This window comes from Oncorhynchus nerka, linkage group LG17, assembly GCF_034236695.1.
Source record: "Oncorhynchus nerka isolate Pitt River linkage group LG17, Oner_Uvic_2.0, whole genome shotgun sequence".
Taxonomy (NCBI): Eukaryota; Metazoa; Chordata; class Actinopteri; order Salmoniformes; family Salmonidae; genus Oncorhynchus; species Oncorhynchus nerka.
The window spans coordinates 25,445,293-25,517,381 of record NC_088412.1 but is presented as its reverse complement, the minus strand read 5'-3'; the positions used below and the strand labels follow the sequence as shown (position 1 = coordinate 25,517,381).

General features: G+C 42.9%; 1 protein-coding gene across 5 annotated transcripts; it reads right to left on the bottom strand.

Annotated features, from left to right (window-relative positions):
• Positions 1-18,438: 18,438 nt before the first annotated feature.
• Positions 18,439-65,250, bottom strand: LOC115144965 (casein kinase I-like). Of its 5 annotated transcripts, none has more exons than XM_065003083.1 (12): positions 65,064-65,250; positions 61,564-62,346; positions 36,595-36,664; positions 29,318-29,466; positions 28,836-29,070; positions 26,821-26,906; positions 24,319-24,403; positions 24,052-24,197; positions 23,702-23,782; positions 22,593-22,700; positions 21,681-21,787; positions 18,439-21,389 (listed from the first exon to the last, which is right to left on the bottom strand). In XM_065003083.1, exons 2-12 carry the CDS (start codon positions 61,780-61,782, stop codon positions 21,335-21,337), a joined length of 1,341 nt encoding a protein of 446 aa, XP_064859155.1. In that variant the 5' UTR covers positions 61,783-62,346; positions 65,064-65,250; the 3' UTR covers positions 18,439-21,334. The 5 variants fall into 5 exon arrangements, with proteins under 5 accessions (XP_064859155.1, XP_029541996.1, XP_029541997.1 ...); XM_029686136.2 differs by having other exon boundaries at positions 24,052-24,200; positions 65,060-65,249; XM_029686137.2 differs by having other exon boundaries at positions 24,052-24,200; positions 65,064-65,249.
• Positions 65,251-72,089: the final 6,839 nt, after the last annotated feature.

Below are 72,089 nucleotides of genomic sequence, written 5' to 3'. Positions count from 1 at the left end.
AGCCCAGCTCACAGAGAATAATGAAAGGACCTTTTCTCTATTTGTTTCTCTTGATTATATTTCATAACAACCTTTCATATTGGACTGAACTGACTGTACTCCCCAAATGGTTACAATGTGCGACTCACAACATTGAATTCAACTTTACAACAACATAAATCCAACTTGCAATGTGGTTCATTGCGATTTCTACCCAGGGAACCCACCTGTGGAAAATGGTATGTACAGTTGAAGTCATACGTTTACATACACCTTAGCCAAATACATTTAAACTCCGTTTTTCACAATTCCTGACATTTTACTCCAAGTAAAAATTCCCTGTCTCGGGTCAGTTAGGATCACCACTTTATTTTAAGAATGTGAAATGTCAGAATAATTATTTCAGCTTTTTATCTTTCATCACATTCCAAGCGGGTCGGAAGTTTACATACGCTAAGTTGACTGTGCCTTTAAACAGCTGTGAAATAATCTGTCTGTAAACAATTGTTTGAAAAATGATTTGTGTCATGCACAAAGTAGATGTCCTAACCGACTTGCCAAAACTAGTTTGTGTTTGAAAAACGAGTTTTAATGACTCCAACCTAAGTTTCTGTAAACTTCCGACTTCAACTGTAACTGTACTGACGATGAATTGTCTCATGTCCCTCAGTGAAGATGTGAGTGAGATGTAAATGTTGACTCCTCTGAGGTAATTAAAGATTTAGATACAGTGCATTGGGAAAGTATTTAGACCCCTTGACTTTTCCACATTTTCTTACATTACAGCCTTATATAAAACTGAAATATCTTATTTACAGAAGTATTCAGGCTCTTTGCTATGAGACTTGAAATTGAGCTCAGGTACATCCCGTTTCCATTGATCATCCTTGAGATGTTTCTACAACTTGACTGGAGTCCACCTGTGGTAAATTCAATTGATTGGACATGATTTGGAAAGGCACACACACCTGTCAATAAAAGGTCCCACAGTTGACAGTGCATGTCAGAGAAAAAAACCAAGCCATGAGGTTGAAGGAATTGTCCGTAGAGATCCGAGACAGGATTGTGTTGAGGCACAGATCTGGAGAAGGGTACAAAAACATTTCTGCAGCATTAAAGGTCCCCAATAACACAGTGGCCTCCATCATTCTTAAATGGAGAAGTTTGGAACCACCAAGACTCTTCCTAGAGCTGGCCGCCCGGCCAAATGAGCAATCGGGGGATTTTTTATATTTTTTTAATGATTTAACCTTTATTTAACTAGGCAAGTCGGTTAAGAACAAATTCTTCAGAAATCTTCATCTGAAGGCCTGGTACAAGCAAAACATCTCTCCAACTACAGACACCAGTGTCTCTGGTCAGGCAGTTTCTGTGCCCTCAAAAACAACTTTTATGCCCAAGTTCACCTTTTGTCCCATTGTCCAGAATGCCACACTAAATACATTTGTCAAGCAAGGTAATTGTTTTGTCAAGCAAGGTAAATCTGACAGAGGTGGTGCTACAGTAGTGTGGAGAAAAGACAAATATGTGACAGAAGCCTACCGTCAATTAGACAATGATGAATTCGACCAATCTCTTACCTTCAACCCTACAGAGGACCTAAAAACTGAATTGAAAGGGATCCTCACAGAAGCTAAGGAGAATGGCTACATTTCAGACATTGAGTTCAAATATCTTTTCAATGGCAGTCTGAGTATGGTTTCTTTTCATCTTCTTCCAAAAGTCCACAAGAATGTTGAAAACCCCCAGGCAGACCAGTCATTAGTGGTAATGAAAATCTCTAAGTACATTGATTACTTTATTAAGCCTGTTCTGACGTCACTCCCAGCCCATCTTCAAGATACTACAGATGTGTTGAACAAAATGAAGGAATTGAACAATATAGGTACAGCTTCCTTTTTAGTCACCATGGATGTGGAGAGTCTCTATACACCACCATTGAACATGAACAAGGTTTGGCAGCTATGGACCATTTCTTGAGTAACCGGCCTGAGACTGAGATGCCTCCTACATAATTCATTGTCTCACTGACTGAATGGATTCTTAATCATAACATCTTTAAACAGGTCAAAGGGTGTGCCATGGGTGCTTACAGCCCTTCCTACCCTGGTTTGTACTTGGGTAAATGGGAAAATGACTTCATTTTGGATCCTTCTAATAACCATTTCTTTGACCGGATTACAGTGCCTTGCGAAAGTATTCGGCCCCCTTGAACTTTGCGACCTTTTGCCACATTTCAGGCTTCAAACATAAAGATATAAAACTGTATTTTTTTGTGAAGAATCGACAACAAGTGGGACACAATCATGAAGTGGAACGACATTTATTGGATATTTCAAACTTTTGGGCGTGCAAAATTATTCAGCCCCTTTACTTTCAGTGCAGCAAACTCTCTCCAGAAGTTCAGTGAGGATCTCTGAATGATCCAATGTTGACCTAAATGACTAATGATGATAAATACAATCCACCTGTGTGTAATCAAGTCTCCGTATAAATGCACCTGCACTGTGATAGTCTCAGAGGTCCGTTAAAAGCGCAGAGAGCATCACGAAGGAGAAGGAACACACCAGGCAGGTCCGAGATACTGTTGTGAAGAAGTTTAAAGCCGGATTTGGATACAAAAAGATTTCCCAAGCTTTAAACATCCCAAGGAGCACTGTGCAAGCGATAATATTGAAATGGAAGGAGTATCAGACCACTGCAAATCTACCAAGACCTGGCCATCCCTCTAAACTTTCAGCTCATACAAGGAGAAGACTGATCAGAGATGCAGCCAAGAGGCCCATGATCACTCTAGATGAACTGCAGAGATCTACAGCTGAGGTGGGAGACTCTGTCCATAGGACAACAATCAGTCGTATATTGCACAAATCTGGCCTTTATGGAAGAGTGGCAAGAAGAAAGCCATTTCTTAAAGATATCCATAAAAAGTGTTGTTTAAAGTTTGCCACAAGCCACCTGGGAGACACACCAAACATGTGGAAGAAGGTGCTCTGGTCAGATGAAACCAAATTTGAACTTTTTGGCAACAATGCAAAACGTTATGTTTGGCGTAAAAGCAACACGGCTCATCACCCTGAACACACCATCCCCACTGTCAAAATTGGTGGTGGCAGCATCATGGTTTGGGCTTGCTTTTCTTCTGCAGGGACAGGGAAGATGGTTAAAATTGATGGGAAGATGGATGGAGCCAAATACAGGACCATTCTGGAAGAAAACCTGATGGAGTCTGCAAAAGACCTGAGACTGGGACGGAGATGTCTTCCAACAAGACAATGATCCAAAACATAAAGCAAAATCTACAATGGAATGGTTCAAAAATAAACATATCCAGGTGTTAGAATGGCCAAGTCAAAGTCCAGACCTGAATCCAATCGAGAATCTGTGGAAAGAACTGAAAACTGCTTGTTCACAAATGCTCTCCATCCAACCTCACTGAGCTCGAGCTGTTTTGCAAGGAGGAATGGGAAAAATGTTCAGTCTCTCGATGTGCAAAACTGATAGAGACATACCCCAAGCGACTTACAGCTGTAATCGCAGCAAAAGGTGGCGCTACAAAGGGGGCTGAATAATTTTGCACGCCCAATTTTTCAGTTTTTGATTTGTTAAAAAAGTTTGAAATATCCAATAAATGTCGTTCCACTTGTTCCACAAGTGTCCCACTTGTTGTTGATTCTTCACAAAAAAATACAGTTTTATATCTTTATGTTTGAAGCCTGAAATGTGGCAAAAGGTTGCAAAGTTCAAGGGGGCCGAATACTTTCGCAAGGCACTGTATATGGTGGGGACGCTATATTGATGATGTTTGCCTGTTTTGGTCCGGTTCAGAAGATGAACTTATTTCCTTCCACCAATACCTTAACAGCATTAACCCGAACATCAAACTAACTATGGAGTACAGCAAGGATAACAATCATCTTTTGGACCTTGACATCAGTAAAAATGACAAATGTTGTTTGCACACATCAATCTTTAGAAAGCCTACAGATGGGAATACCATTCTGGAGGGCAGACAGCTTTCACCCCCAAAAGGCTAAAAGAGAATATTCCATATGGCCAATTCCAAAGAGTCCGCAGAATTTGGATCAGGAAACAGTCTACAGTGTCAAATCTGCTGAATTGCAGAATGGCTTCTTGAAATCGGGGATACAGCGCTCAGGTACTGAAAGATGCAGGTAAAAGGGCCAGACAACATGACAGAGATAACTTGTAGCGAAGAGGAGTGCCTCGTGATACATCAGAGAGAGTGTATTTTGTTACAAAAAACAGTACTGAAGCAGAGAACATTAAAATAATCTTTAAAATAATTGGGGAATCATCCAAAGCAATATGCTACTACGCCAAGTCTTCCCAGAACCACCAGTCATAAGCTTTAAGAGATGTCCTACCCTAAATGACAAATTAGTCCTCAGTTATCTTCCTGGTGACTCAAAAAACGTGGCAAGATGACAAACCCAGGGGTTCTTCTAAATGCAACCATTGCAGAAATATTTCACAGAATAAGTATTTTGTTGACACAGCTTCTAAAATGGAGTATCACGTCAAGCATTTCATTAACTGTAAAACCACTCATGTCATCTACAGAATGGAATGTCCACAGTGCAATGTGTTCTACATTGGACAGACAAAGAGACGCCTTCAAGACCACTTAGCGGAACACAAGTACGCCAAACAGGTAGGCAATGAAGACTACCTCATGGCAAGGCACTACAAGTCCTTACACCATGGCAACCCTGCCTCCCTACAAGCTATGGGTATTGATCATATTCCGGCCTCTATTAGAAAAGGGGACTGTCTTAAACAGTTACACCAAAGGGAAAGTTTTTGGATTTACAAACTACAGGCCACTAAGTACCCTGGTTTAAATGAAGATATGGATTTACAGACTACAGGCCACTAAATACCCTGGATTTTAAACCCTGGTTTGAAGATATGGATTTTACAGACTACCCTGGTTTAAATGAAGATATGGCAGACACCATATACCCTGGTTTAAATGAAGATATGGATTTAAAACTACAGGCCACTAAGTACCCTGGTTTAAATGAAGATATGGATTTACAAACTACAGGCCACTAAATACCCTGGTTTAAATGAAGATATGGATTTACAGAGTACAGGCCACTAAATACCCTGGTTTAAATGAAGATATGGATTATCAAACTACAGGCCACTAAGTACCCTGGTTTAAATGAAGATATGGATTTACAACTACAGGCCACTAAGTACCCTGGTTTAAATGAAGATATGGATTTACAAACTACAGGCCACTAAGTACCCTGGTTTAAATGAAGATATGGATTTACAACTACAGGCCACTAAGTACCCTGGTTTAAATGAAGATATGGATTTACAAACTACAGGCCACTAAGTACCCTGGTTTAAATTAAGATATGGATTTCTCACCTTTCCTGTATGGTCGTGATAGGTCCATTTGCTGTCATCTAGTGGACATTTTGCTCTATTGCCCTCAGCTATGTCTAAACTGTTATTGTCCATGTTCGCTGTGTTCTAGTGTACTATGAAATAGATTGCTTTCCTATTCTTGGCACTTTGCCCAGTCATATTTAAGGTTAGAACTACCTTTCTAGGTATTCTGATGCTTCTAGCTTGGAGTTGAATCTACAGTATTTCACTGTTTAATGTGTATAGTATTGCTTACTAGGTGTGTCCAATCATTTTTGTAACCACTCCCTCTTCAATTAGTGCTGATTGGAAAAAGTTGTTCAAAAGAGGAGGGGAGTACAAAGAAATTATAATACAAAGGCCATGCAGCCAAAACTCAGATTTTTTAAACTTTGATTCCACTGAACATGCTATACAAATAAAGGCATTTTAATTAATTATATGAAGAGTCCCTTGGTCCTCCTTTCTTTTTTATGACCAATTTACCCCTTTTTACCAAAGAGCACATTCTGTCTACCAGAGGTGTGGACTCGAGTCCATTGACTTGGACTCGAGTCACAAATATGATGACTTGCAACTCGACTTTGACTTTAACACCAATGACTAGTGACTTGAATTGGACTTGAGCCTTATGACTCGACCAGACTTGATACCCTCCCTAAACCCAAATATAAAAAATGATGCTATTAAAAAAAGTGTGCAGCTCATCAACTCTTCATTTAACGGTTTACAGTTTGAACCGGACAGCAGCCAATCAAATTGTGCCAGCTGAGAAAAGGTTGTGCGTGGCAGTGCAGAGGAACGTTGGCGAGTGAATTCAGATGGAGCCTTTGGAAAGATGATACCCAAAATTATTATTTTCGGATATAAAGAAAACGCTGTATCAACAAAAAACGGATTGCAACTTGAAAAACATGCAGAAAGAAAATTACAGATGGAGGCGCAACAATTTTCAACTCTGTTCGACATTTGAAGCTGCACAAAGAAAGCTAAGTCGTGGCTAATATAGCCGACAGCTATATATTTTATTACTTTACTAGTGTATCATGTAGGCAAAAGTAACGTTAAATCAATAAGCCTCCACACAGTCAGTCAGTGCGGGAACATGATCATTGCACCCAAGATTGAGCTACAACTGGCTAGGCAGTTGGTAGCCTAAATCCTGCCTGATGTTACTGCTGTTCCTAAAACTATTGACATGCGTTAGCCTACGGTAACCACACAGAGTCTGTGTGTAAGGTTGGGCGATCGTGTACAAGCCTACATCACACGATTGCTCCCCCATAGTGATCCTCAATCACTATTGGGGGGGGTCTTTCTCATGGCTACCCATGTATTTCCATGGAAATGTCATGTTTATTTGGAAAGTAATAAATATATAGATATTTTTTAAAAGCTTTCATGATTTGTGTAAATGTAATATACTATTACTCTTGTTAAAAATATGAAATGGTATTACATTTGGTGAAGAGCACATTATGAATTGTTTAGGACTTGATACTTGACGGTCTTGACTTGACTCGGACTTGTCTGTCTTGACTTAGGACTTGAGTGCTAAGACTTGAGACTTACTTGTGACTTGTAAAACAATGACTTGGTCCTACCTCTGCTGTCTACCAAAATCTACTATTGTGTACCTTAGCAGCGCTTCCCTTCCTCCTCTTTTTTTTCTTTAAGAATGAATACTTACAATGACGGCCTACCCCGGCCAAATCTGGACGACGCTGAGCCAATTGTGCGCCGCCCTATGGGACTCCCAATCAAGGCTGGATGTGATACAGCCTGGAATCGGACTGAGATGCAGTGCCTTAGACCGCTGCGCCACTCAGGAGCCTAAGAGGGTTTTATAAATAAGCATCAACCAGTAGGTCTTGCGATGGGTATACAGAGATGACCAGTTTACAGAGGAGTATAGAGTGAAGTGGTGTGTCCTTTAACCTATAAGGAGCATCGATGGAAAATCTGATGGTCGAATGGTAAAGAACATTTAGCAGCTCAAGAGCACCCTTACTTGACGATCTATAAATTACGTCCCCGTAATCTAGCATGGGTAGGATGTCAAGGCTCAGGAGAAGACACAGATACAGACAGTTTTGAAGTAACAAAAGTTAATTAAAAAAACAGGAGGACAGGCAAACGACAGGTCAAGTGCAGGCAGAGGTCAGTAGTCCAGAGGAAAGTTTGAAAGGTACAGAACAGCAGGTAGGGTCAGGGTCAGGGCAGGTAGAATGGTCAAAAACCGTGAAAGCTAGAAAACAGGAACTAGAGACAGAAAGGAGCATGGGAAAAAACGCTGGTAGGCTTGACGAAACAAAACAAACTGGCAACAGACAAACCGAGAACACAGGTATAAATACACTGGGGAAAATGAGGAAGATGGGCGACACCTGGGAAGGGGGGTGGAGACAAGCACAAAGACAGGTGAAACAGATCATGGTGTGATATAGGATGGCAATCTGAATCAGGGTTAGTTTGGCAGCTGGGGAGAAAAAGGAGCGATTACGATAGAGGAAACCAAGTCTAGATTTAACCTTAGAGCCTGCAGCTTTAGTATGTGCTGAGAGAAGGACAGTGTACCGTCTAGCCATACTTCCAAGTACTTGTATGAGGTGACTACCTCAAGCTCTAAACCCTCAGACCAGTGGGGAGAGGGGCATTCTTCTTACCAAACCACATAACCTTGTTCTGAACACCTCCAAAACAAAGGTTAAGGGCAGAGAAAGCTTTTTGGACACTAAGAAAGCTTTGTTGTAGAGCGTTTGGCACAAAATCCGGGGAGCAGCCAGTTGAGTATAAGACCGTATCCTCTGCATATATATGAATAAGAGAGCTTTCTACCACCTGAGCTATGTTGTTGATGTAAATTGAGAAGAACATGGGGCCTAGGATCGAGCCTTGAGGTACTCCCTTGGTGACAGGCAGTGGCTGAGACAGCAGATGTTCTGACTTTATACACTGCACTCTTTGAGAGAGGTAGTTAGCAAACCAGGCCAAAGACCCCTCAGAGACACCAATACTCCTTAGCCGGCCCAAAATAAGGGAGAAGGGCCTTGGTCAAGGAGGTGACCAAGAACCCGATGATCACTCTGACAGAGCTCCAGAGTTCCTCTGTGGAGATGGGAGAACCTTCCAGAAGGACAACCATTTATGCAGCACTCCACCAATCAGGGCTTTATGGTAGAGTGGCCAGAAGGAAGCCACTCCTCAGTAAAAAGCCCATAACAGCCAGCTTGGAGTTTGCTAAAAGGCACCTAAAGGGCTCTCAGACCATGAGAAACAAGATTCTCTGTTCTGATGAAGCCAAGATTTAACTTTTTGGCCTGAATGCCAAGCGTCACATCTGGAGGAAACCCGACACCATCCCTACAGTGAAGCATGGTGGTGGCAGCATTATGTGGTGGGGATCTTTTTCAGCGGCAGGGACTGGGAGACTAGTCAGGATCGAGGGAAAGTTGAACGGAGCAAAGTACAGAGAGATCCTTGATGAAAACCTGCTCCAGAGTGCTCAGACTGTGGTGAAGGTTCATCTTCCCAACAGGACAACGACCCTAAGCACACAGCTAAGATAACGCAGGAGTGGCTTCGGTACAAGTCTCTGAATGTCCTTGAGTGGCCCAGCCAGAGCCTGGACTTGAACCCGATCGAACATCTCTGGAGAGACCTGAAAATTGTTGTGCAGCGACGCTCCCCATCCAACCTGACAGAGCTTGAGAGGATCTACAGAGAAGAATGGGAGAAACTCTCCAAATACAGGTGTGCTAAGCTTGTACCCACAAAGACTTGAGGCTGTAATCGCTGCCAAAGGTGAATCAACAAAGTACTGAGTCAAGGGCCTGAATACTTACGTAAATGTGATAATTCCTGGGTGATTTTATTATACATTTGCAAACAATTCTAAGAATGGGTTTTGTATGTCATTACGTGGTATTGTGTGTAGATTGATGAGGGGGGAAAAAAACGATTTAATCAATTTTAGAATAAGGCTGTAACGTAACAAAATGTGGAAAAAGTCAAGGGGTCTGAATACTTTCCCGAATGCACTGTAGACATGGGGTGATAACGTGCAGATTTGTTACCTTTGCATTTCCAATGGGTATACTGTAGGTTTCCTGGTCTTTGTCCTGTGAACAGACAACATTTTCCCCACAGATGAGTCAGTGTAATGGTGAATCTCTGTACTTCAGTTGACTGCTGTGTAGTCTCATTCTCTAACTTCTGCCAGAAGGGTGCAATTGCGTCATTTCTGCATCTGCAGGAACCTTTCTTCAAACTTACATTGGTCAATTTTAAGCAAGAACAACGTTGGATGCCAGCCGCCGATAAACCCAACAGAAGAAGGGACGGGGGTGACAACGGTATCTAGCTTGCCGTATACCGGTAAACAATGCCCCCCGTTGGCACTGTGTTCGCTCCAGCTAGGACTCTGGGAGGTGGGGTCGAAAAAAACTCAGACAATAGTTCCCTTTCGACCACACAAGCATAAGGGTGTCATGCGTGAGCGTGCAGAGTGAAGGGGGGGGGGGTTCCTGCAGGCTGCAGTTGCACACTTATTGATCTGGACAGAAGCATTTGAGAAACCTATGAGGAGAGAACAATTATAGGAAGGGGATAGAAAACTCAGATATTATATTCAACCAGTGTGTCCATGTTTGAGTGCTGTTATGCGGAAGGCCCATATCAAACTGAGATGTAGTTCAGCATGTTGACACTAGAGGGAGGCGTGGCTTTATTTTATGGCGTAAAGAAAATTGTGCGGCAAAAGACCAAATTTGCAAGTAGCAAATACAAAATGCAAATCTAAATATTTCTGGAATTAGCAGCGCCAGCTTGTCGGAATAAAAAGCAAAGAATATTAGCTAAATGCCCTCAAGCTGTCGACTGGTTTTCACCCTTCACCTGTTAAAAATGATTCGATCACAAAAAAAACTTCACCTGTCTATAGAACAGATCTCCTACTGTTTAAATGATATTCCAGCAAGACTGGAATAAAGAGCAGTAAATTACAACCCAATAACCAGATACTGCAACCTCACAAATAACAGTCGCAATCCTCTGCTCAGACGTTGCATTTATTATCGACTGTTGCCGTCTGGTACCAGATGTCTTTTACATATGATGCTCTTAACTGATACTTAAAATACCTATCCAGGCGTTGTAAGATCTGGCATGCATCAGCAGCGCCGGGGCACAGGATCGCGACCACTGTCTGAACAGCTGTCCTGTGAACGTATACAACAACACAGTTACTCATAAAGTCACACCCTGGTTTTTATGGAACGCAGTGTGTCTTTGTGTGTCAAAAAAGATAGTCAAATAAGCTTGTTGACCAATCAGGACCTAAATATGACTGCACACCAGATAATAATGTAACACGTTCATTATTTTTTTAACGTAGTTATTACACATAAATTACACTATCACTTTTATTTCATATGTTTCAGCGATCCACGGATATGTATGCTATGACGCTGGTAAAGTGGTGTGTCCCGCACCTGCAACTTCCGCACTTCAGCGCAGACACACTTCCCCAAACTCTGGGAAAATGCTGGTCATTAAAAAAAAGCTAGCTAGCTGATGGAAACAATGTTCTAGAAAAACTGTTTCAGTAGCTATATTTAGCTAGCTAGTTATTTAGTTAGATGTCATAATCTAAAATACCCCTAATTTATATGACAGTTCTTATTTGATTAATGTTGGTCGGACCCACCTATGTGAAACTAGACACAATAAGGATTAGTCACAATAGTGGAATTTACGGTTCGCCTTCAAAATAAAATGATCATTGACAGTGATGCAAATGAATACAAATAGTGCCACAATTGAACAGATCACACTAAACGAGGTTTGCATGTTATGTAAATTAATCAAAAGACAATGATGTATTAATTTGGCAAAAATCAGTTAATCACACATTGCATTGGGGGCATGCCTAGTTAAATAAAAGGTTAAATTAAATCACTGTACAGCCTTGTGTGAATTGTGGATCAATGACATGGGGTACCAGTTTACTCATTGACACCCACTGAACATTAGCGTCGTAGCTCTTATTGCGGGACTCTGAAACCACTGTGAAATGAGCCACGTTTATTTTACCAGTCAACCGACTGTATTGAACACTATTCCAGAGGAAAAACAATACAAACATGGATGATTTGGAGTCTGAAAACTCTGAGGACTATGGGAAAAAAACACTTCGGTACTGAGTGGACTGCTTCCCCATTTCATTGATCCCAAATCCTTAGGTAATGCTGTACATTGCGATATGAATGGCAATACGCACAAAATGCTGACTGGGGAGGTGATTTCACACAGCTAAAGTCCTGCAATAAGAGCTACGATGCTAATATCTGTGTAAACTCCTCGCAGTTGTGTTCTGTGGGTGTCACCGAGTAGACTGATACGCCATTTCATTGCTCCACATTCCAACACTCTAACCTTGTTTAACATGATCTAGTCTAATATGGCATGATTCCACCAATACTAACTATTTGCATCACTTTCAAACGTAGACTTTTATTTTGAAGGCGAACCCCAAATTCCACTTTTATGGCTTGTCCTTATTGTGGCTACCTTGTTAAGAATATTGATAATGACTGCAGTTTCTACTGGTCATTGTTTTCAGTCTGCGTGCATTGGTGCCAGCTAGGATGGTACCACGCCTAAGCTAGATAGCTACCCACCCCCAGGAGTTTCTAATAACATCTGTATTAAAGATATATATATTTTTTTATCCTGATCTTATTTCAAATGCTCACACAGACATTTTCCCATTCGATCGAACAAATATAATATTGCCAACGCTGTATTGTAAACCCATTGCGGCTGGTGTGTGTGCTTGTTTTCATAATTCTTTTTTTGTACAGCATTGACAGTGCTACTGATTGTAGTGGTGACGCTCGTCTTCTACGTGCAAATTTAGCACACCCAACATTCTACAACAAAATTGTGTTATTTGACGTGTCAAATTAAAAGCTTATTTGATGCATCAAATAGTCTTATTTGAGGCGTATCTTTTTCGACAAGGGGGGGGGGGTGTTCCTGCAGATTGCCCCGAAAATGTACTACTTTAAAATGCCCATTCTGTTACAGATGCTATAATGACACATATACGCTTCTATCTCTGTGGCTTGTTGTTCACACGCTATCTGCCCTCTCATTGGCTAGAATGGTCCCACCAGATCCGCCAACGTAAGCGTCCAAATTCCATCTTTGAAGACATGTATTTCCATTGTTAGAGCGGTCAATCGAATATCCTGTCAATAGAGCTAAGGATAACTTTCTCCATTGCGCTAGGCTACTCCAAATACACACAACATTCCTAGAAATATGAAACCAGCAAAATTAGGATTGGCCAACATCAAGCTGTTCCCCTGCTTGATCAGCTGAAATGATTTAAATAGGACCTAGCTTGGAGGTAGTGTGACCTAATCCTAAAACAAAATATACTTTATGCACACACAAGCCAGAGACGCCTATCCACAGGAAAATGACATTTTCAGTGAGTGCATGTCTTCAATGCCAGTTGTCAAAATGAAACCCATGAATGTGATGGTTCTCCACTTCTCATTTCCAGGCCTGTAGAAACCAATATCATACCATCCAAGTGCAGACTAGGATACTCACAGTAATCTAGTGTTAAAATGCTTGAACCCTTGCATCAACCGGGACTCAGGTGTAGACGTAACATTGTAAATGTAAATCTGGGACATGCCAATGAGTATGATATGTTACTTTTGTTATGGTATGTATTCATTTGTTGATTTCCATCCATTTTGTAAGTACCCTGGTTTCTGCAAGACAGCGATAGTGGGGATAGTTAGAGGAACAGATCACAGTCTGGTCCAGACTCACTTGTAGGGATGCAGGATCTAGACTATGATGACACCAATGCCATTGGCCACCTTATCTGCGAAGCTCATCTCGGCATACACAAAAGCCCCACTTTGCTGCCAAACAAGGTCACAATTCCTGTTCCTCTAACTCAGTGGTCCCCAATCTTTGAGTCAAGATCACTTTGAGTCAAAATGCAAGCCGAGATCTATCACTCAGATTGTTAAAAACATGACTTAAAAAACGTAAGCCTCTGCAACCTTAACCAATGAAAAACAGTTATGTAGCAATGAGGTTTGTGCAGTAGGCTCTAGACCCAATACATTATCACTGCCTATTGGCTATTTTTTAATTGCCCTGCCAATGTTCTTTTCAGACCATTTCAAAATGCTATATTTTTTAATTATGTACATGAACACAGGTAGTAGATAATCTGCTGTATTACTTGTGAGGCACAGCTAAGTGAGCATAATAATTAGCTTTTTTTGTTGTTGGTTTAACTTGATTGATGGCCTGCATCTGATGGTCAGTCTGAGGGAGCAGCGATGAGGCTGCCTCTTACCAGACTCACCGTCCCTCTACTGAGAAAAGGGGGCAGTCTTCCAGCTGATGGAGAAACTCAAGTCGGTCTCCCGGGTGGCGCAGTGGTCTAAGGCACTGCATGGGTTCGAGCCCAGGCCCTGTCGCAGCCGGCCGCAACCGGGAGGCCCATGGGGCGGTGCACAATTGGCCCAGCGTTGTCCAGGTTAGGGAGGGTTTGGCCGGCAGGGATATCCTTGTCTCATCGCGCATTAGCGACTCCTGTGGCAGGCCAGGTGCAGTGCACGCTGACCAGGTCACCAGGCGTACTTACGGTGTTTCCTCCAACACAATGGTGCAACTGGCTTCCGGGTTGGATGTGCATTGTGTCAAGAAGCAGTGCGGCTTGGTTGGGTTGTGTTTCGGACGCATGGCTCTCGACCTTCGCCTCTTCAGAGTTCGTACGGGAGTTGCAGCGATGAGACAAGACTGTAACTACTCCCAATTGGTGGGAGAAAAAAAAAGACATGTCACATTATTTATGCCTCCTGCACCAATTCATGTTGTTACTCCTATGACCAGAGAAAGTGAAATATTCCTCTATATATAAAAAAAAAAAAAACGATATTAATAACAAGCTTATCGGAACACTTTGCTATACTCATTCATTGCAGTGCTGGTTGTAGCGTGTGGAATTAGTTACAACAAGTATTTTATGGCTTATAAAAGTGTTGACAGTAATGAATAACAGCTTAAACATTAACTTACACATAGAAACAGCAGCTCTTAGCTCTATTCGTTGGGTCTCTCTCTAGTCATAGTTTTACGTTTTAAAATCTCATAGTATCAACTTTGCTGTGCATTCAAGGCTTCTTTTTACAGTCTATGGTCTACAGGCTATTATGGACTACAAAAAGAAAACCAGCCACGTCTCGGACACCGACATATTGCTTCCAGAGAAACTAAACACCTTCTTTGCCCGCTTTGAGGATATTTGAGGATAATACATTGCCACCGACACGGCTCACTAACAAGGACTGCCCTGACCCCCCCCTTTATCGTGGCTGACGTGAGTAAAACAATTAAACGTGTTAACCCGCAAGGCTGCTGGCCCAGACGGCATCCCTAGCCACGTCCTCAGAGCATGTGCAGACCAGCTGGCTGGTGTGTTTATGGACATATTCAATTGCTCCCTATCGCAGTCCGATGTCCCAACATGCTTCAAGATGGCCACCATTGTTCCTGTACCCAAGAAGGCAAAGAAAACTAAACGACTATCGCCCCGTAGCACTCACTTCAGTCATCATGAAGTGTTTTGAGAGACTTGTCAAGGATCATATCACCTCCACCTTACCTGCCACTATAGACTCATTTCAGTTTGCATACCGCACCAACAGGTCCACAGACGATGCAATCGCCAACACACTGCCCTATCTCATCCGGACAAGAGGAATACCTATGTAAGAATGCTGTTCATTGACTACAGCTAAGCATTCAACACCATAGTACTCTCCAAGCTGGAGGCCCTGGGTCTCAACACTGCCCTGGACTTTGAAGGGCCGCCCGAGGTGGTGACAGTAGGAAACAACATCTCCACTTCGCTGACCCTCAAGACTGGGGCTCCACAAGGGTGCATGCTCAACCCCCTACTGTACACCCTGTTCACCCATGACTGCATGGACATGCACACCTCCAACCTCAATCATCAAGTTTGCCAATGACGAGACAGGGAGGAAGTGAGGACACTGAGTGTGGAGTCAGGAAAACAACCTCTCACTCAATGTCAACAAAACAAAGGAGATGATCGTGGACTTCAGCAAACAGCAGAGGGAGTACTGCCCTATCTACAACGAAAGGACAGTAGTGGAGGGGGAAAGGTAAGTTTCTCAGCGTACACGTCACAGACAAACTGAAATGGTACACCCACACAGACAGTGCTGTGAAGGCGCAACAGCGCCTCTTCAACCTCAGGAGGCTGAAGAAATTTGGCTTGTCACCTAAAACCCTGACAAACTTTTACAGATGCAAAACTGAGAGCATCCTGTTGGGCTGTATCACCACCTGGTACGGCAACTGCACCGCCGTCAACTGAAAGGCTCTCCAGAGGGTGGTGCGGTCTGCACAACGCATCACCGGGGGCAAACTACCTGCCCACCAGGACACCTACAGCACCCGATGTCACAGGAAGGCCAAAAAGATCAAAGACATCAACCACCCGAGCCACTGCCTGTTCACCCCGTTACCATCCAGAAGGCGAGGTCAGTACAGGTGCATCAAAGCTAGGACCGAGAGACTGAAAAACAGCTTCTATCTCAAGGCCATCAGACTGCTAAACAGTAATCACTAACTCAGAGAGGCTTCTGCCTACATAGAGACTCACTAATCACTTTAAACAATGCCACTTTAATAAGAATGTTTACATATCTTACATTACTCATCTCATATGTACATACTGCATCTTATACCATCTTGCCTATGACGCTCGGCCATCGTCATCCATATATATATATATATATGTACATATTCTTATTCCATCCCTTTAGATTTGTGTGTATTAGGTAGTTGTTGGGGAATTGTTAGATTACTTGTTAGATATTGCTGCACTGTCGGAACTAGAGGCACAAGCATTTTGCTACACTCCCATTAACATCTGCTAACCATGTGTATGTGACCAATTTTTTTTTATTTGGCTCGAGGAAACTGTGCAGACACAGTGATCTGAGCTATCTGATTGGCCAGTGGTAGGCCTATAGGTGCACTCGAATTTGCTCTCTGGGCGTGCTCAACATTCAGACAGATGAAATAGATAAAAATTGGAACACTTTGCCTTTCCGGCGTTAGGGCTGCTGAATCAAGTGCACCTACCGCCAACATGGTGAATAAATTGATAAAAAATACATTTAAAAAAAGGCTTTATCTTATTAAAACATTTTTTTTACAGAAATGTTTGGTGATAGGAACGCCTTGGAGATTGTGATCAACCGGCTGGTGACCACTGCTCTAACTCATATGATACATTGCATGGCCAAAAGTATGTGGACACCTGCTCATCAAACATATTCCAAAATCCTGGGCATTAATATGGAGTTGGTCCCCCCTTTGATGCTATAACAGCATCCACTCTTCTGGGAAGGCTTTCCACTAGATGTTGGAACATCGCTGTGGGGATTTGCATCCACTCAGCCACAAGAGCATTAGTGAGGTCGGGCACGGATGTTGGCGATTAGGCCTGACTAGTAGTCGGCGTTCCAATTCATCCCAAAGGTGTTCAATGGGGTTGAGGTCAGGGCTATGTGCAGGCCAGTCAAATTCTTCCACACTGATCTCGACAAACCATTTCAGTATGGGACGAGGCATTGTCATGCTGAAACAGGAAAGGGCCTTTCCCAAACTGTTGCCACGAAGTTAGAAGCACAGAATCATCTAGAATGTCATTGTATGCTGTAACGTTAAGATCTCCCTTCACTGGAACTAAGGGGTCTAGCCCTAACCATGAATAACATCAACAGACCATTATTCCTCCTCCACCAAAAAATACTTGGAACTATACAGTAGGCACCATGCATTGGGGCAGGTAGCATTCTCCTGGCATCCGCCAAAAGATTTGTCCGTTGGACTGAGATGGTGTAGACTGATTCGTCACTCCAGAAAATGCATTTCCACTGCTCCAGTCCAATGGATGCTTGGCATTGAGCATTGATATCTTAGGCTCGCATGCGGCTGCTCGGCCATGGAAACCCATTTCATGAAGCTCCCGAGAAAGTTCTTGTGCTAACGTTGCTTCCAGAGGCAGTTTGGAACTCGGTAGGGAGTGTTGTAACCGAGGACAAACCATTTTTATCCACTGTGCGCTTCAGCGGTCTCATTCTGTGAGCTTGTGTGGCTTACCACTTCGCAGCTGAGCCGTTGTTACTCCTGGATGTTTCCACTTCACAATAACAGCACTTAATTTTGACCTGGGCAGCTCTAGGAGGGAAGAAATTTTACGAACTGACTTGTTGGAAAGGTGGCATCCTATGACAGTGCCAAGTTGAAAGTCTCTGAGCTCTTCCGTACTGTCAATGTTTTCCTATAGAGGTTGCATGGCTGTGTGCTTGATATTTTTACACCTGTCACCAACAGGTGTGGCTGAAATAGCCAAAACCACTTTTGGCCATGTAGGCAGGGTATGTAATGAATTACAAGGTTAGCTAACATGCTAAGTAGTTGCAAAGTAGCATGTTTGTTTTTGTCTAAAGTAATCTGTCTTATGTAACCCTACCATACTAATTTGAGTGTCCTGGTTTTATGTTTACTATGTTACATCTAGTCTATGAGACCAGGTTGCTTGTGTGGGTGGTAAATGTGTGTTACCAAAAGGGCTTTTTTCTCTTTTATTGCCCACATGGTGAGTTAGGTATATGTAGTCCAGTTCTAGCCTAATACTAATGGCAGTTGAACAGGCTAAGCCTTCTACAGTATGTTTCACTTCCCCATCTCACTTCGCTCACATAACACATCAAGAACGGAGGTTAGTTCGAACTCCAAACAAGACATGACCAATACCATACAGGTTGATCAACAGCATCGCGATTACAATCAGTGATATTTTCATATTGAAAAAGTTTAGCATAATTTGAGTAAAGCATAGTGACAAATACTGCACCGGAGCTCACACCGCACAATCATAATGGAGATTTTCCCTGTTAAGAATCAGAATGACCATAAGTATAAAGCTTTTTGTATTGGTGAAATTCATATCCATTCTGTTGCATTGAATACTGTATCACTTGAATATTGCATCACCAGAGCACTCACAGTATAGCCAGGGGTTAAACTGGGAGGAAAGGAATTGGAAAAGAGTTCTACCAGCATGGTGGCAGACAGCAAATAGTGGGAATTAAATAGATTTCTGATTTTAAAGTTATGGGAAAACAACCAAACTGGAAACAGTTCCACTACATGTTAAAATCCCAATTTAAAACTCATGTGTATTGCTATTTACAAAAGAGACTAATTATTTCCTTAATTTAACTCCATCACATTTTTAGCCCAATATGTCTCCCCTGCTCTTCTTAGTTTGAGATGTTTATAAAAATGTACATAGCTGCTATTGATATTTCCATTTGGTTTTAGCAACCCTACTACCCCAATGCCCTCATGTTAACATCTACAGGAAAGAAAAAACAGAAAAAAACCAGAACATGTATGACTGACCTCATGACAACAATACATTCTGGGTCACATGGCATTGACTCATAAGCACAATGATGACACAAGCATATGGAATGCTATTTTAAAGGGCATAGTGATGTCTTTCGTAGAAGGGGATATTTACAGTATTACAATCAAGGGGGTTTGGGGGCTTCGCTTGTGAACTAATGTTTGAGACCACACACTGCAGCCATCTTTACTTAAAAAAAAAAAAAAAAAAATTTGGGACCGCTGTACCTATCGTGTGTGTGTGTGTATATATATATATATATATATGACTTGAGACGACGGAGCATGTTGTTGTGGTCGAACACATCTCATGTTTAGCCATGAAAATCATAGACCATTACAACGTTCAAGCAGATTCATAAAACTACTGCAGCGAGGAACTTCAAAAGAAAAACAGTTTTGTATCCAATTCAAGTCTTGTGGCAACTTCAGTCATTGATGGGAAAATCGCTTCATTTTCATCTTTAAACATAAACTAGATGTATTTGCATGCTGGCCCTAACTTTGATCAGCCACCACCAATGACTAGAATTGCTTAGCTCACAACGCATAAGCTTTCAAATTTTTCCTCTTCTTTTGTTGTCGAGTGCACCTAGAGAGTTAAACTGTAAAGATCTTTTGATTGTCCTAGCAGAGGAGATGGACACGGTGGTTGTGAGACAGTAGGACATGTCAGAAAGACGATGCTTTCAGAGAGATACACGCACGCCCGCACACACAGTTAATGAGCAACATGTGGAACAGTTCAGATAAAATGTCATTGCAGGACACTTACTTGAGCTTTAAACATTTTACTTGGAAAGGCACAAACTATGATTTCCTGGTAAATTATTCTGATGTAGAAATAAAACTGAAAGATATCTTGTTTCATGTAAATTGACATTTCAGCCCTTACTCAGATATGCACTGAGTGTACAAAACATTATGTACACCTGCTCTTTCCATGACAAACTTACCAGGTGAATGCTATTATCCCTTATTAATGTCACTTGTTAAATCCACTTCAAATCGGTGTAGATGAAAGGGAGGAGACAGGTTAAAGAAGCATTTTTAAGCCTTGAGAAAATTGAGACATGGATTCTGTGTGTGTGTGTGTGTGTGTGTGTGTCTGTGCCAGGGTGAATAGGTAAGACAAAATATTGAAATGCCTTTGAACAGGGTATTGTAGGTGGCAGGCGCACCAGTTGGTGTCAAAAACAGCAACGCTGCTGGGTTTTTCACGCTCAACAGTTTCCCGTATATATCAAGAATGGTCCACCACCCAAAGGACATCCAGCCAACTTGACACAACTGTGGGAAGCATTGGAGTCAACATGGGCCAGTATCCCTGTGCAACGCTTTCAACACCTTGTAGAGCCCATGCCCCGATTAATTGAGGCTGTTCTGATGGCAAAAGGAGGAGGGGAGGCGCAACTCAATATTGGGGAGGTGTTCTTAATGGTTTGTACAGTCAGTGTTAGCCTTCTATTGGACTCTTCCTAGATACGTCTTCAGTTGTTTTCCTGTTTGTTCATTTCAAACCTAGAATTCCATTGTACTTTCTTTTTGTTTCCAAAAGTGCAACAAGAAGAAGAGAGCTTAATATCAGTTTCTCTCCATCTTCCACAGTACCTGAGGCCAGTGACTGTGCTACAAAGTCCACATTGACAGACATGAAAGCCAGAGAAGAAAAAAGAATACAAAATGAATTCCAGTACACTAAAACAAACATTTGTTTTCAACCCAGGGAGTTGACTTTGAAAACAACGGAGGATTAAATTAAAAAACTCAACAGCATAAACATCCTCCAATTCTGATTTAGATGAAGTGTTTCCTGTTGCGCTCAGTGATTCCAGAGTTATCATTAGTATAGTTCAGTCTTGCTTCTTACCTTGATCCCACAAATAAAGGACTATTTCTATGGAACAGACTTCTTTTTCCCTCGACTCATTGCCATTTCCCTCAGATCAGTGGCTGTTGAACAGTAAATGCTATGTATGGAATCTAGAATACAACAACTGTTTCAAACAGTATCCATTCGTTCTATTCACGCCACGATATTCGCGTTTCTTTGTTACAGCTTTTAAACGTTCTCTCTTTATTATGCAGGTACTTTAACGGTTTCTTTCTTTTGGAAGCCAGTGTCTGTTGTGAAGCCCACAAAGTCTGTAGGACAACAGCATTGCTTTACACGCCTGTAGCAGAAGAGCGCTGAGAAAGATGGAGAAGAGCGAGATGGAGAAGAGCGAGAGAGAGAGATTGGGAAAGGGAGAGAGAGAGAGAGAGAGAGAGCGAGAGAGTGAAAGAGAGAGAGAGATTGGGAAAGGGAGATAGGATGGGTGATCGGTGTGGTTGCTTCCATTTAAAACTTGAAAGTGAGCAGAATGTTTCAAGTTCCCTCCGAGGTCGTCTCTTCTCTTCACTTGTGCCGCTGGAGAGTTTTCCTCTTTCTCATTTTGAAGAAACAGCAGCACCTGCAGGCAAGGACACACACTCATTTAGTTTCAAAAGGAAATGAATGTTGCATATCAAAAAATGCAATGTTTTAAAGCAAAAAATTTAAAAAATAAAAAGAGGCTAAACTGAACATTAGAGGCCTTAAACATGTGGAACTTGTTAAATGTTTTGTTGCAACAGTATGTTGAAAGACTGGGTTCAGATATCATTTGACTGTGTGTTTCTGGCAACGACTGCCAGAGGTAGTGAGACCGAGCAGAGCATGGTGAGCCACTGCAGTCAACGCCAGGGGCAGACAGCTGTCTTACTTTGTATCATCAGCCACCTCCACCTCAGTGGGAGCAGTGATGGGAGCGTTGGAGTGTCCCGCCGTCGGGTCGTCGGTGTTCAGCTCTCCATTCGTCGAGCTCATCACCTGTACAGGTGAAGACAAGGAATTCAGACAGGATGTCTGTGCATGACTAATTATCTGTCATTTATCCTTCATATGAAGTGAGAGATTGAGCATTAGCTTATGACTCTTACCTTTGACGACATTACATTGTAAAAGAGCTGTCAAGAAAGGCATTTCCCTGTACTTGTGCACGTGACATTTAAACTTAAAATGGATCTATTAGTTGGTCAAAAAGAGGTCATTATTTCAAAGGATGCAATTCCCTTCCAAAACCCTAGATGGCACATTTGCTCTAAAAAGTAATCTTCAAAACGTAATCATCTGAGACGGCAGACTGTACATCACATTAAGAGAGTCATAATTGCGCCATAAAGGACTCTAGATGTGAAATATCCACTTCCGAATTGTCATGTTTTCATGTGAAGGGTGTAGCTAACAGGCATCTCCTGAGATGCTGTTGCCCCTTCATCCCTTTAAAGGTCGAGTCCGTTCTGAGACAGTGCATGCTCAATCAGATCCTATATCACACCCTTTTCCAGGGAGAGGGGAGGGGGGTTCCTGTCCTGATAATGGCTTCAACGGCCGCAGGGTTCCCGACTGTGCTTCCCTCCCCTGTTATCAGCCTGGATGAGTGAAGCAGAGCAGGCAGACAGAGAAGGAGACAGAAATACTGCGACACAGACACACACAGCGACACAGACAGACAGCGAAACAGACAGTCAGAAAGACAGCGACACAGACATCGACACAGACAGACAGCGACACAGACAGAGAAATCTGGAGTGGACAGACACAGCCATGCAGCACCATGTGCAGCAAGCAGTACCTGGACAGAGCCCCCCAGCCTTTCGGCCACAAGATGTGACCCCAGTGTCTCCGTATTGGTCATTGGAGACAGCTGACGCTGAGCCTCATCTCCTTTGGCCTCAGGCAACTGACAGGGGGGCAGGGTGTATGGGGGGCGGGAGTCAAGAGGTGGGAGGTAATGTGGTGGTGGTGGGAGAGTGGGATGGGGAAGTGAATGAACAAAAACAAAGAAACAAATGGAAATAAATACAGAAGGCAGGCTTGTTAAAACTATGTTAACAGAAGGAAAATAGAGCAAAACATAAAGCAGAGCAAACTGACTGATGCAAGAGTAAAAACAGCCTTGATCGGAAGAAACAAAGCATCTTGACTTCTATTCCAACATAATTTTTTCTATTGATCTGACTGAATTAGCTAATATTTGTTCTGATTCTATTCCTGGTTTCTGCAACAACAACAAACATCTATCTGTTTGTGCAACGTGTTGCATGTTTATGCTCATAAATGATGATATGTCCTACTCATGACATTGTTCTGGAGAGCCATAAATAAAGACCAGAAGTCCACAGCAATCAGAAAACCTTAAGAGGAAAAGATGACTAATACAGTTCAATTAATCATCGTGAATTGGCAAAAATGTAAACAATGTGTCATGTTGGTGACTGTGGTAGGACCAAGGCTGAAATAGCATGCTGATAGAACAAGGAAAAGAAAGCAATTTTGCCACACACTAAGCAAACTGCTTTGTCATTGCTGATGTGAGCAATGCATTTTCAACTCATGCATGAAATAACTAGTTCTTCGGGAGGCAGGCTGAAGACACAACCGTCCAATGCTAAAACAGTTCCAACTTTCAAAGATGTTGCTACTCCATTTAATGACAATTATAATAAGTTCATCAGTTCCCCATCTTTCTTGCTCAATCGCCACAACAGAGTAAAGAGTAAATTGAAGAGGTTGGATTGGACAAAGGTGTCATTGTAAAAAAAAAAAAGAATAAAAAAAAAAAGAGGCCATATTGTTGAGGAAGTGGAGATTAAAGATAGGAGGCTTGGCAGCTGCCTCTGAGACACGGGGAACTCGACTGACGAGGTGGGTGGGTGTGGCGGGCGGCGGCGGCGAGCTCACCTGGTTTTTGGTCTGCTGCTGTGCTTTGTCTCTGCTGGGCTGAGCGGGCGTGTCACTGGGGATGGGGCCTACCGGTGTAGGCTATGGTGGGGGGGACAAAATTACAGCATTTTGCCTAGGACATCAAAATCGTGGCTGAGAATACTTTACACTCACCACAAGCTGAAGATACTCATATATTATATAATAAAAAAGAAAGGCCCTTGAATCACTGAGAAGTCACAGGAAATCTCAATTTGGATCCGTTTGTGATTTACAGAAAAAGACTAATGAAAGTGTGCAGATAAAAGGGGTCAAGTGCTCCACTCAAAACGTTGAATAGGAAGAAAAAGCAAGTGATGGAGACTCACAAGTGGCTTGCCGACCCAGTCGTATTCATAATCAAAGACGTAGCCGTTCCTGTCAAACAGCTCCGTGAAGAGTTTCCGTAAGTAGTCATAATCAGGTTTCTCAAAGAAGTCCAGCCTCCTCACGTAACGCAGATATGTGGCCATCTCTTCTGCAGCAAAGGACAAAGGCACACAATCATTTCATTTGCATAAACTGAACCAGATCTAGGCCTAAAGAGTTCTGAAGATTCCAAATAAAACCAATCGAACCAAAATGGCAGTACTAACCCGGGAAGCTTTCACAAAGCACTTCAATTGGGGTAGCTCGCTTGGTATCTCCAATCTTCTGATACCTCTCCTTCAACGTGTCCGCCTGGAATCAACAGACAGTGCAACAATTATCCTCCCATGTGTTTAGCTTTAATTACCACAAAGCACAGTAGAGTTGAAAAACTACAGCTTTGCAGAATGCACAATATAACAGCCAAATTTGGGGCAATACACAGCTGGAGGCAGCATGACTGAATGGGCATAATGTTCACATGTAGAATATTTAAGGTGTCTTAGTTTGCCTCCACATGCATATCCTCTCTTAAGTACACATTCTTACTCAGAATAACTGCCTACCAAGAGGCAAAAGGCCTCCTGCGGGGACGGGGGCTGGGATTAAAATAAAAAATGTAGGACAAAACACATCATGACAAGAGAGACACCACAACACTACCTGCATGGCAGCAACACATGGCAACATAACATGGAAGCAGCACAAACATTGTTAGGCACAGACATCACAAAGGGCAAGAAGGTAGAGACAACAATATATTACACGGAGTAGCCACAACTGTCAGTAGGAGTGTCCATGATTGAGTCTTTGAATGAAGAGACGGAGATAAAACTGTCCAGTTTGAGTGTTTTTTGCAGCTCGTTCCAGTCGCTAGCTGCAGTGAACTGAAAAGAGGAGCGACCCAGGGATGTATGTGCTTTGGGGTCCTTTAACAGAGGGTTGCAGTAGGTATCTCAGATAGGTGGGAGTGAGGCCTAAGAGGGTTTTATAAATAAGCATCAACCAGTGGGTCTTGAGTCAAGTATACAGAGATGGGAGGTTTTCCAATGCCTCGCAAAGAAGAGCACTTATTGGTATAGGGGCAAAAAAAAAAAACCTGAAGATCCCTTTGAGCATGGTGAAGTTATGGGGTCCTACGGCAGGGTAGCCTAGTGGTTAGAGCGTTGGACTAGTAACCGAAAGGTTGCAAGTTCGAATCCCTGAGCAGACAAGGTACAAATCTGTTGTTCTGCCCCTGAACAGGCAGTTAACCCACTGTTCCTAAGCAGTCATTGAAAATAAGAATTTGTTCTTAACTGACTTGCCTAGTAAAATAAAGGTAAAATAAAAATGTATTACACTTTAGATGGTGTATCAAGAGAGGAAGGAATCCGCTCTGGGATTTCACCATGAGGCCAATGGGGACTTTAAAATAGTTACAGTGTTTGATGGCTGTGAGAGGAGAAAACTGAGGATGGATCAACAACATTATAGTTACTCCACTATACTAACCTAATTGACAGAGTCAAAAGAAAGACGTCTGTACAGAATAAAATATTCCAAAACATGCCACCCGTTTGCAATAAAGCACTAAAGTAAAACAGCAAAACACTTGGCTAAGAAATTAACTTTATGTCCTGAATACAAAGCATTATATTTGGGTCAAATCCAACACATCACTGAGTACCACTTCATATTTTTAAGCATTGTGGTGGCTGCATCATGTTATAGGTATGCTTGTCATCGGCAAGAACTAGGGAGTTTATGATAAAAAGAAACAGAATAGAGCTAACCACACACAAAATATTAGAGGAAAACCCGGCTTAATCTGCTTTCCAACAGACACTGGGAGACAAATTCAACTTTCAGCAGGACAATAACCTAAAACACAAGGCCAAAAAATACACTGGAGTTGCTTACCAAGACGACATTTAACGTTCCCTAGTGGCCTAGTTACATTTTTTTACTTAAAATAGTCTTGAAAATCTATGGCAAGACTTGAAAATGGCTGTCGAGCAACAACTAACTTAACAGAGCTTGAAGAATTCTAAAAAGAAGCATGTGCAAATATTGTACAATCCATGTGTGGAAAACTCTAAAGAGACTTACCCAGAAAGATTCACAGCTGTAATCGCTGCCAAAAGGTGATTCTAACATGTATTGACTCAAGGGGGTTGAATACCTATCTAATAAAGATATATTAGTGCTTTATTTTTCATAAATGTTTTACAAATGTTCAAATGTTTCTTCCACTACAGAGTATTTTGTGTAGCTCGTTGACAGAAAAGGACAATTAAATCCATTTGAATCCCACTTTGTAACACAACAAAATCTGGAAAAAGAAAAGGTTTCTGAAGGCACTGTATATACTGCCATGCAGGGCCTCTTCCTGACACTAGCCTGGGTGGAGAGGACCTCACAGGGGAAAATGTGGAAGTGACTTATGTTATAATAGGATGACATTTAAATCTCAGGAAGTGAAAATCCTTTCAGTGTATGGTTACAAGAGCACTATTGACATGGCATTTTTCCTAAGCATGTTTTCCTCTTCCTTAAAGGGAAATGTAAAGAAATGTTCAACTTCATACCCATCTCAAGCACCACCTCAGCATCAACATGTGAAAATAACACATTTCTATATTTTGTAGATTTACAGAAATAGAGGAACATCTGTTTTCAATGACATCGGTTATTTAGCAGCAGGGTGAATGTGCCTGAAGTCATGTAGATATCATGAAACTGTATACCTTCAGGCCTTGCCAGGGAAGACTGCCTCGCAGGAAGTACATGAACATGTGACCCAGAGCCTCCAGGTCATCCCGCCTGCTTTGCTCTGGAGGAGAGGAAAAGAAGAGTTCATTAACGACACACGCAGAAACAGCACACACAAAAAAAACTATAATCTCTCAATTATCCACCCTGTCAACTATATACACTGCTCAAAAAAATAAAGGGAACACTTAAACAACACAATGTAACTCCAAGTCAATCACACTTCTGTGAAATCAAACTGTCCACTTAGGAAGCAACACTGATTGACAATAAATTTCACATGCTGTTGTGCAAATGGAATAGACAACAGGTGGAAATTATAGGCAATTAGCAAGACAGCCCCAATAAAGGAGTGGTTCTGCAGGTGGTCACTACAGACCACTTCTCAGTTCCTATGCTTCCTGGCTGATATTTTGGTCCCTTTTGAATGCTGGCGGTGCTTTCACTCTAGTGGTAGCGTGAGACGGAGTCTACAACCCACACAAGTGGCTCAGGTAGTGCAGCTCATCCAGGATGGCACATCAATGCGAGCTGTGGCAAGAAGGTTTGCTGTGTCTGTCAGCGTAGTGTCCAGAGCATGGAGGCGCTACCAGGAGACAGGCCAGTACATCAGGAGACGTGGAGGAGGCCGTAGGAGGGCAACAACCCAGCAGCAGGAACGCTACCTCCGCCTTTGTGCAAGGAGGAGCAGGAGGAGCACTGCCAGAGCCCTGCAAAATGACCTCCAGCAGGCCACAAATGTGCATGTGTCTGCTCAAACGGTCAGAAACAGACTCCATGAGGGTGGTATGAGGGCCCGACGTCCACAGGTGGGGGTTGTGCTTACAGCCCAACACCGTGCAGGACGTTTGGCATTTGCCAGAGAACACCAAGATTGGAAAATTCGCCACTGGTGCCCAGTGCTCTTCACAGATGAAAGCAGGTTCACACTGAGCACATGTGACAGACGTGACAGTTTGGAGATGGCGTGGAGAACGTTCTGCTGCCTGCAACATCCTCCAGCATGACCGGTTTGGCGGTGGGTCAGTCATGATGTGGGGTGGCATTTCTTTGGGGGGCCGCACAGCCCTCCATGTGCTCGCCAGAGGTAGCCTGACTGCCATTAGGTATTGAGATGAGATCCTCAGACCCCTTGTGAGACCATATGCTGGTGCGGTTGGCCCTGGGTTCCTCCTAATGCAAGACAATGCTAGACCTCATGTGGCTGGAGTGTGTCAGCAGTTCCTGCAAGAGGAAGGCATTGATGCTATGGACTGGCCCGCCCGTTCCCCAGACCTGAATCCAATTGAGCACATCAGGGACATCATGTCTCGCTCCATCCACCAACACCACGTTGCACCACAGACTGTCCAGGAGTTGGCGGATGCTTTAGTCCAGGTCTGGGAGGAGATCCCTCAGGAGACCATCCGCCACCTTATCAGGAGCATGCCCAGGCGTTGTAGGGATGTCATATACAAGCACGTGGAGGCCACACACACTACTGAGCCTCATTTTGATTTGTTTTAAGGACATTACATCAAAGTTGGATCAACCTGTAGTGTGGTTTTCCACTTTAATTTTGAGTGTGACTCCAAATCCAGACCTCCATGGGTTGATAAATTTGACTTCCATTTTTGTGTGATTTTGTTGTCAGCACATTCAACTATGTAAAGAAAAAAATATTTGATAAAAATATTTCATTCATTCAGATCTAGGATGTGTTCCCTTTATTTTTGTTGAGCAGTGTATGATACCGTTAGGCTTAAGTCCTAATGTGAAAATCTCAAATCCAATCAATGAATGCAAAGATCCACATGGAAGTAATGTTGTACAGATATGCGTACAGTTCTCAAGTTAGGATGTGGCCCTTCCTGAACATAACGGAGAACTTGATAATCAACAGCCCAGGACAAATTTACAGGATTAGGAAAGAAAAGGTATATCTTTAGGGTTTAAAAAACAGCTTATTTCCAATAACACAGCAGCAGGTGTGATCATTATAATTTCTCACCTTTCCCCAGGTGTGTGTTGATGCTCATGTAGCGCGCCGTTCCCGTAAGGCTCTTGTGCTCCCGGTATGGGATGTGTTTTTTGGTCTCAGGGTCGATGTATTCTTTGGCCAGCCCGAAGTCGATAATGTGGATTGTGTGCTGCCTCTTGCTGCCTGGCCGTCCCACCAAAAAGTTCTCTGGCTTCACGTCTCTGTATATCAAGCTTTTTGTGTGGACAAATTCCATCCGCGTTATCTGGGAGGCAGAACACAGAGCATTTAGACAAGACAGAATCTCAAACTCTTTCAAGACACTTTTCCAAATGCTGTAAACCTCTGGAGAGCCACAGCGATAGGAATAGAGATGTCTGACATTGTAGTGACCCCATCATTCACTATTAATTATGTGGCTGATATACTGTGAATATTCACTGAAAATAGTCTTATAAGCTCTGGGTTGGGCACCAGTAGGACACTCATGTAAACAACTATTACATTCTTACCAGCTGTATGGCTATCATGAGGACGGTCTTGAGGGAGAAGGTGCGGTCACAGAGATCAAACAGGTCTTCCAGGCTGGGCCCCAGCAGCTCCAGCACCATGGCATTGTACTTCCCACATGGCCCAAAGTAGTACACCTGAGGAATACCCTCTGCAACAAAGACACAGGCAAGGACACATGTTATATATGAATGGGACCACACAACCTACAGGGAGCATGCTAGCATCCTAAAGGTTTTTAAAAAGGCTTTCATTACTAACCATCTGTTTTAGTATCATACGAGCCACAGATATTTCAAAAGCATTTAGGCCCCAGCTAAAGAAGTTTGAGGCAGAGGATGGCATGAAAGGTCGTAGTTAAAGGCATTGGGGCTTTGATTTGCTGACATGAATGAGCCTAAAGGCATGTTGATACAGTGCATTCGGAAAGTATTCAGACCCCTAGACTTCTTCCACATTATGTTACAGCCTTATTCTAAAATGTTATTTTTTCATTACCCCATAATGACAAAGCAAATACTAGTTTCTAGAAATTTTTGCAAATGTATATAAAAAAAAACTGAAATATCACATTTACATAAGTAAAGCAGACCTTTGGAAGCGATTACATCCTTGAGTCTTCTTGGGTATGACGCTACAAGCTTGACACACCTGTATTTGGAGAGTTTCTCCCATTGTTCCTTGCAGATCCTCTCAAGATCTGTCAGGTTGGATGGAGATGTTTGATCGGGTTCAAGTCCGGGCTCTGGCTGCGCCATTCAAGGACATTCAAAGACATGTCCCGAAGCCACTCCTGCGTTGTCTTGGCTGTGTGCTTAGGGTTGTTGAGGTGTTGGAAGGTGAACCTTCACACCAGTCTGAGGTCCTGAGCGCTCTGGAGCAGGTTTTCATCAAGGAACTCTCTGTACTTTACTCCATTCATCTTTCCCTCGATCCTGACGAGTCTTCCAGTTCCTGCCGCTGAAAAACATCCCCAAAGCATGACGCTGCTACCACCATGCTTCACCGTAGGGATGGTGCCAGGTTTAATCGAGACATGACACTTGGCATTCAGGCCAAAAAGTTCAATCTTGGTTTCATCAGACCATAGAATCTTGTTCCTCATGGTCTGAAAGTCCTTTAGGTGCCTTTTAGCAAACTCCAAGTGGGCTGTCATGTGCCTTTTTACTGAGGAGTGGCTTCCATCTGGCCACTCTACCATAAAGGCCTGATTGGTGGAGTGCTGCAGAGATGGTTGTCTTTCTGGAAGGTTCTCCCATCTCCACAGAGGAACTCCGGAGCTCTGTCAGAGTGACCATCGGGTTATTGGTGGCCCTTCTCCCCCAATTACTCAGTTTGGCCAGGCGACCAGCTCTAGGAAGAGTCTTGGTGGTTCCAAACTTCTTCCATTTAAGAATGATGGAGGCCACTGTGTTCTTGGGGACCTTCAATGCTGCAGAAATGTTTTGACACAATCCTGTCTCGGAGATCTACAGTCAATTCCTTAGACATCATGGCTTGGTTTTTGCTCTGACATGAACTGTCAACTGTGGGACCTTATAGAGACAGGCGTGGGTGTGTGCCTTTCCAAATAATGTCCAATCAATTGAATTTACCACAGGTGGACTCCATGTTGTAGAAACATCTCATGGATGATCAATGGAAACAAGATGCACCCAAGCTCAATTTCAGGAGGGGGGGGGGGGGGGGGGGGTTATATACATTAGCAAAAATGTCTAAAAACCTGTTTTTGCTTTGTCCTTCCTTATGGGGTATTGTGTGTAGATTGATGAGGATTTTTTTTAAATCCATTTTTGAATATGGCTGTAACGTAACAAAATGTGGAAAAAGGGAAGGGGGTCTGAATACTTTCCGAATGCACTGTATACTGTAGAGCAGCCTACGTGTGTGGGAAGTCAACACGGGCGCTATGGCAACCATGACAGCCCAGGAGGCAGTTTCGATTAGAACAACAAGATGGCTAAACAAAACAAACTTGTCAATGTTGATGATGCATTGTGCCGGCAAAACATTTTTTTGCCAACACACCCTGTCATGTGGTCTCATGTGTGACCTGGGAGGAATTTAGGAGTTTATAATCACAGTAAAATGCCCTTCTGAAGAGGAGACTTCTAGTTGAACAGTGACTCTGTTCCCTATGCGGTATAGAACAAAGGGTAATGGCCATTTATGACCCCCATGGCCTTCTGGTCCAGCCTCCAAGGTCACATACAGTTCCAGGTTATGCCTCACCAGTCCAGACCAGTACCCGACGCCAGGGACCTTCATTCCATTCCTTGGCCGGCAGTTGTGCCAAAGTGACTGCATGCTCCTTTCCCGGGAGGCGGCCCCGATCCCGCCAGAGAGAGGAGCGGTATGGCAGCTTAAGTAGTACTGCAGGCTGGCCTTTGGGGTGTGTGAGTGTGGGGGGGACGGGATGGGGACGGGGGGTGACTAGAGCAGAATTGACCTGATCACCCCTCACATCACTCCCACAGAGAAGCAATGCAGATCTCACACAGCCACACACCTGTCCTGGGCCTCTTTAGACAGCAGAATTTGCCTGGCAATAATGGCGATGATGGATAAGGCGGAAGCGACAAGCGATCAACCAGGAAGCTGACTCATCAAAGCCCGCCCACATCTGGAGTGAGGGCATTCAGCCCTGCCAATGCACTAACCAACAGGAAAGTGCCTATTCTAGAACAACCCGTCTCCCAACTAGAGAGATGTAAACACAGCAAGGACAACTGCTGAGGAAAATATTTACCTGACATGGAATAGGCCTAGAACAAAATTACCATTTCAGAGAAACCATTCAAAAAGAGAATGATTTTATTCTTTACAAAAGCTAGACCTAATCATGTGGATGTGTTATTCCAGTGTAAAAATAACCCAGGCCAATCATGCCTGTTATAAAAGCACTTATGCAAGGAACGAGTGGTTTTCTAGAAGCCATTCTTTGTGATTCATGACAGATATACAGTGGGGCAAAAAAAGTATTTAGTCAGCCACCAATTGTGCAAGTTCTCACACTTAAAAAGTTGAGAGGCCTGTAATTTTCATCATAGGTACACTTCAACTATGACAGACAAAATGAGAGAAAAAAAATCCAGAAAATCACATTGTAGGATTTTTTATGAATTTGCAAATTATGGTGGAAAATAAGTATTTGGTCACCTACAAACAAGCAAGATTTCTGGCTCTCACAGACCTGTAACTTCTTCTTTAAGTGGCTCCTCTGTTCTCCACTCGTTACCTGTATTAATGGCACCTGTTTGAACTTGTTATCAGTATAAAAGACACCTGTCCACAACCTCAAACAGTCACACTCCAAACTCCACTATGGCCAAGACCAAAGAGCTGTCAAAGGACACCAGAAACAAAATTGTAGACCTGCACCAGGCTGGGAAGACTGAATCTGCAATAGGTAAGCAGCTTAGTTTGAAGAAATAAACTGTGGGAGCAATTATTAGGAAATGGAAGACATACAAGACCACTGATAATCTCCCTCGATCTGGGGCTCCACGCCAGATCTCACCCCGTGGGGTCAAAATGATCACAAGAACGGTGAGCAAAAATCCCAGAAACACACGGGGGGACCTAGTGAATGACCTGTAGAGAGCTGGGACCAAAGTAACAAAGCCTACCATCAGTAACACACTACGCCACCAGGGACTCAAATTCTGCAGTGCCAGACGTGTCCCCCTGCTTAAGCCAGTACATGTCCAGGCCCGTCTGAAGTTTGCTAGAGAGCATTTGGATGATCCAGAAGAAGATTGGGAGAATGTCATATGGTCAGATGAAACCAAAATATAACTTTTTGGTAAAAACTCAATTCGTCGTGTTTGGAGGACAAAGAATGCTGAGTTGCATCCAAAGAACACCATACCTACTGTGAAGCATGGGGGTGGAAACATCATGCTTTGGGGCTGTTTTTCTGCAAAGGGACCAGGACGACTGATCCGTGTAAAGGAAATTATGAATGGGGCCATGTATCGTGAGATTTTGAGTGAAAACCTCCTTCCATCAGCAAGGGCATTGAAGATGAAACGTGGCTGGGTCTTTCAGCATGACAATGATCCCAAACACACCGCCCGGGCAACGAAGGATTTCAAAGTCCTGGAGTGGCCTAGCCAGTCTCCAGATCTCAACCCCATAGAAAATCTTTGGAGGGAGTTGAAAGTCCGTGTTGCCCAGCAACAGCCCCAAAGCATCACTGCTCTAGGGGAGATCTGCATGGAGGAATGGGCCAAAATACCAGCAACAGTGTGTGAAAACCTTGTGAAGACTTACAGAAAACGTTTGACCTCTGTCATTGCCAACAAAGGGTATATAACAAAGTATTGAGATAAACTTTTGTTATTGACCAAATACTTATTTTCCACCATAATTTGCAAATAAATTCATAAAAAAATCCTACAATGTCATTTCTGGATTTTTTTTCTTCTCATTTTGTCTGTCATAGTTGAAGTGTACCTATGATGAAAATTACAGGCCTCTCTCATCTTTTTAAGTGGGAGAACTTGCACAATTGGTGGCTGACAAAATATTTTTTTGCCCCACTGTAATTGTCTGCTCTCCTGTCCGTTATAACACCACAAAGCTTCAACGTCTATTCTGCTGCCTCCCAGTGCCATTCTGTGCACCGCTCATAACCCACTCTCTCCAAACACGAGTGAAACGTGCCGTGAACAAACCAGTGTATTGTCTCAGACAGGGACCCCTCTCAGTTTGAGCACTGTGGCAGACAACGTCACCCTACAACAGGGCTTCCCAAACTCGGTCCTTGGGACCCCAGGGGGTGCACGTTTTGGTTTTTGCACTAGCACTACACAGCTAATTTAAATAATCAACTAATCATCAAACTTTGATAATTTGAATCAACTATGTAGTGTTAAGGCAAAAAAAAAAATGAGGAAACGCTGCCCTACAATGAAATGTCAAAGTTTAGGCCAAGCCCGACAGGGAGGCAGTCTCTATTAAACATTTAGAATGCTGAGTGCATCGGGGAGAGAAGAGGAGGCGCTGATTCCATTAGGCCGAGTGGGCGATGCTGTGGAGATGTAGCCAGGCTGAAACGTGATCGTCCGGCCAGCCTGCCTCTCCTGCAGAGAGCCTGTGTGACTCAGTGTTAGATCATGTTATCTATCACCAGGCAGGCAGTACATCAAAATCCAGACTGCTCTGGACTGGATGAACAGGGTGGACCACAGAACATCACTGCAACCTCACACTCAAAATGGCACTGATTTATCACTCCCAAGATACCATGGCAGAAGGACACACGCATGTGGCCATCTGACCGACAGTCTCACAATGCTTTTAAGCAGAGCCTTGATGGTTCACTAAATATTCACACGTACTCATATCAGTGAAATGTTAATCATCTCATAAGGAGACAGGTCTCGTACACTGCTTTCAAAAGAGAAGACCATCCAGGCGTATCCGGACTGTGAGCTCAGTCAACCAGTCATCCAGTTCAATTATTGATAGCGACATAAAAAGTGGGTGATGTCTCACTTCCGACGCCCCATGCTCAGTGGTGAATGGTGGAGTTGGGGCGTGGCCAGGCTAGACCAGCTAGTGTGTGTAACTGAACATGTTGTTCTCGTGTTTGGGTTCTTTCCAGGGCAAGAGAGAATTAACACTAGATAAGCTCTTCAGCTTTAAGCACCATGTAGAGCTGACATTGCAAAGACCAGGACTTGACCCTTATGTTGCCACATTCATATTGTAAAAACAACTACATGCCTGTATCCATCTGTACCATAGGGTTTACAGAAGGCTCAGCAGAAGCAAGTGGCTTGAAGAAGACTTTCATAATTCCTCACGTGCATTTTTGAATGAATGTAGCCACCAGTTGGAAGAACACTTCCCTCTATTCTATAATGTGGGGGAAGCTGAAGCACCATAATCTGTGGTTCCATCTATAGCTCAGCCTATGAGATTGTAGCAGGCCTCTGGTGGTCCCTCTGCCACAGTGGCCGGGGGAGGAGAGGGGAGTGGAAGTCAGGATGTGTTTAACGCACCAGTGCAAACGCCAGAGGGGCTGCTGCCTGAACTCGTCCAATCGTTTGGCCCAAGGGGTGGGGATAAAGACTCACTATCCAATGAACGGACCAGGATCAACAAGCAACTTTGAGTGACTCTGTTCCCAAATAGGCGTACGGCAAATAAATACTAGTGTGCTGTAGTGCTGCCTGGGAATGGAAATACAACTTCTGGTACAGTCAGACAGATCACACGAAGGAGAGCTGACAGAGGGAGATAGGCCAGACCTTTCCCTTTGCATCATGGGAGAGTTTCCCTGGGATTTCTTCTCCAGGCAGGCCGGAGACAGTGCTGAGACCAGACATAGAAGCAGAAATACTCTAATAATGGCCCTACTGCACGGAGACGGCCATCTATAAATAGACTAGCCTAGGACACCCCTAATGCCCTGCACTCCAACTTCCTATTAACACAGTGGAGCTGCTGCCCTGGCACAGGCACAGACAGACAGCTGGCAGGTGATCAGCTCACTACGAGATAAAAAGAGAGAGAGACACTTGTGACAGAGAAGATCACTGGGCGCAGTGACATGCACTCTCTATAACACAAGCGTGTGTTTGTGTGTGTGCTCTGCCTTCCACTCCAGTGAACAAATGGGTGCAGTCAGGCTTTGCCCAAGCTGTTCATCCTTTTCCTTTAAAAAGGCTAAAAGGATCAACGACCAGTGTCCTCAGTCAGTCAGGGTAGGCCTAATTAGAATACAAGCATTCAGCTTACCCCTTACCTGCGCTCAAATACAATACAATCTATTTACGTACTGTAAATATTCACTTTCTTGACAGATCAGATGCTCATAAAAAGTGACTAACTAATGATGAAAAGTATCACCTTTGGCTAAAAGAAAAACAGCAGTCCAATGTCAGAGATTATCAATGAAAAATGAAGCTGCAAGGTTCTAGTGAGAGGATGAAAAACGAAGGCTGGCCAAGCTGTACTGTGGGCTGTTCCAAGTCCCTGTCCCTCCCCACCATCTGATCTTACTGCCCCACCTCTCGCTTCTGAAGCCAAGTGGCCACATCAAAGGGCTGGAGACACAGCACAGCCCCATGGACCACAGCACAGAGTGAGCACACAGCCATGTTGGGCCTGTGCCTGCTAGGGATCAACCAACGACACAGAGGGGGCAGAGCCATCACATCTTCTAGCTACAGAGAAGAGCTCCATCCATCCAGCTGATTCTACTAGCTAACGCAGTGTTATTAAAACAGTAATAGATAAAGTATCAACAACAGTTTTATGTGCTTACCTGAACTTCCCAACTGTTTATAAAATCTATATTCCAAATGAAGCTGTGGCGCACGGGACTTTATTGGTTCCTGAAAAAGAAGAAAGAGAAACCAATTACAAAAACAATTAAAATGGCAATTAAACATTCTATAGGTGGATCATTACAGCAATAAAGACTGTATGATGGCAAAAGGTTGAAAAAGAATTATATAATGTACGTAAAGAGTATAGGAACTTCTGGGAAATTCCAAGACGCAGCTTGGCGATGCATTTATGTTTACTATAACATTCATAAGATACCTAAGACTTAAACACTGTATAGAGCTAAGAACCTAAAACTCAATCATCGGTTTAACACAGCATCCTTCCTCCTCCATGACAAAAGCCAGAGCATTATATTAACTAAATTTAGCTAGCAAGATTTTGAAATGCACGTTTGAAGTCTGGGATTTAGCCATTTCCCATGATTGGATGGAGAGCGTTCTGTACTGTCAGCTAAAGCACACTCATACTCCCGGTCTTGTTCTCTCCCCTGCCATAATAGCAGGTTAAGCTGGTTTGTGACTGCAGAACACACGGCCAGAGATACAGAGGGCCACGCTTCAAATCAGCTGCTCATCACATTACAGGAATAACTATAGGGCTGGGAGACATCAAATGTATTACAATATATGTTTTTGCACAGTATTTAGAACGCCTGTATCGTAGATACATTTTTGTTCTGTTTTTTATGAGCGTTTATGTCCACTTGTTGTCTTTTTTGTCTCGTCTCGTTCACACCTTCTGTGCTGTGCACCTTCCCATTTACACCAGAGATCTGTATATAATGACGAGATGCTCATGTCTCCGCCCTAACAATGGGAGTCGTTGTCCCGGGGGGGGGGGGGGGAGACAAGCTTAGGTTCAAAATAAGCACATAGAAACGCAGTGGGCTTATTTTGGCGAGAGTAAAACCTCTCGCGTCGCCTCTTTCCCCCAAGCCCCTCCCACTACCACTCAAAGATGAGAGATCACTTCTTCCTCACTGTCAAATGGTTTCAATTCATTATTTGCATTTGAGGTTTTTATTTTACTGTACTAGACAAGTTAACCTTTTGAACCATACCCTGTTTATGTTTCAACTCCTCAAATTCTGAGCAGAGCAGACACTACCAAAACAGAAGTACCAATGAAAACAAATTCTGGAAAATGTATGCTCAGTTCGTTGCGCACACATTACAGTCCCACATATCGCTACCAGCATTTTAGTCAAACCAAGATTGTTATACTAGCTGTTTAGTCTGTGTTTTATAAATGTGCAACAACCAGCTTCATGAGGTAGTCACCTCACTTGTAGCAGCAGGGTAGCCTAGTGGTTAGAGCGTTGGGCTAGTAACTGAAAGGTTGCAAGTTCAAATACAAATCTGTCGTTCTGCCCCTGAACAAGGCACTTAACCCAGTGTTCCTAGGCCGTCATTGAAAATAAGAATGTGTTCTTAACTGACTTGCCTAGTTAAATAAAGGTAATATAAAAAAAATTATTTCCTTCTTAATGTGTTTGAGCCAATCAGTTGTGTTGTGACAAGGTAGGGGTGGTATACAGAAGATACTCTATATTATGGCAAGAACAGCTCAAATAAGCAAACAGAAACAACAGTCCATCCTTACTTTAGGACATGAAGGTCAGTCAATACGAAACATTTCAAGAACTTTGAAGGTTTCTTCAAGTGCAGTCGCAAAAACCATCAAGCGCTATGATGAAACTGGCTCTCATGAGGACCGCCACAGGAAAGGAAGACCCAGTGTTACCTCTGCTGCAGAAGATAAGTTCATTACAGTTACCAACGTCAGAATTTGCAACCCAAATAAAATAAATTCTTCAGAGTTCAAGTAACTGACACATCTGAATATCAACTGTACAGAGGAGACTGTGAATCAAGCCTTTATGGTCGAATTGATGCAAAGAAACCACTACTAAAGGACAACAATAAGAAGAAGAGACTTGCTTTAGCCAAAAAACATAGGCAATGGACATTAGACCAGTGACAATTTGTCCTTTGGTCTGAGTCCAAATGGGAGATTTTTGGTTCCAACCGCCATGTCTTTGTGAGACGCAGAGTAGGTGAACGGATGATCAAAACCAGCATGGCTACCACAGCATTCTGCAGCAATACGCCATCCCATCTGGTTTGGGTTTAGTGGGACTATCATTTGTTTTTCAACCGGACAATGATCCAACACACCTCCAGGCTGTGTAAGGAATATTTTACCAAGGAGAGTGATGAATGCTGCATCAAATGACCTGGCATCCACAATCCCCCTAACTCAACCCAATTGAGATGGTTTGGGATGAGTCTGAAAAGCAGCCAACAAGTGCTCAGCATATGTGGGAACTCCTTCAAGACTGTTGGAAAAGCATTCCAGGTGAAGCTGGTTGAGAGAATGCTAAGAGTGTGCAAAGCTGTCATCAAGACAAAGGGTATTTTGATTTGTGTAACACTTTTTTGGTTACTACATGATTCCATATGTGTTATTTCATAGTGTTGTCTTCATTATTATTCTACAATGTAGAAAATAGTAAAAATAAAGAAAAACCCTTAAATGAGTAGGTGTCCTAAAACCTTTGACCGGTAGTGTATAACGTGAATTGCCCATAAATTTGAAAAAAAAAAATAGAGAAGTTTTAGGCCATGTCGCCCAGCCCTAAACCCTGCCATCAGTCCAGACTACACGTCAGACACTCAGGCCAGCACCAGCCTACTCAACACCTCTCATCCACTCAGCACCAGCCTACTCCCAGACAAACACCTATCAGGGTGGCGATGCATATCAATAGTCTAAAGCACATCTCCTCTCCTTCCTCCAAACTGAGTAGAAAGAATAAATGCAAATTCTCTGTTGGCCTCTGGCATACTGCTTCGCTTCCACCTATCCTGTTTTCAGATTAGTCCGAACATTGTGCACATCCAGAGAGGAAGAGGCAAAGCGAGAGGATTTACTCCACCCAAAATCTGTCCCTGTGAGATAAGCCCTTTTTTGTATGGAGGTCTATGAGAGTGCCTCGAATTACACAAGGCTTAATGGATTGACTAGAAGTTTCGTAATGTGGCCTCCCGAGTGGCGCAGCACTCTAAGAAACTGCATCGCAGTGCTAGAGGCGACACTACAGACCCGGGTCCGATCCCGGCCTGTATCACAACCGGCGTGATAGGGAGTCTGATAGGGCGGCGCACAATTGTCCCAGCACAGTCCGGGTTAGGGGAGGGTCTGGCCGGGGAGGGAGTTTACTTGGCTCATCGCGCTCTAGCGACTCCTTGTGGGGGGCCGGGTGTCTGCAGGCTGACCTCGGGCGTCAGTTGAATGGTGTTTCCAGGTTAAGCGGGCGGGTGTTAAGAAGCGCGGTTTGGCGGGTCATGTTTCGGAGGACGCATGACTCAACCTTCCCCTCCCAGTGGGGAGTTGCAGCAATGAAACAAGATCAAAATTTGGGAGATGGGGGTAAAATACAAAAAATATATATATATGTTTCGTAATGTTAAGGCTGTTACAAATGTACTAATATAAGTGGACGCACGTTGCAACTTTGAGAAAAACAACTTAGTTGTGCCTGTTGTTCACACACGTATTTGCCCTCATTGGCTAGAATGGTCCCACCTGATCTCGCCTGCCTTCAATTATTGAGGACATGCATTTCCATTGTTAGAGCGGTCACTCTGCTAGGTTGTTAATATCATCTTTAGCATATCTCATCCATCTTAAGTGGAAATCTGAGGAGAGACAGACTGGTTGAGTGAAGCTGAACTGGACATGACTGAGCAGGGAGGAAGGCCAGGGCGAGGCACTGTCTGTGACATCATTAGAGGAAAGCTCAGCCTCTCTACTAGGGAGGGGAATGTGGGAACAATATGTAAATAAAAAACAGATGGCACAAAACCACAGGACCCTCTAAAACGCTTACAGTGGAAAATGGAGGCTTATGGCAGCTTTACCTGCTTAGATTCAGACTCATCCCTGCAGATAACTGTGCAAATAACCAAACCAACCCAGGAAATAATATCTACAGCACCAGTTGGTAACTTCCCGGGTTAAAGGGTTCATTAACTTCCTTTTCATTGCCTCTCCAAAATTATAGTGACCCTCTCGATGCCCAATCACCACACCCAGCCTTTTAAAAGAAAACACTGGAATAAAGTGCTTATGCACCAACGCTCAGAACCTGAAGCATTTAAGGATGTCAGATGATTGTGTAACGATACCGCTTATTCTCCATAAATCTAATATCCAAATAAAATCACGCTCTTGTGCTTGTAAAGACTAATGCATAGGCTGCCTAATGGATAATGCACTTAAATTAAACAAATGTATTCTTCCTCAAAATGTCCTCTGGACTAGACACAGGTGTCTGTTAAAAATGGGTTGTGGGTGGGGTAGGAGGGTGCTTCAGTCCCTTTCAGACAATATTTGTGAACAGATTTCCATATCTTCATTCCGTTCCCGTACACCATACTGGGGTATACAGTATTACCGGTAGTGCGCACAAGGGGCGGCATTTCTTTCTAAACATATATATATATTTTTTTAATGATGCTAAGAAATTGCTAGCAAATTCCGATAGCAGACCCCTAGATAAATACTAAAAACCCAAGCGAACATAAAACAAAATCAGAGATAGTTGTATAACTTGAGCTGGGTTGACTATCTCAAAAGGCTACTCACACTTGATGCAGGAGGGGATTGATTGTCTCTGCTGTAACCAAGAAGATTAATTTTGCAAGCTAGCAAACCAAATGCATAACTGGAGCCCTGAGCTAAAGAAAATGTATTTGACACTTAGATAATTAACTTATAGTTAAGATATTTAGCTCAGCAGTGAATTTTAAGTGTAACTTAAATCACCTCATGCTACTCAACAGTGGACGTCACATCACAAAACGTATCCCATGTGCTCTGAGAAGATAAAAACAGCTCATCTACAAATAGGCTAACTAGTAACAATGAATCTTTTTGTCAATATCCTTTTAATGAATTGTGATTTTTTTTTAAACATAGTATAGCAGATATTTTGTTTTGTGTGTGTTTTACAAATGTTGAGGTGTGATGAGGCAGGGCTGGTGTCCAGGGCAGCTGACCTGCAGGGCTAAAGGGCACTTCAGTGTCAGACCTGCTGCTGCAGCCTCTCTCCTCCTCAGCTGCCACCGCCACACCGCTCTCCAACAAAAGGACTAACTAAAAAGGATCAGCCAATTAGTTTCACAACCAAGCCTGAAGTAGCCTAGTAGTTGGAGTAAGGGAGATATCATTTCACAGCCAAGCCTGAAGTAGCCTAGTAGTTGGAGTAAGGGAGATATCATTTCACAGCCAAGCCTGAAGTAGCCTAGTAGTTGGAGTAAGGGAGATATCATTTCACAGCCAAGCCTGAAGTAGCCTAGTAGTTGGAGTAAGGGAGATATCATTTCACAGCCAAGCCTGAAGTAGCCTAGTAGTTGGAGTAAGGGAGATATCATTTCACAGCCAAGCCTGAAGTAGCCTAGTAGTTGGAGTAAGGGAGATATCATTTCACAGCCAAGCCTGAAGTAGCCTAGTAGTTGGAGTAAGGGAGATATCATTTCACAGCCAAGCCTGAAGTAGCCTAGTAGTTGGAGTAAGGGAGATATAATTTCCCTGTCAAGCTTGCCCTATTAGCATGTTCATTCCAAGAATGATGCTTTAGGCTCGTCAACATCTTGTTATGTCATATATCTCATGATCAATGGCGGGTTTTAATTTGAACCATTGTGTTCCTGAGCTCGCCTGAACACTGTGCTACCAACGGAGCTCTGGGTGGATTACGGTTGCAGCTGATCATCAAGCTCCATCACAGCTGACAGACAGAGAGAGAGAGAGAGAGAGAGAGAGAGAGAGAGAGAGAGAGAGAGAGAGAGAGATCAGACGAGGCCTGTACCGCCCTGCCAAACGACACGCCTTCCTGGGCACAAAGGACAATATTGCCACAGCTCCCAGGAGATTGCCCCTTGACCCCTCTCCGGGAAGAATCTCAGCGTAATAGAGCATATTACTGAAACAGTCATCATGTAAGACATGGGAGACAAATACACAACTGTGTATTCTCATCTTGGCTGTCAATCAGGCACTGCTGCAGTTTCTTTCTGGATCAAAAAGGGGCTTAGGTCGTGGGTGTGGCAATGGGAGTGGTCGGCTTGTTGTATTTGGGACAACATTTTAGAGGCCTCCCCATCTTGGCGGTGAAGAGAAGTCTTAGCATTTCTCTATGGAGCGGAGAGAAACTTGAGTAAAGAAAATTTCCAGCGATTCTACTTATTCTGCCATGAAGCAGAGAAAATGTTGCCGTTTTAAAGCTAATTTACTGCAATGCCATACATTTTGACATGGCTAATGTTGTTATTCTGCTCGAACATAGTCAATACCGCTAAATTCATTGTTTTTGGAATTTTCAATTCACCCTGACTGTCTAGCTTTTATTTGTGACTGTTAGTCCTCAAAATTATATTTAAAAATATATAATAAAATTAGTTTAACTTATATAGTGCTTCTCTAGACACCCAAAGCACTTTACATAGTCAAATGGAAGCTCACCACCCCCAGTTAGTGTTCTGACAAACACTAACTAGGGGTCTAGTTAGTGTTTGTCAGAAAAGGATTTCAATGGCAGAAAAAGTCCCTGTGCTGGTACTGTAAGTAGTGCAGAGTTCAGAGAAATGGGCATCCCGGATTATACCTACAGTTAAATATTAAACCATACAAATGGGAATATGATATTTTCTCATTCAGAGAGCAGAGTGAACAGTCAAACAGCGCAGAAGCCCAGCTATCGTCACTTTGGCCAAACCTGCATAAGGAAATTAGTGATGCTAAAATAGTAAACAGGGTGCAAGGGGCGGGTCCATTAGCCTTTATGGCCAGAGGTGTGGAAGAGGCAAGAGAGCAACAGCTGGCCTGTGACCAGCCCTTCTCCTGTTTCAGATCAGGTTTCAGGCCCCAGATGGAGCCAGCAGCTGCCCCCACGTGATAGCAGCACTTCAAACATGTCTGCGACAGCTGATGAGACACAGAACACTGGTACCAGTTACTCAGGCAGTTCCGCTGACATGAGATAGAGGAGTGGACCTCCATAGCTCTTTTTTTAACTTTAATTTTACATTTATTTAACCAGGTAGGCTAGTTGAGAGAGTTCTCATTTGCAACTGCGACCTGGCCAAGATAAAGCATAGCAATTCGACACATACAACAACACAGAGTTACAAATGGAGTAAACAAAACATAGTCAATAATACAGCGGAACAAAAGAAAACTAAATGTCTATGTACAGTGAGTGCAAATGAGGTAAGATAAGGGAGGTAAGGCAATAAATAGGCGATGGTGGCGAAGTAATTACAATATAGCAATTGAAACACTGGAATGGTAGATGTGCAGAAGATGAATGTGCAAGTAGAGATACTGGGGTGCAAAGGAGCAAGATAAATAAATAAACAACGTATGGGGATGAGGTAGGTAGATAGATGGGCTGTTTACAGATGGGCTATGTACAGGTGCAGTGATCTGTGAGCTGCTCTGACAGCTGGTGCTTAAAGCTAGTGAGGGAGATATGAGACTCCAACTTCAGATTTTTGCAGGTCTTTACAGTTATTGGCAGCAGAGAACTGGAAGGAAAGACGACCAAAGGAGGAATTGGCTTTGGGGGTGACCAGTGAGATATACCTGCTGGAGCGTGTGCTACGAGTGGGTGCTGCTATGGTGACCAGTGAGCTAAGGCGGGGATTTACCTAGCAGAGACTTGTAGATAACCTGTAGCCAGTGGGTTTGGCATCGAGTATGAAGCGAGGGCCAACCAACTAGAGCGTACAGGTCGCAATGGTGGGTAGTGTATGGGGCTTTGGTGACAAAAATGGATGGCACTGTGATAGACTACATCCAGTTTGTTGAGTAGAGTGTTGGAGGCTATTTTATAGATGACATCACCGAAGTCAAGGATCGGTAGGATGGTCAGTTTTACGAGGGTATGTTTGGCAGCATGAGTAAAGGATGCTTTGTTGCGAAATGGGAAGCCAATTCTAGATTTAATTTTGGATTGGAGATGCTTAATGTGAGTCTGGAAGGAGAATTTACAGTCTAACCAGACACCTAGGTATTTGTAGTTGTCCACGTATTCTAAGTCAGAGCCGTCCAGAGTAGTGATGCTGGATGGGCGAGCAGGTGTGGGCAGGGATCGGTTGAATAGCATGCATTTAGTTTTCCCTGCATTTAAGAGCAGTTGGAGGCCACAGAAGGAGAGTTGTATGGCATTGAAGCTCATCTGGAGGTTAGTTAACAGTGTCCAAAGAGGGGCCAGAAGTATACAGAATGGTGTCGTCTGCGTAGAGGTGCACCAGAGAATCACCAGCAGCAAGAGCAACATCATTGATGTATACAGAGAAGAAAGTCGGCCCGAGGATTGAACCCTGTGGCACCCCCATAGAGACTGCCAGAGGTCCGGACAACAGGCCCTCCGATTTGACACAATGAACTCTATCAGAGAAGTAGTTGGTAAACCAGGCGAGGCAATCATTTGAGAAACCAACGCTGTCGAGTCTGCCAATAACAATGTGGTGATTGACAGAGTCGAAAGCCTTGGCCAGGTCGATGAATACGGCTGCACAGTAATGTCTCTTATCGATGGCGGTTATGATGTCGATTAGGACCTTGAGCGTGGCTCAGCTCTGAAACCAGATTGCATAGTGGAGAAGGTACGGTGGGATTCGAAATGGTCGGTAATCTGTTTGTTAACTTTCAAAGGGGTAGCAAGGCGGAAAGCAAGGCGGAAAGCATGGCCAGCCGTAGAGAAATGCTTATTGGAATTCTCAATTATAGTGAATTTAAATCGGTGGTGACAGTGTTTCCTAGCCTCAGAGCAGTGGGCAGCTATTCTCCATGGATTTTGCAGTGTCCCAGAACCTTTTTGAGTTAGTACTACAGGATGCAAATTTCTGTTTGAAAAAGCTAGTCTTAGCTTTCCTAACTGCCTGTGTATATTTGTTCCTAACTTCTCTGAAAAGTTGTATATCACGGGGGCTATTCGATACTAATGCAGAATGCCACAGGATGTTTTTGTGCTGGTCAAGGGCAGACAGGTCTGGAGTGAACCAAGGACTATATATATTCCTAGTTCTACATTTTTTGAGTGGGGCATGCTTATTTAAGATGGTGAGGAAGGCACTTTTAAAGAATAGCCAGGCATCATCTACTGACGGGATGAGGTCAATGCCATTCCAGGATACCCTGGCCAGGTCAATTAGGAAGACCTGCTCGCAGAAGTGTTTTAGGGAGCGTTTGACAGTGATGAGGGGTGGTTGTTTGGTCGCAGACCCATTACGGATGCAGACAATGAGGCAGTGATCGCTGAGATCTTTGATTGAAAACAGCAGAGGTGTATTTGGAGGGCGAGTTAGTTAGGATGACATCTATGAGGGTGCCCATGTTTACGGATTTGGAGTTGTACCTGGTAGGTTCATTGATAATTTGTGTGAGATTGGATTGTTGGATGGCCAGGGTGTTAAGCATGTCCCAGTTTAGGTCACCTAGTAGCACGAGCTCAGAAGATAGATGGGGGGCAATCAATTCACATATGGTATCGAGGGCACAGCTGGGGGCAGAGGGAGGTCTATAGCAAGCGGCAACAGTGAGAGACTTGTTTCTGGAAAGGTGCATTTTTTGAAGTAGAAGCTCGAATTGTTTGGGTTCAGACTTGGATGGTAATACAGAACTCTGCAGGCTAACTTTGCAGTAGATTGCAACACCGCCCCCTTTGGCAGTTCTATCTTGGCAAAAAATGTTATAGTTAGCAATGGAGATTAAGGTTTTTGGTGATTTTCCTAAGCCAGGATTCAGACACGGCTAAGACATCCGGGTTAGCAGAGTGTGCTAAAGCAGTGAGTAAAACAAACTTAGGGAGTAGGCTTCTAATGTTAACATGCATGAAACCAAGTTTTTTCCGGTTACAGAAGTCAACAAATGAGAGCACCTGGGGAGTGGGAGTGGAGCTAGGCACTGCAGGGCCTGGATTAACCTCTACATCACCAGAGGAACAGAGGTCAAGTAGGATAAGGGTACGGCTAAAGGCTATACAAACTGGCCGTCTAGCACGTTCGGAACAGAGAGTAAAAGGAGCAGGTTTCTGGGCACGACAGCATAGATTCAAGGCATAGTGTACAGACAAAGGTAAGGTAGGATGTGAGTACATTGTAGGTAAACCTAGGCATTGAGTAATGATGAGAGAGATATAGTCTCTAGAGACGTTTAAACCAGGTGATGTCATCGCATATGTAGGAGGTGGGATAACATGGTTGGTTAAGGCATATTGAGCAGGGCTATAGAGGTTCTACAGTGAAATAAGACAGCAATCACTAACCAGAACAGTAATGGATGAGGCATATTGATATTAGAGAGAGGCATGTGTAGCCAAGTGAACATATGGGTCCACGGCGATTCAGACAGTTAGCAGGCCGATGCTAACACGCTAATAGTTAGTAGGCCGGGGCTAAACAAGCAGTTAGCAGACCGGGTTAGCAAGCAAGCAGTTATCAGGGGCTAGCAGTTAGCAGACCGGGGCAGGCAAGCTTGCAGTTAGTAGACTGGGGCTAGCAAGTTAGCCTTTGGGGGAAGTCGCGATGGGGGTAAGTCTGCTTTTGCCTCTTCGTGCGGTGACGTTGATAGACCAGTCGTGGAGTTAGTAGGGTTCCAAGTAGCTCTAGGTAGCTAGCAGGCCTAGCAGGTTAGCAGAATGGGCCTTCAGCGGGCATCGCGCCTGAGGGACCTGTTGGAATCCTCGGGCAGATTATGTCGGTATTCCAGTTGTAGAGGATCAGCGGGGTTCCGTGCCCCGTACCGGCAGTAGAAGGGGTCCGGATATTGTAGCCCAGGAGTGAGCCGGGAGATGGGTCTAGCATGGGCTAGCCCCAGGAGTAGTCAACCCGGGTTGCGGTTAGCTAGCTGTGATGATCCAGATGAAAAGGTTCAGAGTTTGTGGTAGGAATTCGGGGATATGGAGAGAAAAATAGGTCCGTTATGCTCTGGTTTGAAACGCGTTGTACGAAGTGGCGGGAGCTTTCCGAGCTAAAGGTTAGCTGATGACCGCTAGCAGTGGATAGCTGACTGATAGCTGGTAGCTAGTTAGCTAGCTGACTGATAGCTAGTTAGTTAGCTTCAGTTGAGGTATTCCAGTTCGGAGGTAAATATAATTTTTGGGGGATCCACACCACATTGGGTGAGGCGGGTTGCAGGTGTGTATTTTGAAGTTGAGGGTTAGGAAAAATATTAAAAAGAAAGCAAAGAAAAATATATATACACATGGGACGAGACAGGACAAAGACATCTGACTGCTACGCCATCTTGGAATGTACTAATGGGATGACTACTACTACTACTGCTGCACCCAGTCCCCCTGCTACTACACAGCTCTCTCCCCACATCACAGCACTGGGTTTTATAGTTCATTATAAATACTTTCTAGTATGGATGCACAATATATTGGTGAACATATCGGAATCGGATGATATTAGCTTAAAATGCCAACATCGGTATCGGCCCGATGTCTAGTTTAACGCCGATGTGCAAAACCGATGTCAAAGCAGACATGCATACCTATATAACGTAGGTACATGACGTAATGATGCCACGTAAAATGTTCCGCTACGCGTGCAACACAGCATTCCTAACCTAGCCGACAATGTCTGCTGTGTGGATCGAGTAGTCAAAAGTCGAGCTCTCATTTGAAAAAGTAAGAACATTTCAGCGAGATAACTCAAAGACGAAATACATTAACGAGAAGATAATGGAATTCATTGCTCTTGATAATCAACCGTTCTGTCATGGGTGATGTTGGCTTTCACCAACTGGTCGAGCACCGGTACACGTTGCCCTACCGGAGTTACACAGTAATAACATCACTGCTATTTGCTTTATGACATACTATGGAATGCCGTTTGGGTCTTTGCGTGTCATAAAAGATACGTCCAACAACACTATTTGACGCGTCAAATAACAGTTATATTATAGAATGTTGTGTGTTCTGAATTTGCACGTGCAAGCCAAGCACCACGACTACTATCCGTACCACTGTCAAAGCTGAACAAAAAAAGTCTGCAAACAAGCAAACACTGGCCACGAACGATGGGTTTACAATACCGTGTTGGTAATAAAGCATGATTTGTTCAACCGCAACTTCCGGGGTAGCTAGCTAGCTTTAGCTTGGTACCTAGCTAGCACTAATACAACCAGCCTGAAAACAATGACCAGTAAAAACTGCAGTCATTCTCATTATTCTTAGCAATAATTTAGGAATCCTATGACCAGCACTGTAGGTGCGCGAGACAACTTTACCAGTATCATAGCATACGTATCGATGAATCGTTATGACACATCAAATACGAGTGATAGTGTAATCAATGTGTAATAACTACATTAAAAAATGTATGAACGTGTTAAATTATAAATGTGACGTGCAGTCATATTCAAGTCCTGATTGGTCAACAAGCTTATTTGACACGTCAAATAGTGTTATTTGACACGCAAAGACCCAAACGGCGTTCCATAGCATAAGAAATCCTGGTTAAGAATGAAACGACTGAACAAATGAACAACGAAAAAGCACAGCAAGTAAGTGAAAGAAATAGGTTTCGATTGTTTTACTGGTCATGGGGACATACGTAAATGTCAACAAAATAACTTTTTAGTCGGTGTGTGTGTAACCTTTATTTAACATTTAACTAGGCAATTAAGAACAAATTCCTATTTACAATGACGGCCTACCACGGGCGACGCTGGGCCAATTGTGCGCCGCCCATGGGACTCCCATTCACAGCCAGATGTGATACAGCCTGGGTTCGAACCGGGGACTGTAGTGACGCCTCTTGGACTGAGATGCTGCATCCATGTGTGTGTGTGTGTTAACTATTTAACTGTACTAGAATGCTTAAAAGGCCGCATGACGGTATAGGTTGTTTTTTTTGTCAAGGAAAATATTGGATAAGGTTATTGGCCAAAAATGTCATATTGGTGCGTCACTACTTTCTAGAACAACAGCTTGATGTACAACACATATGTCAGAGTCAAGGCCCGCGGGCCACATCCGGCCCGCAAGAAGGTTTTTTACGGCCCCTGGGATGATCTTGATTTATTATTAGAACCGGCCCGCAGCAAGCCGGCAGCCCGCAGATCTTTTACACGCACCAATACTACATTTCCCACAATGCAAAGGTGACGCACCGAGCAGTAGGCTGCTTCATTTCAATATTTATTGGCACAGCAGTCAGCATCACAGTAAAATTAACTTTCAGATACCCATCAAAAATGGCAAAACGGAAGGTGGATACTGAGAACCGGGGGTTTCAAACAAGGTGGGAGTCGGAGTATATGTTCACGAAGGTAGCTGGAAAACCTGTGTGTCTTCTGTGTGGAGAAAGTGTGGCGGTACTGAAAGAGTATAATCTGAGACGACATTATGAAACGAAACACGCGGACAAAAACAAGAATATGGACATGGAACAAAGGCTACAAAAGGCAGAGGAATTAAAACGAGGCCTCAAATCTCGACAGGCTCTGTTCAAAAAGCCAAATCACAAGGCCAGGCTGCTGTCAAGGCCAGTTTTATTTTGGCAGAAGAGATCGCTAAATCAGCCCGGCCATTTACGGAGGGGGATTTCATCAAAAACTGCATGATTAAAGTTTGTGACGAAGTTTGCCCAGAAAAAGGCAACTCTTTTTAAATGTGAGTCTGAGCAGAAACACCATTGCCGAGAGAGTAGACCAGTTGTCCATCAATCTAAAAGAGCAGCTTGTGAAAAAGGGAAAAGATTTTATTGCATATTCCTTGGCTGTGGATGAGAGCACCGACATTTCTGACATTGCCCAGTTGTCAATTTTCATCCGCGGAGTGGACTCCAACCTAAGCGTGACAGAGGAGTTTTTGGCTTTACGTCCTATGCATGGCACAACTACGGGGCATGATTTGTATGAAGAGGTGTCAAGATGTGTAAATGAGATGGAGCTGCCTTGGGAAAACTCGTGGGTTTGACAACCGACGGAGCACCTGCGATGTGTGGACACAGGAGCGGACTGGTGGCGAAGATACGGAAAAGATGCAAGAGGAAAACGCGACAGGTGAGCTGACAGCTTATCATTGTATCATACACCAGGAAGCGTTGTGCGGTAAAGCCTTGAAAATGGAGCATGTAATGAGCATCATCACGCGCACAGTTAACTTTATCAGAGCCAAAGGTTTGAATCACCGCCAGTTCAAGGCATTTCTGACGGAGTTAGAAACGGAGCATGGTGATTTGCCTTATCACACAGAGGTGCGATGGCTAAGCCAGGGAAAGGTGCTTCAAAGATGTTTCGAGCTTCGTGAGAGATTTGTCTGTTCTTGGACAGCAAAGGGAAAGACACAACACAACTCCGAGACAAATGTTTCTGTGTGAAATGGCTTTTCTGTGTGACATTACGAGTCATCTGAATGCAATAAACTTGCAGCTGCAGGGTTGGGATCGTGTCATCTCTGATATGTACAGTACAGTGAAGGCATTTAAAACCAAACTGACTCTGTGGGAGACGCAGATGCGGAAAGAAAATTTGAGCCACTTTCCCAGCTGCCAGACCATGAAAGAGAAGCTCTCTACCAGTGCGTTCCCGAGCACACAGTTGGCTGATAAAAATAGGTATGCTTGCCGCTGACTTTCGACGCCGATTTGCTGACTTTGAAGCACAAAAAGCAGGTTGGAACTGCTCGGTAACCCATTTGCTGTTGACGTGGAAAGCTCACCACCAAACCTCCAAATGGAGTTGATTGACCTCCAATGCAATGATGCACTGAGGGCAAAATATGCGGCAGTGGGTGCTGCGGAGTTCGCCCGTTTCCTCCCGGCACAATGCCCCAGCTGCGCATCCAGGCTGCTCAAACGTTGTCTATGTTTGGCAGCACATACCTGTGTGAACAACTGTTTTCTTTGATGAACCTGAACAAAACATCACACAGAAGTCGACTTACTGCTGAACACCTCCACTCAATTCTGAGGATTTCTTCAGCTCAGAGCCTTACCCGAACATTGATGAACTTGTGGAAAAGATGGGACACCACCAAGTATCACCCTCAACCTCAAACAAGTGAACATTACTGTGCAATCACATATTTAGAGTTTTTACTCAGTTCAAGTTTAAAGTTAAAATTTAATATTTGTTTTCACTGCATGTTACTTCTCCTTAAACAAAGTGTTGTTTTTGATTAATAGATTTTTGCACTTTATTTTTTTGTATTTCAATCCAATTATATTTTAAAAATATTTCAGTTGAGTGGATGATAGAAAATTGCTATTATTGTTTTTTCTTTGAAGTAAATTTAGCCCACTTTTGCTAAAATAGAAAATATAGTCTACTGATGGTGCCTTGAATACCGGTTTCTTTCATTTAATGTTCATGTTATGGGGATATTTATATAAAGGAAGTTTGTCTTTTGTGTCTGTTGAAAATTAAAGATTACTGACAGAGCCATAAGAAAATATTGCTTTATTTATCTGATCATATTGTAATATATTTGTTAGGTTTTCAGTAGGTTCAATTAGGTTCACTAGACTATATGCGTCATTTAAAAAATTTTCAATGAACATTCGAACAGTCCGGCCCTCGTCTTGTAGCTGATTTTTTTATTTGGCCCTCCGTCCATTTGACTTTGACACCCCTGATGTACAAGATGGGAATTGGTTAATTAAGCCAGTAGCCTGTACACTAACAGCATACTTTTTACATCACAGGGTTACTTGGTTTGGCATGCGGATCAAGCGATTGTACTTTAACACACTTCAACCACCACCACAAGCTGCAAAGGGAGTGGTACAGTAAAATGTGGAATAGGATACTGCAACTCTGGTTTCCATGATATGGTTGACCACAATTCTGTCTCTTCACATGCCACAGCATGTCCTCTGTGTCAAACAACTATCTGTTTTAACATAGCTACATATCATATCCACTAAGTAGTAATAAGCGCTACAAGGTCATTCCAATATCAGTCATTCAGCAGTGGGGACTTGTATAGAGTCCCATGGAAGTGTATTTCACTTACAGATGTAGGATCTTAAATTTTAGCCAGTTTGCTTCAGCAGGAAAATAATCCTGCAACAGGAAATGTGAATTATGTGGATAATAAATTGACATTTTTGTAGGGTTTGACACATTTTCATAAGGTAAAATCAAGTCAAATGTAATTACAAAACTTCAGAAGCCTTTTTAAACCTCAAATGTCCTGCATTGAAGGAATGTTCTCCTGCAACAGGGTGATGAAATTAAGATCCCACATCTGTAACACTCTCCTTCAACAGCACTGAGTTATTGCTAGGGGGATGTGGATCTTTCCCTTTGAAGACGATTCAATACATGGGCTCTGATACGATACAGGAACAATACGCTTTAGTTTGAAACGATTCAGTGTGATTCGGTTGGATTAGATGAGTCTGTGCGACTCGGTTCGATGCACTAACATTTGTTGCATAAAAATTAATCTTCCGTTCTAAATTTTAAAAATATGCTGCTGATGGAGCTCCTGAGCTGGGCTCTCGGTGCGGACTTGCGTGTGCGAGACATGTAAATTATGTATACGTCTATGGTGTAGAACAGTGGGCTCCAAAAGTATTGGAACAGTGACATTTTGTTGTTGTTTTGGCTCTGTACTCCAGCACTTTGAAGTTGAAATGATAGAGGGTATTTCTATCCATTTCGGGTGAACTGTTCCGAAATTACAATACTTTTTGTACATAGTCCCGCACATTTCTGGGGACCAAAAGTATTAGGACAAATTCACATGTATTTTTGGTCCCATATTCATAGCACGCAATGACAACATCAAGCTTGTGACTCTACACATTTGTTGGATACACTATTTACCATTCATTTCTATTGGGCACAAAATAATCTGAAACAACCAAAAACAAACAGCAAATGCATCCAACAAATGTGTAGAGTCACCAGCTTGATGTAATCGTTGCATGCTACAGTAGGAAAATGGGACCAAATACTACACCACTTTTTACTACTTTAAAACAAGTGAATTTGTCCCAATACTTTTGGTCCCCTAAAATGGGGCGACTATGTACAAATGCTGTAATTTCTAAAAACTGTTCACCTGAAACGCATTAAAATACCCTCAAATTAAAGCCGACAGTCTGCACTTTAACCTCATAGTCAGTGTATCATTTAAAATCCAAAGTGCTGGGGGTACAGAGCCAAAGCTAAAAATGTCACTACCCCTATACTTTTGGAGCTCTCTGTATGTCGGCACCTGAGCTGAGCCATAAGGGAAAATAATCTGTTTGTCATTTTTGCAGATTAAAACTGTTAGAGCTAATAATATATCAATATTTATCTTTAAAATTAGCTCTGACCGAGTGCATTGATTAGTGCATTGTTGGGAGGGCTTGCAAAAAAGGAATTTCACTGTACTTGTACACGTGACAAAACTTGAACATATAGCTAAACTTTGGATTTCATCCAATCTCATAATTTAATTGTTTAGACTGTCTGGAAGGTGACTGTTGGGAGTGAGCATCTCTTCTTCTCCCGCTGTCCTCGTTATGAAATTATCTACTTTATCCTGTAAAGTTAAGGAAAACTACCAAAACTGTCACTGATGGTGAACCAGAACAATCCAAATCAAATTGAATGTAAGCCATGATCAGCATGTTTAGCCCGATGAGAGTTGTGCCTCCGGCGGTAGTTTAGGCTACTTCTATTCCGGTAAAACAATTTAACAGTGCATTTGATCAAAATCACCGTACAAATTATATTGGTGGTCACTCAACTAATAAAGCCTTATATTGAGGTGACAGGCAGATGTGCAAGATCAGGAATAGGCCTTCCTCTCGTTGGTGAGTGTGCAGTTTGACTAGGCTAAATGACTTGTAGATCAATGACTGTCAACACAATTACATGCTTAGTTCGACACTGAAGGAGAGGAATCAGTTATCACAAAATATTAGGTATTTTCGGAAGGTAGAAAGTCATTTGAGCAACAAATATTAGTGAACCGGCGATCCGTAAAATTTAAATCTATTTCCTGACCGATGCATGCTACATTTAGATTGGTTTGGGGTCCCATGGACCGATGAACTCATATCTTAAACATTTCAACCGGGGACCAATTCGTATCAGTTAATGATTACATCCCAAGTTATTGCTAGTGAAAGCAGAAGCTGTCCATTCAGTCAACAGCAGGTCCAGCCCACTAGTAGTAGAACACAATGCCAGTGATATAAAGTACTTGAGTAAAAATACTTTAAAGTACTACTTAAGTAGTTTTTTGGGGGGTATCTGTACTTTACTATTTATATTTTTGACAACTTTTGCTGTTACTCTACTACATTCCTAAAGAAAATATATTTTTTACTCCATACATTTTCCCTGACACCCAAAAGTACTCATTGCATTTTGACAGGAAAGTGGTCCAAGTAACACGAACACTTATCTAGAGAACATCCCTGGTCATCCCTACTGCCTCTGATCTGGCAGACTCACCAAACACAAAAGCTTTGTTTGTAAATTATGTCAGAGTGTTGGAGTGTGCCCCTGGCTACCCGTAAAAAAACTACAATAATTATGCTGTCTGGTTTGCTAAATAAGGAATTTGAAAAGGTTTATACTTGAGATACTTAAGTACATTTTAGCAATTCCATTTACTTTTGATAAGTATATTTTAAATCAAAATACTTTGTCTTTTTTTTCAAGTAGTATTTTACTGGGTGACTTTCACTTGAGTCATTTTCTATTAAGATATACTTACTTTTACTCAAGTATGACAATTGAGTACTTTTCCCCCACTGCACAAATGCTGTGTAGTAGAACACAGCGCTGTGTAGTAGAACACAACGCTGTAAGCCTCATAGGTGGTACGTTTAACAACCCCCATCCACCGTACCTCCAGCTGTCAATAAATGACTGTACATGACGGAGAGAAATGAAAGACCAACTACCGCTCCTTATGGAAGGATAGAAGCCGATTTCAATTTACTGTCCTCGCCCGAAGCACGAGTATGTGTGCGTGACCTTGACTGCCAGGTCCCTAGTCCACGGGAGAGCAGAGGAAAAATGGTATGGCTATATTTCAAGTAAATGGCTTGAATGGGAATTATGAGCTGCCATTACCGTAAAGCTGTTAGAATTTGTTTCTTTAACGCTCGGGACCCCCCCCCCCCCAGTGTGTAAGCCTGCAGTGTACTTACAGGAGCGGGCTCCTGCTTCCATCACTGAGGGGTTTGTCAGTGTGAGAGAGGGCACAGCTGAACCAAAGACTAGACCACTGTGTGTGGACAAGGCTGGCTAACAAAGACGACCTTTCAGCGCTCAGCAATTTTTCGCTCTGCTTTTTTTTTTCCTTCTGTCCATGAACGTGCAGTGCAGTTCCAGATACTCTGACAGAGGGCTGTGACTAATACGTATCTTTCTGTTCTCACAAGTCTGGGAAGGGTGACACTGGCCTTCACCTTTGTCCCAGGTGCAGGCGTCGCCCAATAGCACGCACCCTGCTCGTGCAACTTGGTACGAGGCAGAGAAAATACACAAGACACTTGTCAGTCCATAATGAACAGAGGCAAATTAATCCTGACAACACAGGAACCATATTAGACTGGGCTGTAACGTTCACTGGGTATCCAGGGCCTGCCTGAGTGAGTGACCAGGGAGGTGAAGGCACAAACCTGTGGGCAGCTGCACTAGACTGGAGGTCAGCCAGCAGAGTTAAAGCAGCACTCGCCACTCATGCCCAAACTGAGGTCAGGGCCTCAGAGGAGAAGACACAAGTCAAACCAGCAGCACATAAAAGTCTACATTTCACAGGAGAAAACAACATATTCCTGGCAGTGTTAACCCAATCAGTCCCAAGACCCCGGCAAAAAAATCAGCTTTTCATTTATCTGCATGTCCAGCCCTTATATTTAACCTCACAATTAAGTGTTTTACAATTTTCTTTTCAGGACAACCAGGGCTACTAGTAGAAACAATATGAAATAATAAAACAAATAATAAAGGTCCACCAAAGCAAAAACCTGATAATTAATTTAGATGAATGCTGTAAGTACATAAATTGCTTGCTTAGTGGGAAATTAATATCCCACTAGTCAGTGACAACTGTGTGGAGTTTGACAGCAACTATGTGAGCTTATTACAGTATTATAGACACTGTCCTGGGATTCCCTATGCTCTTCTATGTAAAATCCCTTACCTTCTAACCACTGGTGTAGCTTGTGAGCGTCATAAAGCAAAACATAATACACATGCTCGTGGGAGTCTCAGCTTTTCAAAGATACACTATGTGGACACCTGCTTGTCGAGTAGGTACCCCTTTGCTGCTATAACAGCCTCCACTCTTCCACGAAGGCTTTCCACTAGATGTTGGAACATCGCTGCGGGGATTTGCATCCACTCAGGCACAACAGCATTAATGAGGTCGGGCACTGATGTTGGGCGATTAGACCTGGCTCGCAGTTGGCGTTCCAATTCATCCCAAAGGTGTTTGATGGTGTTGAGGTCAGGGCCCTGTGCAGGCCAGTCAAGTTCTTCCACACTGATCTCAACAAACCATTTCTGTATGGACCTCACTTTGTACAAAAGGGGCATTGTCATGCTGAAACAGGAAAGGGCCTTCCCCAAACTGTTGCCACAAAGTTGGAAGCACGTCATTGTATGCTGTAGCGTTAGTTTCCCTTCACTGGACAATGAAAAACGGCCCCAGACCATTATTATTCCTCATCCAAACTTTAGTTGGCACTAAAAATTGAGGCAGGTAGCGTTCTCCTGGCATCCGCCAAACCCAGATTTGTCCGTCGGACTACCAGATGGTAAAGCGTAATTCATCACGCTACTGCTCCAGAGTCCAATGGGGGTGAGTTTTACACCACTCCAGCCGACACTTGGCATGGCGCATGGTGATCTTAGGCTTGTGTGCGGCTGCTCAGCCATGGAAACCCATTTCATGAAGCTCCTGACGAACAGTTCTTATGCTGACGTTGCTTCCAGAGGCAGTTTGGAACTCGGTAGTGAGTGTCGCAACCAATGAAACGATTATTACGCGCCTCAGCACTCGGCGGTTGCGTTCTGTAAGCTTGTGGCCGAGCCATTGTTGCTCCTAGACCTTTCCATTTCACAATAACAGAACTTACAGTTGACCGGGGAAGCTCTAGCAGAGCAGAAATTTGACAAACTGACTTGTTGGAAAGGTGGCATTCTATGATGGTACCATGTTGAAAGTCACTGAATCCACTAATTTGAAGGGGTGTCCACATACTTTAGTGTAGCTTTGATTGTTTGCCGCTCCTGGCCCCGGGCCCCTTCGGGATCCGCCCTTGTCTCACAAACATAGCTCTAGCTCAGTCCCTGTTAATCACATTGGTACCAACCGACAAGGTAGAAATAGATTAATCCAAAATGGTACATCCCAGAAGTCAGTAGCTCACGTAATGTTTAAAAGGGGTTAGAAGTCCTAAATCACAACAGTGCAGCGTTGGGACGGGCATGGAATTTTGGATGACTAAGTGGTCAGCCAAATGACCGTGGTCTGCTTAATAACCAACCGTTCGAAGATTAAAGCAGAAAATATTTTACATTATTTTTTACTCTGCTCCTGAACGCATGTGCTGCCATAGAAATAGAATGAAAAGAACGGCGTCCCCATTCAAGTCAATGATGGTATAATGGGTGGACTGGCGACCATTGCAAGTGTACTCAAAATAACAAAGCTATGTTGAAGATGACAAAGTTTAAAACAAGGGATTCTAATATCCCATAACTCTTCACAACAATGGGACTATGTTGGTCAACGTTGTCTAAACCTGTATATTTTTTGACCTAGAAGCAAAGCAGGGAGTAAAAGCAGGAAGTGTACCCATCAATATCTGCTTTGAAATGTTGATTCAACTGACATTACAAAAAAATACATTCTAACGTCATTTGAATGAATTTCTACATTACCATGGAAATGATTGCATCACAATACCGGGCAGCCATTGCGAGTGTACCCACGGGTTTACCAGTCAAATAGCCAGGGTTGTCTCACTTCAGATGGCGTCACTCCTATGCAACACTCATCCCTCAACCGATCGGTCTTGTAGAACATCTCTAAAAATGTAGATTTTGCTCATCCGCCGAACACTAGTTCCTAATTCTAAAAATCACTCCTCTCTCGGTAGCTATGACGCATTGGCTAACCATGCAAAAAGCAAACCGTGCTTGATCAGCTGAGCAAACTTTTGAATGAAAAAGTTTGAATGGCCATATGCTAGCTAGCTACCAGCTTGTTAAGTTGTACGGCACCAAAGTTAGGGGACTGTACTCAGAAATCGGCATGTATCTGACTGACTGCTGGCACTGTGCCTCACTACTTTGTAACATTTGGCCAACCCGATGTTGCAAAGAGCAGTGCTGTAATGCTAGAAATCTGCACACTAATAAAGGCAGAAAATATATCATGAAAACAAGGGCTGGAAATTCAGGGACCTCAAGATAAGAAATGAACACAACACTTTGGTGGCAATACGATATGCATTGTGATCCGATCATGTGATTTTATTGCGATTCTTTATTCCAAACATATTGCTCACCATATGTCTGCTGCAGAGGGACAGGAGATAACTTGTTTTCTCATGGCTTTGATCAGTCATGGAAATAAAAGTGCTGAAAGCAAATTGGCTCCCAATTTAAAAAGGAGATGGAGAAAAAGCTATGGTGGAAAAATACTGGAGTTTTGGGGGCAGGTACAGCCAAGTAGCGCAAAAACATTGCTATAGCCAAAACGATGAATCGCAAAAATAATATCCCGATATGTAACTATCGACCCCCGCCCCAATCAATAATGAAAAATAATTTGTGCATTAGCTAGAACTTTACTACACTAGCTAGTTAGAGGGAGTATTCAGCATTGAATGTGTGTACTGTCGATGTTAGCATCCCTCCCTGCCTTGCGTTTCATATGGATTGATTGGCTCAGCCAGATGGCAGACACTATCTAGCTACTTTTCATGCACATTTCAAATTTCATAAATACTGATTCTCATTCTACCACCACAAAACAACTTAGCTAGATGTAGAATTAGGTAGTGAAGAATTGCTCATGAAAAACACGCATCAATATTACAGTTCTATTGTTTATGGTAAGATTTAACTCGCATGTTTTGAGGATGAAAGGAGGTTCAGTGGCCGATCTTGGTAACATTTTCAAATGTTAGGACAGCATATTGTACCCAAACGCATTTTTAGCTATCCCATGAGTGTTATCAGACAGATCAGTAAAGACAGCCGCGTGCTATCTGATGTGAGAAAATGGGTTTAAAGGTCCCAAGCCCATTGTATTCATTGTTTGCTACAAGACCTTGCATGTTTTAGCAAGGGTCAATAAAGTTATCCTGTTGTTTAGAGTCCATGTTAATTGCAGAAAAGGATTCAACGGCGCAAATGCCCGGCCGTCCCGTCTTCTTCTAGCTATTCGTTCCACAGAAGAAGAAAAAGATGGACGGTTATGACGGTTATTAAATGTTCATGACGGTCTTCATCCAGAACTGTCACTAACACCGTTATATGGTAATTGTGTCAGTCCTAGTTAATTAAGATGCCCAGTAATGCCTTTAAGTGTTGCCTGGCTGAACAGGTCCAGGTTGCTAGCTAGCTGATGAGATCAAATCAACATGGCACCATGCCATTGCCCTAATTATGAGAGTTGATGGAGTAGTTAACTAGTAACTACTACAATTGAAACAAATTCTTTGGTTCATTTAAAATATACTCCAGGAGCAACAGGGCCAAAAGATCCAGTGATGTCACGGAAATAATGCCATTATGCAGAATACCCCAAAAATACCCAAACTGATGGGATGCCTCACAGAGGAGAAGCAGCATAACAGAGGACTTCAGGAGTAGAGATTCAAATTCAGCGCTAACCTCTGACGGGTTTGCTAACCTCATTGAAAGCAATGTGCCTAGTCAGAGATCATGACCTCCCCGGGAGATCCAATGTAAAGATAATCATACATCGTCCAGTGTGGCTGTGTAGGTAGTGACGTCAAGCCCACACTCGAGTGCAGCGTTCAGACGCCATCTAGGACAACCTTCTCTCGTAAGGTGCAGAGTTACACCAAGGCCTTTTTGCAGGAGATTTCTAATTGGCAACTTCAAACGACCCCAATAAAACACACAGATACCAGTGTTTATGGTGACATTCAAGCATACACTGATCCTCTGTGTAGGACTGACACATGACTGGAGGAGGAAAACAGAAACTTAAGTATGTTGCAGAGGAAGCTCAGTTTCTGTCTGGGCCTCCCTTCACCAATCTGAAAATAAACAAGCCTTGCCGTTTCATGTGGTTTCCCAGACCAACCCTCTGCGTGCTTCAGAACTAAAATCTTGACTTGCAACCTCTTCAGTTTCTATTTCACTTTTGAGCTAAAAAGGCAAGAGCTCTGCTGTGTGTGGCTCAGTTTGTATTATATTAAAGAGAAGGAAGAATAATCAACTTCCCAGGTCATGACGTGTTCAGTATATCATGACCTGGGCAGTTGATTCTTCTTCCTTCTCTTTAATATAATACAAACGGAGCATGGTTGACTTATTAACAGTGCATGGGTCCAAGCTACAGATATGTAAATATTTGCCTGTTGGGGGAAGAAACATTGTCAGCACTCAAATGTTTCCTGCCTCTTAAAGGTCACCAAGTCATCAGGGATGGGGTGTTCTGCTGCTATTAGGAAGCTGGATTTAATTACCTTGGCCAAACTACAGTAATACTAAAACATTTGTCACAAAGCCGAAAACCAATGGCAAACTGCACTAGTTGTTGTAGTGAAGAGAAATGTTAGATGGGAGAGGGTGGCAAAATATAGACCTACGGTATAATTTACAAGAAAATAGTGGTGAGGATGATTAATGTAGGAGTGCATCCAAACAGAAACACATCACAGCCATGCTGTTTAGTCAAGCATGTTGGCCTTACCAATTTGATGGCCACATATTCGTTGGTGTAGAGGTTTTTCCCCAGCCGCAGCTCTCCAAAATTGCCACAGCCGATTTTTTTCCCGACGCGGAAGTTTGGGCCAACCATAAGAACCCCAGAGTTGGTCCCTGTACCCCGGACAGTCCTGCTGCCAGCTGCCTTAGACATATTTTTCCCTTCCTCCGTCTCTCCCTTACCCACCTTCTTGTCAAAATCCATAAGCTTGTGATACCCTGGCCTCTCCACGATTACTCCCCGGCCATGCAAATCACAGAGGCGCCAAAACAACAAGGACTCTTAGGGGGGAGGGAGGCGATACAAAGACAGAGGAAAGGTGTTGTATAGAAATGTGCAGTGTATTAAAAGCCACGTCCACTGGGTTAAACTGCAGCCAAAATACACAGTTTTTATATCTGGCAATGTTGTACTGCATGCGCTCTTCTCTTCCTTCTTCTCCTCGTTTATGGAGGTCGACTCCTTTCTTCTCCAACTCCAATATCAGAGTAGCATGTCCCTGCCTGAAAGGGGCAGGTTGTGCTAGCAAGCACCCACGCACACACAAACACACACTCATACACAACAAGCACTCTGAATCCCAGCTACTGGATCCACAACGCAGCTTGGCAACTTCCCCCAAAGCCCCTCATTGCTTCCTTCTGGTCAGTCTTTGGTAATACAGCAGACATTCTTCATGTTCCAGTGCCACGGCAGAAGGGGCAATGGTGGAGGCAGTGTCAACAATGATGAGGTACTGCAGTAGTCCTGTTTGGTTTAGTTGGATATCTGAAAGACATGCAAACACATACTAAATTAGCCATTAGGTGTAACCGAATCCATTACGGAACATCTTGCCAAATACTTTTGAAAACACATTTGCAGTGATCAGTTATCTATTACATGTATTTTTTTATGATAAGCCTGAAAGACTGGAGAAATCTGCATGACATCTCCAAACAAGTCTGAGATAAGATCTTATAAAGGTTCGTAGGCTACTCATCTTTCATACATTTCCAGCCTGAAGTAGAAATGGGAGTAGCACATGCAGTGAATTCAATAAAACAATCAATACGGGTGGAAACATCACATACTAGATGGAGTTTTAAGATGAGAACACCACATCTTTCCATGTTGTACTATCTGTGAATGCCCAAAAGACCTGCATCTAAACACACTATAGGGCCATGGCTTTGGACAAAATGTGGTCCTTGCCTATTAGCTGTAAAGGCTAAACCGTGACTGATTCATAGGGCTTTTTGAATGGACAAATTCAACTGTAGTGTGCTACCTAAGCTTTGTACAAGTTCATCATCATATCAGTATTCACTGGTAGCATTTGAATAGTTCATAGCATACATGAAGGTTTCTGTATAACCCTGAGGCCCAGCTTTCCTCCCTCTCCTCCCCTTGGGACCTGTGATGTTGTGGATACTCGTGTAGAGCAGGTAATGCCAGCAATATTGTCAGGCAGCTATGGTTTCCTCAGGCAACGCACTTAAACTTATCAATGACTGCCAAAATGCCTCTCCTAATCCATGTAGCTTGGGAAACTGATTCACATCATAGAGTAAAGGAGATGCATTGAAATAGAGGGAGCAAAGGGGGATACCTAGTCAGTTGTACAACTGAATGCCTTCAACTGAAACCACATGGCTTACCTATAATATCCATGTTAATCATCATTCAAATTATGAAAAAGTATTAGATGTAAAGAAAAAGAAAGTAAAAACAACTTTCCCAATGCCCAGAAAGCTTCTTACAGTAGTTGTAGAATAAACTAGGCTAACTTACACGAGTAGAATAGGCTAAATTTCTGAATGTGTGTGTTTCTTCACCTGTGCAAAGAGTGAAACAATAAGCAAGTGTTCAATCATTGTCTACTTACAGTAACAACACTGGTCAATCAATGAAATGAAAGCCCCTTTAGTTGTATCCACCACCACAAATTATGAAATAGAGTACTGAATAGAATCAATTCTTCTTCCATCTCAGATTTTTTTTAAAGAGGGAGTTTTGTTTGGAGTGGGGTAGCAAGTGTGGCTAGTTTGAATTGGGAAACCAAATTTCAATCTGAAAGTAAAAATAACTATTTGAGTCAGTATTGATGAGTCTCTATCCAATCTACTTGGAGAAATTGAAAAGCTACAGAAACAGAACATTACACTACAACGACTAACGTTAGTCACTAAATACCACTCTGTTATGACCAAACAGTTACCAAATATTATATTGTCAGTTTTCACCTAACAAGTTGCCAACAACATGTGGTGTTATGAGTCTTTGTTTACAATATAGTTATCCTTCAAGCAATATAGCTAAAGATACTAGCTAGCTATAAATAAATAGTATCGCTGCAAATGACAACATAGTGATTGAACCATTGCATTGAACCCTTTTGGTAGGCATTTGACAAAAAAAATAGACAATGAATGCTGGGCATGTTTGCTAGACGAATTTTTACGCAATGTTGCTTGTTAACTAGCTAGCTACTGGCATAACCTGCTATTCTCAATTTATATCCAGAGAGTTGAGTCGTTAGCTAGATAACAGTGACAGACCAACTAGGCGATAGCGTCTAATGAGTTAGCTAGCTAACAAGTAAGCATAAAGTGACAAACTAAAGCTAGCTTCTGTGACGAAGGCAACTGGCTAAAGAAGGCCTCACATCAAGCTACTGCTGTAGCGAGCTAATTTAGCTCAATCTCGTCCTCTCCGTGCTAGCGGTTCTATGGGCGGCACCTGCTGTCAAGTTGTATGGGAAAGGCATCAGCTAGCTACCTATAAAAACCTCTACCTGTACGAAGAGGACAATACTTATAATCAAGCTGTGGTAAATACTTCGTGACAGTGAAAACGTGAGTCGCTTCAACCGTGGAAAATGTATCAAATCGTTTCAGACTTGCAAACTAGCTACTAGTATCGCAGCTGAGCTGCTGCTAGCACTGCAGGTCATTTGGGAAGTGGCCAACAGTCTCTGAGATAGTGACTTATCAACAGTTTGTCATCTTTCTACGCTAGGTTACCACTTTGTAAACTATGAAAAGTGTTAGTTAGTATACTAATCGGGTAATAATTGAAAATAACATCGTTTAACGTTACTGATTGCTCCCGAAACACACCGATCAGTCCCGTACAGCTAAGCAAGCTAATGGCGCCGAGTAGAACAAGCTAAAACTGGGCAGAACATCTAATATTAATTACATAACCTTCATTTCATTTCAATCAAGACACACCCTTCTAATATAGTTAGATAGCTAGCAGACATAGCTAGATAACACTATACGAGGCTTGTAGCCGTATGTAAAAGTGCATTTCACACAAAACTGCGTTTGTATTCAGTTCCCAAATATATCAGCGGGCAACTCCTTAATCTTCACAACCGAAATCCATTTGCAGCTAGCTGGCTAACGTTAGCTAGTTAATATACGGGTAAATGCCTTCGGGGGAAAAAAAACACCCATATTTAAACGTGTATAGTATCAACAAATAACATATTTACCTGCCTTTATGTTCAAAGTGGATGCATCAACATGTTCACGTATTTATGAGATGTAATATCTTCGCCCCTCGCTAGCTAGGGCTTGATGTTGTTGTCTCGATTTAAGCCTCCCCAGCCGATAACTAAGTAAGCGTTCGATAATTCAGCGTCACCTTCTTCCTCTCCCATCCGCGCTGGTTAACTAGCGCACCTCGCTTGGAGAATATGACTAAATCCGTACTACAGATCAAGCTACCATGAAATATTCGTGCGTAGATGCTGAGTCAGTTTCCAGCCGTACAATTTACGGAGATGCAAATGTTGATCTTTTGTGAAATACTGGTCTGTAATTTGGTAACGCATACCAGCATTTATTTGTCTAACTTTGGTGTCTTGAGGGTGCTTTCTATATAACCCACTACCACTAGACATAAAAGTAGGTGAGAGTGGGGCAAATTGAGTAGCCCTTGTTTCTAGGAAACCATTAGCTCTTGAAAACCACAGTTTAGTGCCTCCAGTTGACGACCTACACCTTCTCCCCAGTCAGCTAAAATCAGATTTATGGGCAATCTAATGTCTGGATTGGTTAACATCATTTACAGAGATGCGGCCTCTTTAGAAGTCCGAACATTCAAACTTCTTGTGCTTCAGGGAGCTATCATATGCTTCCATTAAACTGGACTGCACCGCACCACTCATAGTGATTCAGGGCTAATTTCTATAGCCATCCAGCTATTTACAAGCGACTGGCTAAACGAAAATACCTTACTTCTTCTGAGACGTTGGAGTCTGTTTCCCGGTGCTTGATATAGGAGCTCAGCCAACATAGCATTAAATAAAAAGGCAGCACAGTTCCCACCTGCATCTTCATCCCGAATCTCCCCATTGCCCCCCCACACAGCAAAATGTGTCTATATTTAGGCTATTGTTTATATTTGTATTTCACACTATGTTCAGATAAATATCTGAGTATAATGCTTTGTATGGATGTCAACCCCAATTGATGTTCATATCATAGTGATCAATCAACTGCATTACAGTTAAAAACGACTGACTGCCACCATCGATTTCTGTATGCTAACTATGCTACCAGTTTATACGAGTGGGAGTTCAAATTTAGCAGTCACCTTTTCTAAACCTGAAAGTGACAACTTTGAAATGTTATGCAGCAAAAACAGCCAAATACACTTGAAGTCGGAAGTTTACATACACTTAGGTTGGAGTCATTAAAACTCATTTTTCAACCACTCCACAAGTTTCTTGTTAACAAACTATAGTTTTGGCAAGTATGTTAGGACATCTACTTTGTGCATGACACAAGTCATCCTTCCAACAATTGTTTACAGACAGATTACTTCACTTATAATTCAATTCACTGTATCACAATTCCAGTGGGTCAGAAGTTTACATACACCAAGTTGACTGTGCCTTTAAACAGCTTGGACAATTCCAGAAAATGATGTCATGGCTTTGTGGGCTTATTGACATAATTTGAGTCAATTGGAGGTGAACCTGTGGATGTATTTCAAGGCCTACCTTCAAACTCTGTGCCTCTACTTGACATCATGGGAAAATCAAAAGAAAACAGCCAAGACCTCAGAAAATAAATTGTAGACCTCCACAAGTCTGGTTCATCCTTGGGAGCAATTTCCAAATGCCTGAAGGTACCACATTCATCTGTACAAACAATAGTATGCAAGTATAAACACCATGGGAACCCGCAACCATCATACCGCTCAGGAAGGAGGCGCGTTCTGTCTCCTAGCGATGAACGTACTTTGGTGCGAAAAGTGCAAATCAATCCCAGAACAACAGCAAATGCTGGAGAAAACAGGTACAAAAGTATCTCTATTCACAGTAAAAAGAGGCATATATTGACACAACCTGAAAGGCCGTTCAGCAAGGAAGAAGCCACTGCTCCAAAACCACCTTAAAAAAGCCAGACTACGGTTTGCAACTGCACATGGGGACAAAGATGGTACTTTTTGGAGAAATGTCCTCTGGTCTGATGAAACAAAAATAGAACTGTTTGGCCATATTGACGATTGTTATGTTTGGAGGAAAAAGGGGGAGGCCTGCAAGCCGAAGAACACCATCCCAACCATGAAGCATGGGGGTGGCAGCATCATGTTGTGGGGGTGCTTTGCCTCAGGAGGGACTGGTGCACTTCCCAAAATAGACTGCATCAGGAGGAAAGAAAATTATGTGGATATATTGAAGCAATATCTCAAGACATCAGTCAGGAAGTTAAAGCTTGGTCGCAAATGGGTCTTCCAAATGGACAATGACCCCAAGCAAAATGGCAAAATGGCTTAAGGACAACAAAGTCAAGGTATTGGAGTGGCTATTTATTTATTTATTTATTTTTATTTCACCTTTATTTAACCAGGTAAGCAAGTTGAGAACAAGTTCTCATTTACAATTGCGACCTGGCCAAGATAAAGCAAAGCAGTTCGACACATACAACGACACAGAGTTACACATGGAGTAAAACAAACATACAGTCAATAATACAGTAAAAAAACAAAACAAAAAAAAACAAGTCTATATACAATGTGAGCAAATTAGGTGAGAAGGGAGGTAAAGGCAAAAAAGGCCATGGTGGCAAAGTAAATACAATATAGCAAGTAAAACACTGGAATGGTAGTATTGCAATGGAAGAATGTGCAAAGTAGAAATAAAAATAATGGGGTGCAAAGGAGCAAAATAAATAAATTAATTAAATACAGTTGGGAAAGAGGTAGTTGTTTGGGCTAAATTATAGGTGGGCTATGTACAGGTGCAGTAATCTGTAAGATGCTCTGACAGTTGGTGCTTAAAGCTAGTGAGGGAGATAAGTGTTTCCAATTTAAGAGATTTTTGTAGTTCGTTCCAGTCATTGGCAGCAGAGAACTGGAAGGAGAGGCGGCCAAAGAAAGAATTGGTTTTGGGGGTGACTAGAGAGATATACCTGCTGGAGCGTGTGCTACAGGTGGGAGATGCTATGGTGACCAGCGAGCTGAGATAAGGGGGACTTTACCTAGCAGGGTCTTGTAGATGACATGGAGCCAGTGGGTTTGGCGACGAGTATGAAGCGAGGGCCAGCCAACGAGAGCGTACAGGTCGCAATGGTGGGTAGTATATGGGGCTTTGGTGACAAAACGGATAGCACTGTGATAGACTGCATCCAATTTGTTGAGTAGGGTATTGGAGGCTATTTTGTAAATGACATCGCCAAAGTCGAGGATTGGTAGGATGGTCAATTTTACAAGGGTATGTTTGGCAGCATGAGTGAAGGATGCTTTGTTGCGAAATAGGAAGCCAATTCTAGATTTAACTTTGGATTGGAGATGTTTGATATGGGTCTGGAAGGAGAGTTTACAGTCTAACCAGACACCTAGGTATTTGTAGTTGTCCACGTATTCTAAGTCAGAGCCGTCCAGAGTAGTGATGTTGGACAGGCGGGTAGGTGCAGGTAGCGATCGGTTGAAGAGCATGCATTTAGTTTTACTTGTATTTAAGAGCAATTGGAGGCCACGGAAGGAGAGTTGTATGGCATTGAAGCTTGCCTGGAGGGTTGTTAACACAGTGTCCAAAGAAGGGCCGGAAGTATACAGAATGGTGTCGTCTGCGTAGAGGTGGATCAGAGACTCACCAGCAGCAAGAGCGACCTCATTGATGTATACAGAGAAGAGAGTCGGTCCAAGAATTGAACCCTGTGGCACCCCCATAGAGACTGCCAGAGGTCCGGACAGCAGACCCTCCGATTTGACACACTGAACTCTATCAGAGAAGTAGTTGGTGAACCAGGCGAGGCAATCATTTGAGAAACCAAGGCTGTCGAGTCTGCCGATGAGGATGTGGTGGTTGACAGAGTCGAAAGCCTTGGCCAGATCAATGAATACGGCTGCACAGTAATGTTTCTTATCGATGGCAGTTAAGATATCGTTTAGGACCTTGAGCGTGGCTGAGGTGCACCCATGACCAGCTCTGAAACCAGATTGCATAGCAGAGAAGGTATGGTGAGATTCGAAATGGTCGGTAATCTGTTTGTTGACTTGGCTTTCAAGACCTTAGAAAGGCATGGTAGGATAGATATAGGTCTGTAGCAGTTTGGGTCAAGAGTGTCCCCCCTTTGAAGAGGGGGATGACCGCAGCTGCTTTCCAATCTTTGGGAATCTCAGATGACACGAAAGAGAGGTTGAACAGGCTAGTAATAGGGGTGGCAACAATTTCGGCAGATAATTTTAGAAAGAAAGGGTCCAGATTGTCTAGCCCGGCTGATTTGTAGGGGTCCAGATTTTTCAGCTCTTTCAGAACTTCAGCTGAATGGATTTGGGAGAAGGAGAAATGGGGAAGGCTTGGGCGAGTTGCTGTTGGGGGTGCAGTGCTGTTGACCGGGGTAGGAGTTGCCAGGTGGAAAGCATGGCCAGCCGTAGAAAAATGCTTATTGAAATTCTCAATTATGGTGGATTTATCAGTGGTGACAGTGTTTCCTATCTTCAGTGCAGTGGGCAGCTGGGAGGAGGTGTTCTTATTCTCCATGGACTTTACAGTGTCCCAGAACTTTTTAGAGTTAGTGTTGCAGGAAGCAAATTTCTGCTTGAAAAAGCTAGCCTTGGCTTTTCTAACTGCCTGTGTATAACGGTTTCTAGCTTCCCTGAACAGCTGCATATCACGGGGGCTGTTGGATGCTAATGCAGTACGCCATAGGATGTTTTTGTGTTGGTTAAGGGCAGTCAGGTCTGGGGAGAACCAAGGGCTATATCTGTTCCTGGTTCTAATTTTCTTGAATGGGGCATGTTTATTTAACATTGTTAGGAAGGCATTTTTAAAAAATATCCAGGCATCCTCTACTGACGGGATGAGATCAATATCCTTCCAGGCTATCACAAAGCCCTGACCTCAATCCTATAGAAAATGTGTGGGCAGAACTGAAAAAGCATGTGCGAGCAAGGAGGCCTACAAACCTGACTCAATTACACTAGCTTTGTCAGGAGGAATGGTCCAAAATTCACCCAACTTATTGTGGGAAGCTTGTGGAAGGCTACCTGAAATGTTTGACCCAAGTTAAACAATTTAAAAGCAATGCTACCAAAAATGAATTGAGTGTATGTAAACTTCTGACCCACTGGGATTGTGATGAAAGAAATACAAGCTGATAGAACAATTTATATGTAATATTATTCTGACATTTCACATTCTGAAATTAAAGTGATGATCCTAACTGACCTAAAACAGGGAATTTTTACTAGGATTAAATGTCAGGAATTGTGAAAAACTAAGTTTAAATGTATTTGGCTAAGGTGTATGTAAACTTCTGACTTCAACTGTATATCTTAATCGGATTTTAGTAACCACGTTGTGGCCCTTTTACAAATCATCAATCATGACGGATTTGACAAATATCCACTTTGTTAGATCATATTTGTTGAATGTGCACCAATCCTGTGTCCTTCCATCCCCCATGGTCTGCATTCCAATTACCTATTTACCGAATCTATCTCCATTACCTCCCCAATCTCTTTCCAGGAGTTCAAATTAATTTTTGTGTGTTAGAAATCCCTACATGAGGTATCATAAAGATCAATTTTATTCATGAACTTGTTCTGATAGTCTTTTGTCAAAGTTCTCCGTGTTTATTGTCAAGGTAGTAAGTTTGTGTGAGGCGCATGGCATTGCTGTATGTAGTTCGATTTGGCCTCCGCAATTGCGTCACACCCTCCTTATGGACCTTATTGGATCAAGCATAACATGGCTTTTACACACAGGTGTTCGGTGCACGCTTGATAGCTAATTAGCACAGGTCTGTCTTCCGTTAACAAGTGATGCAGGGTAGCCTAGTGTTTAGAGTGTTGGACTAACCGGAAGGTTGCAAGTTCAAATCCCCGAGCTGACAAGGTACAAATCTGTCGCTCTGCCCCTGAACAGGCAGTTAACCCACTGTTCCTAGGCCGTCATTGAAAATAAGAATTGGTTCTTAACTGACTTGCCTAGTTAAATAAAGGTAAAATAAAATAAAAAAAGATAGCGATATGAAGGAAGAAACCACATGTAAAAAGTGGTTAGGTCCCAAAAAAGTAATTTCACAAAGTCAAATGAATTTATTGTGTTAGAGGTTTCATGATGCTTAAATATAAACTGAAGTAGATCATTTTAAGATTGTTCTAAACATCAGTTGGGGTCTCTATAAGCTTCAATATGAGGTCCTAAACCTAGCATGAAAGTGCATCCTTGTAGCTGTGTGGGCTAATATTGTCAAAATGTTTGCTTTACCCCATATGATAAAACTCATGCTGTATATACACCATGTTTGATGTACAGTTACAAGATGACATTGCGTTATACCCTGGGTTGTCCTGAACAGAATGACCCTAATTTGCTGTGGACCACACATTTGAATGCAGTCCATGACTCCATTCTATGCGCACCAAAATCACAATCTGTTTCCCTGAATTACATTGTGAAAGCCTAACACTGTAAAATCGTATTTGGTCATTTAGCTAGTCATGTTGACATTAGAACAAGCTTTCAAATTATGCCCACCCGACCCAGATTGCGATTTATAATGGACCCTTTTTGGATTGCATAAACAACAACAATTGTTTGATGGCGGGGATGCAGGGCTGTGTTCCAAACAAAACAACTAGAAGTGTTCTTGCTCTAGTTCCTCGACTGCACATCTAGGAGAGCTCAAAAAGCACCTTATAGTTGAAGACTCTTCTTTGAGTTATAGAAGTGCATTGAAATGACTTAGGAACTGTGTACATATTGGAGAGGTGTGTGGCCACTTGGAGACACCAGTTTGACCGTTCTCTCAAACCCTTGGAATTGTTTTGTCTTATGTTGCACCTACCCCAAATGTTCAAATAATATTCTGATCATATACTTATGTATTCTCAGATTTCTAGTATTCTCAGATTTCGTTATCAACAAATGCTGTGAAAAGTACAGTAAAATGTCAAATCAACACTGTAATGTTTGGATTCAGTCTTGTCAGGTGAACTGTTGTGTCCTCACCTTTAGTCTATTCATTTTCCCATAATTTCCAAATGGTTCCCTTTCAATTGCT

What these genes read in the sequence shown, in the direction of transcription:
- LOC115144965 (XM_029686136.2), bottom strand. Translation starts at nt 61,782, where the DNA reads ATGGATTTTGACAAGAAGGTGGGTAAGGGAGAGACGGAGGAAGGGAAA. An exon ending in AATATGTGGCCATCAAATTG is followed by an intron (nt 36,665 to 61,563) that starts GTAAGGCCAACA and finishes CTTCTTTTTCAG; the next exon opens with GAACCAATAAAGTCCCGTGC. An exon ending in ACTGGGTCGGCAAGCCACTT is followed by an intron (nt 23,783 to 24,051) that starts GTGAGTCTCCAT and finishes CCCCCACCATAG; the next exon opens with CCTACACCGGTAGGCCCCAT.